The 60,948-nt window shown below is 41.7% G+C and overlaps 1 protein-coding gene across 2 annotated transcripts; it reads right to left on the bottom strand.

Moving 5' to 3' along the window:
• Window positions 1–1,167: 1,167 nt before the first annotated feature.
• Window positions 1,168–13,098, bottom strand: PSMA1 (proteasome 20S subunit alpha 1). Of its 2 annotated transcripts, none has more exons than XM_058663334.1 (10): window positions 13,003–13,098; window positions 11,845–11,889; window positions 11,500–11,601; window positions 11,285–11,388; window positions 9,047–9,135; window positions 8,687–8,757; window positions 8,440–8,569; window positions 5,323–5,402; window positions 2,662–2,772; window positions 1,168–1,526 (listed from the first exon to the last, which is right to left on the bottom strand). In XM_058663334.1, the coding sequence occupies exons 1-10, from the start codon at window positions 13,003–13,005 to the stop codon at window positions 1,470–1,472; spliced, it is 792 nt and encodes a 263-aa protein (XP_058519317.1). In that variant the 5' UTR covers window positions 13,006–13,098; the 3' UTR covers window positions 1,168–1,469. The 2 variants fall into 2 exon arrangements, with proteins under 2 accessions (XP_058519317.1, XP_058519318.1); XM_058663335.1 differs by lacking the exon at window positions 13,003–13,098 and adding an exon at window positions 12,476–12,602.
• Window positions 13,099–60,948: the final 47,850 nt, after the last annotated feature.

Genomic DNA, 60,948 nt, shown 5'->3' with positions numbered 1-60,948 from the left:
GTAGGTCTAAAATTTGGTTACTTTCTACCAGCTCCCTGTCCATGTGTACCCTGGGAGGTGGCAGCCGGCAGCTCAAGCACCTGGGTCCCCACTGCCCATGTGGGAGACCTGGACTGAGTTTCTAGTGGCAGTCTTTGGCCTGGTCAAGCTACAGTTGCTATGGGACACTTGAAGAGTGAACTACGAGATGAAAGATTTCTTTTTCCTTTAAAATAAAAATAGATAGAAAAAGTTTCTTTTTTAAAGATTTATTATTTTTTTATTAGAAAGGCAGATATAGAGAAAGGAGGAGAGACAGAGAGGAAGATCTTCCGTCTGATGATTTACTCCCCAAGTGACCACAATGGCCGGAGCTGCCCAGATCCGAAGCCAGGAGCCAGGAACGTCCTCCAGGTCTCCCACATGGGTGCAGGGTCCCAAGGTTTTGATTTGTCCTTGACTGCTTTCCCAGCCCGCAAGCAAGAAGCTGGATAGGAAACAGGGCAGCCGGGATTAGAATTGCAGCCCATATGGGATCCTGGTACGTTCAAGGTGACTACTTAAGCTGCTAGGCTATTGTGCTGGCCCTACAAGAAAAAGGCTTTTAAGTCTGTGGAATTAACATAGAATTTTATTTTGGTGCCAAAAAACAAAAAAGCAAAACCCCTTGAAAACTGCATATAATTGTTGCACCAAAATTTTGTAATACTGTGATTTTTTAAAAAAAAGATCAGATTTTCTCTAATTTCACTTTGTACAGGCTAGTATAAAGGAAGATAGCCTAAAGATTATGCTAGGGTGGGACTAGGACGAATAAATCGCTTGGAATTATTATCCCTCCCCCACTTTTTTTTTGCACATTTCCAGGGAGAATAGAGCTAGGAGTTACTGCCACCTGCTGGTTTGACAGAATAAAGCCTTTCTCATGCTAATTTTGCCAGTGGGGAAGTGGTGGTTTTTAAGGGCTTAATCAGTCATTTCTAAGGTTACACCGTGAGATTTGCATTGTGAACCAAATCTTCACAGATTCTCATATAACCAGTCCACACACTACAGGCTATAACAGGTAGGTATAGATCACTTTCACTAAAAACAAGGCAATTTAATTTCAAAAATATAAATGACTTGTTGCATTCCTAGATGACAACTATGGTTGAAGCTACTTAAAAATACAAACTCAATACAAAACAGTGGGTGAAATAATTTTATTTCACAGTTGTCTTTAGAACTGTAAATACGTTATTTTTTCATATAAAAACATTAGTATAGGAACTTACACTGTCTACAAAATGATTATATAGAACCTCTTAAACAAAAATGCACCCATTATGGTTTCCATGAGGTTGCTAAGAAAAAATTCACATGTGGATTGATCCTAAAACATACCATCCTACCATTTTCATCTTTCGGTTCAAAGTATAGATTACTGTCGTCAGCATGTGTTCACGTTTCCTTAGAGATCTGACAACACAGTCAGACTGCCTTTTCATTCAGTGTTCCATTGGCTCATCAGCCTTTTCTGCAGGTTCATCAGTAGGCTGAGCAGGCTTAAAAGGGGAAGGAAAAAAGAAAATATACAAAATGAAAGCTTGTCCAATAATATACATACTTCAAATCACAAACCCTGCATTATAAAAAGTACTAAGAAAAAGGGAATTACCAGAGAATATATTTTGAATAGTTCACTGTCCTATTAAAACTTCTGAATGCTTTAAAGTATACTTAACATTTCACAGTTCTGAAAACTTAAAAATCATTGAGTGATTGCATCCATGTTATACATAATCAGAGAAACCAGCTGTGTAGCAGCAGTTTCCTTCCCAATACTGCTAGTTCTTATCAGCAACAACTTCAATAATACAAATCTTGCTCACCCAAGTAATACAAATAATTTCCTTTTCAAAGGCTGCAAAAAACTGATGCTGTAGAAGAAATTCCTGAACTAGATATTTTTATTTTCAATTTACATTTTGGGCTACCAAATAACCATCCATTAAGAGCAAGTGTGTATTACAGAAATCCAACAAAAAGACCCAGAATCAACCGGAGACTCATCCACACCTTGTGTTGCTTTCTACGTTTCTGAAGTTGGACCCTGGTCCCCATTCACACAGACTGACTTGTTTTCATCCACAGAAAGTGCACATGTGATCATGTGCCACTGTTGGGCCTCAGTCCTGAGGATTCCTGGCGTTTCCATTGGTGAGCTTTTGAGAGCTCTGTTTCACCCTGCTGATGGAGGCCGTGACGCTCTAGGAATTCTGTCAGAGATCACAGGCCTCTAGCTATCACACCCCGACACTGAGAGGGTGCTGACTGAAGCAGACACGTGAGTAAGGCCATCTGGGATAAGTTCAGCCTGATCCTACATCTGAACTCAACATTTGAAAGATCACAAGAGAGATCAGTAAATCATCAACGACTTAGGTTAGAATTAACATTTGCTGTTTGAAGTAGCTCAATACATAGCATGAAGGAGTCAAATCATCAACTCTTTCCCCCTTTTCTATAAAGATCACTATTCCTTCAGTATTTAATTTGGCCATTAAATTTGCAATTTGCATCTGAATTATGGGTCTATCTCAACAAATAAGCACTAAGAAATGGACAGATTTACAGTTGTGGCACCACAAACCGTAGCTTACAACAGAATTAAGAAGCTTCTTGTGTTGGGACACATACCTGTGCCTTTCTCTGTGGTCTTTCTTCAAGACCTTCCAGGAATGGAGACACATCATCATCATCATAAATTGTGAACTCCAAGTCTTTGCCAACAATTCCAATGGAAACATTCTTAGGGGAAAATTAAAATTAAAAAAATCAGGTTAAAACTACAAGTGTAGAGAGAAAGAGGAAAAGCAAACTAGTAGGCTCATGTCATTAGGTTTAATCCTCATTTTGATTATGAGTAACCTTCAAGATTCATCAACCAAAACGCATTATTTACAAGATTGTCTTCAATAATTGTATGCCTTCACACAAGTATTAAATAACAATTATCCAATCACTATTACCAAAATGATTTTGTAATTCTTGACAAATTTCATTTCAATTATGATCATCAACTTTCAGTAGGCCTTGGGGTTCCTGGCTCATACGGCATCAATTCCTACATCATTCCAATCACCCCTTCTCTGGGACAGCTCCCCTGAGCACGCTCCTTTCAGCTGAACGCCTTGTTCCTCACAAGCCTCCACTGTACCCATTCTTTTCCGTATCCTTGTCCTTAGATGACCCACCCTTCCAGGTGTTATGAATAAATAGTCCAATTTCCTACGTCTGAACTTTTCACCTATGTACTACTAAAAGCAATAATAAAAAAGGTCTTCTTAGCAGTTTTTTCTCATGTTTCTTCTATGTACATGTTTCCTTTTACACGGACATTCTCATGACTCTGTAACAATTAAGATGCAATTTCTCCAACAAAGTAACATACTTTTGTCACCAACACTTTCAAAAAAAAAAAAAAAGTTATTTCCAATTTCTTTTCTCTTACTCTATTTTGAATTTATTATGGGCTTTTGAGCTACTATTCAAGACTGTCATCAAGTCCTCTGTGACTAATTATTGCTAACAAAAATCGTTAATTATTATCTTTTTAATTTTTGTTAACAAAGTCAGATATACAGAGAGTAGGATCTTCTGTCCGATGATTCACTCCTCAAGTGAGCCTCAACGGCCGGTGCTGCGTGGATCCAAAGCCAGGAACCAGGAACCTCTTCCAGGTCTCCCACGCGGGTGCAGGGTCCCAAAGCTTTGGGCCATCCTCGACTGCTTTCCCAGGCCACAAGCAGGGAGCTGGATGGGAAGTGGAGCTGCCGGGATTAGAACCAGCGCCCATATGGGATCCTGGGGCGTTCAAGGCGAGGACTTTAGCCGCTAGGCCACACCACCGGGCCCAAAAATCATTAATTCTTACTTCACAACATCCTTGATCTATTAGTGAAGTTTTTTATTTACCCCACCTTAAGTTTCTTCAGTTTTTTTTCCAAGGATTCTTCATTTTCCATGTTTTCCTCTTACCTCTCTGTCCTTGTTTTCAATATCTTCTGCAAAACCTACTCATCTCCCAACCTCTAAAAATTACAAGTCTTCTTGATCCAGTTTCCAAACTATTTGTTTTATCTATCTTGGGGATCTCATTCAGACTTTAAATGGCATTTTTTACACAGACTTCAACATTTTAAACTCTAGATTAGACTACTCTGTGGGACTCCAGGAGATGTTAATACTGTCTATTGTATAAACAATTGGCCATTTAGGCATTTCAAATTTGACATGTTCAAAACTGTCTGATCTGCACCCCTAAACTCTTCTTTAAAATTTGCTCCTCTCATTGTGTTTTCCATCCCCACAAAATCATAAATCATTCTTTCCAGTTAATTAATTTAAAAGCCTTGGAGGCATTCTTTTGTTCCCCCTACCAAATGACAACACATCTACCAGCAAACCTTTCTGGCCCTAATTTCAAAACATTCAAATCTGAACCCTTATTATCACTAACTTTATCACTGTGCTCAATCACCATCATCTCTCAACTGAATTACTGCAGCTGTTGTAAAAGTAATCTCACCCACACCCCCACAATAATCTGTTGTCAACAGTCCACAGTGAGTGTCTTAACACCTAAACCAAACCATGGCGTTCCTCTGCTTAAACAATCAAATGCCAAGTGCTTATGATGGTCTATAGGACGTACACACTGGGGCCTTTGCTACCTCTGCTGTTTTCCCTTGTCCTATTCCTCTTGGATCACTGAGCCCAACACCACTGGTCTCCTTACCTTGAATACTAGGAGCATCCTGGCCTCAGAAACTATAGACTTGTATGCATTCTTTGGAATAATTTTGTGCTAAACAGCTGCATGGCTCACTAACTGACTTCCTTCAGATTTTGTCCTCAAATTTTACTTTCTAGGTGAGGCCATTCTTAACCACACTATTTTAAAATTATACTTACCTACATTCAACTGGTCATTTTACTTCTCCTGTTTAATTTTTTCTATAGTATTTATAATCTTCTATTATATAATTTATGTATGTGTACACTATTTTTAACAGAATGCTTTGTGGATGCCAAGATGTCTACTGTATTCACAAATATGTACATACTAAACATTTATCATATACCTACACAGTACTTACACATGGTAAGTACTCAACATATGCATACTAGATAACCATTAATAGTTTTAGTGATTAGATCACTTAATGAATCCAATTTTTTAGGGAAAGTCAGACATGGCCATTACCTCTCAAATTAAAAGATATAGGCAGATACTGCTCCATCATACACATTTATGTAAAAAGACTGAATTCTAATGTTAATTAGAAACATACTTACCTTTGTAGTTAGGTCCTGCTCTGCAGGCAGCGTCTCTCTCAATGCGCGCAGGCCATGTTTAACCAGTTCATTTAAGTTGCCTACATGTAATAAATTAAGTTATTTCTTTCATTGTCATGCTGTTTCTTTTATTCATCAAGTACAGTCTGAAATTGTGGCTTTAGTTGCATACTAAACTTACCACAATAAATATGTCCAAAAGTTTAATGCTAGTCTTATAATCTATTATCCAATGAAAGAACACGTGATTTCTGCCACTAAATTTGACCTTTCCTTTTGCTATGTCACATCAAAATCCTGATTCACAAATGCTACAATTCAAAGCTTTTTGGACGGTGTTCTGTGGAATGCTCTAACAATTTGCTCTTTATAAAGGAGAATCCAGGGGCCCGCAGGATTAGCCTAGTGACGGAGACAGCAGATAGGACGCCTGTGTGCCTGGGTCTGACTCCTGGCTCTAACTCCTGATTTCAGCTACCTGCTGATGCAGCCTTCCGGAAGCAACAGGGACAACTGAAGTAGCTGCGTTCCTGCTTAGTCATGTGGGAGCCCCAGATGGAGTTCCAGCTCCCAGCTTTGTCCCTCCAACACCGTCAGCATTTGCAGATGACAAGAGAATGGAAGCTCTGTCTCTATATGCATTCCAAATAAATACATTATTTTTCTAAGAAAATGATTTTCTAGCTCATTTTCCATGGTATTACTGTGATACCAAACTCATAGAAATATACGAGAAAACTACCAACCAACATCTTTTATAATAGATGTAAAAAAACTTCAACATTTAAAATGATTATAAACCACAATCAAATGGGATTTATTCCATGAATACAAAAGTTGGCTTAATGTCTGAAGGTCAGCCACAGCACAGTGATGGAATGATGCGAGCAATCTGCATGGTTATCTCAGGAGGTGCATTAAAAACATGTAAGAAACCCCAAATTCCTGCATGCTTAAAAACACTGAATTATCAACTGAAGGGAACTTCTTCAACTTGATAAAATTCCATCTACAAAAAAAAATCATACTTATTAACTTAATAAAGAACTGGGAATGTTCTATATACTATCAAGAACAAAATAAGGATGCCTGCTCTTACCATTTCTACTCATCTCTGTAGCTGAGGTTCTAGCCAGGATAATTAGATAAGAGAAAGAAATAAAATTCAGATTGGAAAGGAAGAACTATCTTTTTCGCAGGTGACACAATCTTGGATTTACAGAATATATAACTGAGCTAACAAATGAATGCAGTAAGGTTCAGGATCTAAATCAACATAGAAAAAAATCAACTATTTCCATCCACTTGTAATGAATAACACACAAATAAAACTTAAAAATAAGTAAATGTGTAAGGAATAAATTCAAGACTTGTAAACTTAAAACTATAAAACATTACTGAAATAAGTTAAAGATGGAATAAATAAATGGAAAATCTATCATGGATCAGAACACTTGCATTATTTTTTAATCTTTAACATTTGAGGGAGAAGGGAAGATAAAAGAGTGCTGTATGCCAGCACATGCACACACTTCCCACCATCTGCTATTTCACTCTGTTAAAGCCAACCATGGCCGGGTCTGAAACCAGCAGTTGGAAACACAATCTAGGTCTCTCATAAATGTGGCAGAAATCTAACTACTTGCACTATCATCACTGACTCCCACTGGAGGTAGGATATAGGGCCAGAAATTGAACACAGCATCCTGATGACAGAAGTACGCACCTTTTGTAAAAAAAAAAGATTTACTTATTTTTATTGGAAAGGCAGAGAGAGAGAGACAGAAAGAGAGAGAGAGAAATGTCTTCCATTCATTGGTTCATTCCCCAAATGGGTGCAAAGGCTGGAGTTAGCCTGGCCTGAAACCAAGAGCCAGGAGTTTCTTTTGGGTTTCCCTTATGGGTGCAGGGGCCCAAGCACCTGCTCCGACATCTGCTGCTTTCCTAGACCATCCAAGCAGGGAACTGGATCCCAAGTGGAAGAGGCTAGTTTGGTGCCCATATGGGATGCTGGTGCAGCACATGGAGGCTCAGTGCACTACATCACAGCACTGGCTCCAGATGTGCGCAAGTTAATACATAGGTAGGCCCAATGTCTACTCCTCTTACTTCCATTATTAAAGCAGCACCTCCAATAGTCATTAAATACAATGCAACCATTATTAATTTCCTATGTAGACTAGAATGTGCTAGGAAGTGGGTGCTTTTGTCACCAATCCTCAGTCAGAACTTTGCACACTGAGTTTCTGATAAGCTTCCCTAGAGACACTAACACACATTGCCAGTGTGCTCTGTGACCTGTCATGGGAAGGAGTGCACATAAGCAAGAAGCCTGCACTTTGTACTCCCTGTGATCTCTGTTAAGGATCTAGTCATGAATCCTTACTGTGATGCAAAAAGTCTTAGTTGTGAGCAGTGAGTACAGACACTAGCACTTTACAAGTATATTCACTATGCAATCCTCCTTTCCCAAAGGTAAACTTATTATCATACTACAATAGTTTGCTCTAACAGGGCAATTATTTTTTGTCAGCACTCACTCAAGTCCCCAATATTTTCCCCACAGACTGCTGTGACATCACAAGAAAACACAAAATGACAGAGACACAATAATTGATACTGGCCCTCTTCCCAACGCGAAGCATGTCACTTGGAAACCTGCCCTATGCATCACATTGTGCATTTTTTACCTTTTCTCACAGCTACGCTGTCTTTTGGATTTGTTTCAAACGAATTGCTTAATGCAAAAATATCTATGTGGTCTAAATAAAGAACAGAATCATAGAAAACTGAAAGCTGTTAACAGGAACTATCACTGGCACCTATTACAATGGTTCACAACTACTGCTGGGACATCCTACAGAGCAAGGAAATCAACAACAGCCAAGGCTGGAGACACATCTGTATTTTGAAAAAGTTCTATGGGTGATTGAAACAACTATGGTATTTAAGAGTAAAAACTACTATATGTGGCAATAAATACTTCATGACCTTAACTGAAAAAAACGAAAAAACAAAAAACACCCAGATCTGTTCTGATGAGATTTCCTCATTTGGGAACTATGTTTATTTACTATATAGACCAGAGGAGTAAATGCAGACAATGTGATCACTTACACTCCATAAACTCAGACATATGTCTTTCCAAGTAAGTGCGAGCTGACTGAGAACGGGCTCCGATGGACATAGCTCTACAGTCAAAGTAGTTAGCAGATGGACAGGTCTGGAAAATGTGAGGACCCATATCCTGCAAACAGAAAAAAACACCATACAGTTCTTGACTCTGGCAAAGCTAAAAAAAGTAAAGCACACACACTTATACACACACAAAATCATGAATATTAACAATTCTCCATGAACTTACATCATAGCCAGCAATGAGCAGCCCAACGCCATAGGGTCTCCGGCCATACCTTTGTGTTGGTATCTGCGTCTCTTAAACAAGTTAAGGAAGTTATCATAACAAGAAATAGAGAACCATGTTTATCTTAAAATCCCCTCTAAAAATGATGCCTGGATAATTTCCCTGAAGCTGGGCTTATTTTACATCTGGAAACTATTAATTGCTTTTAAGGGCTAATGAAAGAGCTACTGAGGTTCCTGAGATTTTTTTTCTTACAACCTTATGTATGATCACATGCCTAGTAACTGACACATACATTAAGTATCAAAACCCAAAGCCCTTTAAAATGCACATCTGTACATGCCAACATGAAAAGGATACTGCTTCCAATTAGAGACACTAGGCGAGACACAGGAAGTGGTCTGTCAAATACAAATCTGGAATCCAGACATTCCTGGCGCATAAAATTACTAAAAAAAGAGACAAAAAAATTAATAATTTTAAATCGCAGAGAACCGTTAGAACCAAATAAAGTAGTCTGAGTTCACTTTGCTTTTCCAACAGTGACATAGGTTACACACACATGAGGAAAGCAGAAGGGTAAGAAACGGCAACAAGGATATACTCTGGTGCCAAACTCTGGGTCATGTGAAGTTTTCACAGAACACTAAAATATATCTTAGCTTTAGAAAATCTTTGTCTCAGGGCATGGATAGATTAGAAGAATGCACAAGGGGAAAAGAGAATTCTTTTTTATCCTTCCCATTGTCAGCAATACATTGCCTTAATTCTAGGTCTTAGACCACCAATGGCAGTACTTATTTTGCTCTCTTCCTCAAAACTGGACTAAAATTTCCCCAGTAACTATGACACAAAACAGAAGCCTAGTGGGGAATATCTTTACCAATGTTACTTCTGTTCATTAGCAGCGCATTAGATCCTTCTGTCTCTCCTTCTCTCTGTATACCTGGCTTTCCAATAAAAGTAAATAAATCTTCAATAAATTGGGCTGCTAGGCCCTGTAAAAAGTAGCTAGGTAGAACTCAGAGGTACTGTTAAGTACAAACAAAACAAAACAAAACAAAACAAAACAAAACAAAAAACACCAATACTCCCTCTCCCCCAAACATCTCTTCAATAAATATTTTATATTATCTAAATGTTCACCTTGTGACATGTCAGTAAACTGGGCTCCACAATGTTTTATACAAGTAAGTGCCCAGCTAGATCGTGAAACTATTAATATTCTATCATGAAAGAGCAGACAGAGGCTTACAATGCTGTCATTATACTGCTGACTTAAGAGAAAAGGGACCTGAGGACAGGAAGCATAACTTGAAACAAATTTTTTCAGTGATTTATTTATTTTTACTGGAAAATCAGATATATAGAGATCAGCAGAGACAAAAAGATTTCCCGTCCGTTGGTTCACTCCCCAAGTAGCTGCAATGTCGGGAGCTAAACTGATTTGAAGCCAGGAGCCTGGAGCTTCTTCCTGGTCTCCTATGCAGGTGCAGGGTTTCAAGGCTTTGGGCCATCCTCTATTGCCTTCCTAGGCCACAAGCAGGGAGCTGGATGGGAAGTGAAACAGCTGGGACATGAACTGGCACCCATATGGGATCCCAGATAATGCAAGGTGAGGATTTAGCCATTAGGGTATTGGGCTGGGCCCAACTTGAAAATCTTAAGCAATAGTACGACCTGGCCTAGTGTCCTAGCGCCTTATGTTCTCTCCTTGAATGTGCCGGGATCCCATGCTGGTGCTGGTTCTAATCCCAGAAGCCCTACTTCCCATCCAGCTCCCTGCTTGTGGCCTAGGAAAGCAGTCGAGGATGGCCCAAAGCTTTGGGACCCTGCACCTGTGTGGGAGACCTGGAGGAAGCTCCAGGCTTCTGGCTTCGGATCAGCTAAGCTCCGGCCGTCGTGCTGACTTAGGGACTGAATCACCAGTCCCTAAATCTTAAAAAAAAAAATCTTAAGCAATGGTATAACTCTTAACCCTTTCTGATTTTATGCTTTCTTTCCTATTTAAATCGTAAATTTCAGAGATTAGCTTTGGCTAACTACTTCCCACCCAAACAAACATACATCCCGATATACTACTCAAAGGCACTCACTTATCTGTTCTACCTGTCAGACTATTTAAAAATAACCTTGGAAAAAAATCGAGTGTCTTCACCCCGAAAAAACTGAGTGTTTAAGTAGACAGCCCAACCTCACACACTAAGCTGTAAAGGTGAGAGCTTGATTTGAGTGCTTCCAAAGCCTCACTGGTTCACTTACGTACTGCTCCTCAACCAGACCAAAAATCTATCTCCCCTAGAGTCCACAGAAATTTACCATGAAACACCCCACTTTCTAAACTAGATATTAAGTTGCTTGAAGACAAAATTCATGTTTAAGTAACCTTATATTCTGCAGCACTGAGCTTGTGAGAAGTAAATATCTAATTAGTGTATGTACAAGCAAAGGTGTTTGAGTGCACTCCTAGAATCCAGATAAAAATGTCAAGTGCTTCTTAGACATAATAGTCTCCAACTTGGTACCACAGCTTCACTAAATAAGTAAAGCACTTGATTGGGAACCGGAAGGATGCTGGCTTTGCACGATCATACTCACCACAAGAGTCGCGCGTCAGCAGTAAGCCCCGCGATCGAGATACCAATGTGGTTGTCAACATGCAGGATTTTTTTCTGATGAGCTGCGAGCTCTGACTGTGCCCTCTAGACATTATAAAACATAAAATATATGTTTACAGTGTCACTGTTTACAAAGTGAAGTTTGCATTTGACAGCTAGCTCTGTCTTCTGAAAAAGGGAGATACATGTTCTTACCTTCAGTGCAACCAACACTGCATGGGTTTTTGATTTCAGACCAACTGTGGCTGAACCTTGTTTAACAGCTTCCATTGCATATTCAATCTGATGAATCCTGCCCTAAAGAGAAAAAATAAGACATCTTAGACTCAGCCTAGAACTTTCATAAACTAAAAATTAGGCATCATAAAACCCTAAGACAGCGCAATTATTTCAAGTGACTTTTTTTTTTAAACCAGGAAGTGTAATTGTAAATTCAATTTCCAGGAACATTTAAAGGAATTACATTCCAATTCCTCACAGTCTAAAATCACTCTATATACTGCAGCCTCTGGAATGAAAAAGCATGAAACACAATTTTACCTGAGGGCTCCAAACAGTGACATCATTGTCATACTGGTTGCGAAACTGAAAGTGAAACAAAAGATTAATGTAAGAAACCACGTCTTAATATTCATCAAGAAGTGTGTGTTTCCACTCAACATGAAGGTAACTGGTGAGGCAAACTGCCCTGGCAGCTGACCACTCCACGCGGGGGCCAGCCAAGAGTACCCCATGCGCTGGTGGGCAGGCACAGCTCCAGCGGGCTCTTCCCAACTTCATCCCTGGCCACTCCCCAAGGCTTCCTCTTTAGGGTTCAACCACTGAAGCTCACTGTTTCCACTTCCCAGTTTTTGCTTCCACTGTTCCCTTAAGCCCGACCTCAACAGACAGAACCCTTCCTTTCCTTTCAGTGTGCTCCAATACTTCTCTACTGAAGTCCTCTCTCCAATCCTCATATCGCAACCCCCCCATGCCCTTGTATACATTATCTTCTACCTCAACATAATTTTTAGGATTAAGGCCTGATTCGCCCCCGAACCTTCACGGTACTTTTCACGCACAAACGCCCTTAGGACAACATGGATAAGCAGATATGCTGCCTTCAGGAAGTAAGGGGTGGGCAGGAACAGTTACACTTTATTGTTAACGACCACTTAAAGAGGTCTCTCACCGCTTGGGAGACCCCGACACAGGGGTGGGCAGGTGGAATGCTGGACTAGCAGGCACTGAAGCCCACAGCCCGATTCCGGCACGTCCCCCATCCAGGCTACTCACTGGCAATCAGGCGACTGGACAGAGGGACGGGAGGGGGCCTTCTCTGACCGAGCTCTAAGCACCCAATCCCGGGGACCAAGTCCACGCCGGGGACGCGGGGCGACCTGCCAGTGCAGCTCCCATCGCACGGAGCACGAGGGCGGCAGGGGCCCTCGGGGCCTCCAGTGAGGGACCCGAGAGGCGAGCTCGGCAGGTCCATCGAGGCCTTGCCGGCAGAGACGCCAGGCTGCCCCGACCGGCGCCCGCCGGCGGCCTGGCCAGGCCGGAGATGCTGAATCACGGCCGCAGCCGCCCCGCAGGCTGCCGCTCCTACCACGCCGCACGGCCTAGGGCCGCTGGAAGAACGGCAGGAGGACGGACTCGCCACTGCCCCGGCCCCGGGACCTCTGCCCCGACCCTCCCCAGGACCGGCGTAGCACGCACCATAGCTCCGACGCCGGCCTGGCCGCGGGACTCCTGGCGAACAAGGTGCGAACAAGGGAACGAACGCCGAAACTGCCGTTCGGCGATCTACAGTGAGGGCTGCGGGCTTCGGACGGCGGCGGCGCAGGGGAGGCCAGTCTATCCCGGAGTTGTCGATGGGTTTCCAGCGCCTCTCCGCCGGCCTGGGGAGGCGGGGGGGCGTGGCCTTGGGAGGCGGAGGGGCGGGACCTGGCGGGAAAGCCGGGCGGAGAGCTGCCTAGGGCCTGGGCGGGGCCTTGGCGGCGATGGGCGTGGTCTGTGACCGTGGAGGGGCGGGGCCGGAGAGCGGCCGGAGGCGGCCGGGGTGCGAGTGCGGCGGCCGCTTGCTCCCGGCTACGCGCCTGGCGGTGGCTGCGGTGTCTCAGTCCGCCGTCCTGGGCGTCCCTGCCGCACCGCTTCGACTCGGGGATGATCCAAGTGTGCCCCTCAGACGAGGCGACGACCTCGCGGTCCGCCGTGTGTGTCCAGCCCTCCTCCTTGCTAGCGCACGCTCTCGGCTTCGTGCTTGAGGAATCTTTTTCGTCCTTAGTCCCTGAAGCCTGTCCCACCAGGCACAGCTTTTGATTGCCACCGTTTCGCCCGCTAAAATTTGAACTACACCAGGGCGTCGTCTGTGGCCTCAAACCGAAGCACCACAGAATAGGCCACTGAGAGAAAACAGAAAGGACCTATTTTTCTGTATTACCTATTTTCTTGTGGAAAAAATCTTCTGGTAAGTCCCGAAATTGTTTGAGACAGCCCTACCCACAGCTGCACGTCACGTCTACCGAGTGGTAATTGTGGACAGTGAAGGTGAGTACCCAGGTTAAGGTGCAGTCAGGCTGAGGGTCTGCCTGCGCAGGAAGCCGCTTCTCAGCAGCTGAGAATGACAGTTTAAGAACCTTGGCATCTATGTCTTTACTTTTTCTTGCTAAGCGTTTTCCAGGTCAAACCAAGACCCCCTAGCATTGCATGATGAACATATTTAGCCAAATCCCTATTATTGATATTTAGGTCCTGACAAATGACTCAGGAGCTGTTTCTCATAAATGTGTAATATCCATATTATTTTCTTTTGAATTGGTTCCCTAAAATGGAATCTTAGGTTCAAATGCAATGGAGATTTTTAAAGATTTTGATAAAAATAGCTAAATTCACTCTGCCCTCCGAAACGCTTTACTGTTATGCCCTCAACAATGTAGGACTGCCCTCCTCAAATTTGACAATAAAGGCTATTGTCATTTTTAAATTAACAGATTAATTAATAGTTGATTCTTTTTAATGTACACATGTCTAGTACATATTAAGTGCTTAATAAATATTGCTGAAGGAATTACATGAAAAGTTGAAATGCCATTTAAAACTTTTCATGTAGCATTCATATTTCCAGTTATGTTTTATACAAGCTGTCAGGTTTTTTCCTTACGTCTTAGATTGTAGTAACTGTTTTTAATATCATAAAGATTATAGCCATGTTATTTTCATAAATAATGTTCCGTAATATTTTCAGTAGTTGCATGGTGCTTTATTATGTGAAAATGAAATAACTTACCTCATTGATGGTGAGCAGTTAGATTATTTCCAAATTTTTGCAATTATGAGAATACCAGAATGACTGTTCTTGCGCATGCACGCCTTTTGGGTGCTTGCCTAGTGACCTCCGTATGATGAATTCATAAAAGTAGAATTGTGGGGTCGAGGGGATGCACATTTGTAGTTAAGATATTTATAGATAAATTGCAAAAAAATTGTATGTCTAGTTATATTCTACAGTGCCTGAGCTTCCACTGTTATTGTACGCTCTTCCACACTGGATATTGTGAATGCTTTGTACATTTATCAGGTTGATAAGCAGGAAACCTCCCAGATTCTTGCTTCAGTTTTATTTGTGGTTTTCTTTTTGCCTGTTTCTTGTTGTTTATGTTATGCTACTGAACTATACTTATTCCTTTTTAAAATTATTTATTTATTTTAAAAAATGTTGATGATATTTACATGGTTGATCAAAGTGGAAAGGTTCCAGGGTTAGGGGAAAGCGGATAAGACCATTTTTTCCAAATTTTCTTTTTCTCTCCTATATCTCGGGGAAGTGGGGAGACAAGTGGAGAAGCCACACTCAGCTTCTCAACCACCCCAGTACTAGGGATGGGGAACAGCACCCGGTATCATTCCAGGGTCCCTGATGTGGAGCGTGCTCCGAGGACTCTGCTGAAGTGGTTTCGGGAGCTCTGACATGCTGTCGATCTCATCAATCCAAGGATGAGGAAATCCTTCCAAGGTCCATTGGCTGACATGGTCCACCTTAGAGTCTCCATTTGTCCAGATATTTGTTTTTGCCTGGTTGGGGTAGTTTTCCAATTTGCTCTGTTCTCCTTCCTCTGCTGTGGCACCAGATGACCTCTGTAGGCAACAGTGGCTGCCATATCCTCCATGTGCATGTGGGCATGCCACCCACTGCTCTGTCTTCCATGAGGAGGCCCAGTTCTGGCACAGCATTCTACGGTCAGCCCACTGACCTGGATGTGAGCCCCGCGGGACTACTTGCCCCTGGGGCTCATGGACCTGATTCCCACTGAGCAGGTGCCCTGCTGGATCCCCCTTCTTTCTTTCTTCAATTCATTATTATGTAAAATCATTTTCTCATTTATTTTTGGGTACTCCCTGTCAAAAGGATGATAACCTCTTACTATTTTACTTTTTTTTTTAAAGATTTATTTATTTTTATTGCAAAGCCAGATATACAGAGACAAGGAGAGACAGAGAGGAAGATCTTCCATCCGATGGTTCACTCCCCAAGCAGCCGCAACGGCCGGAGGTAAGCCAATCCGAAGCCAGGAGCCAGGAACTTCTTCTGGGTCTTCCACTCAGGTGCAGGGTCCCAAGGCTTTGGGCTGTCCTCGACTGCTTTCCCAGGCCACAGGCAGGGAGCTGGATGGGAAGCGGGGCAGCTGGGATTAGAACTGGTGACCATATGGGATTTTAGCTGCTAGGCCATGGCGCCAGGCCCCTACAGTTGTCTTTTCTTTTTTTCTTTTTTTTAAACATTTATTTATTTTTATTACAAAGTTAGATATACAGAGAGGAGGAGAGACAGAGAGGAAGATCCTCTGTCCGATGATTCACTCCCCAAGTGACCGCAATGGCTGGAGCTGTGCCAATCTGAAGCCAGGGACCTCTTCTGGGTCTCCCATGCTGGTGCAGGGTCCCAAAGCCCTGAGCCGTCCTTGACTGCCCTCCCAGGACACAAGCAGGGAGCTGGATGGGAAGCAGGGCTGCTGGGATTAGAACCGGCGACCATATGGGATCCTGGGGTGCGTCCAAGGCGAGGACCCCAGCCGCTAGGCCAGGCACCAGGCCCTACGGTTGTCTTTTCTAATGGCTAACACTTGGAATGGAGTAACTTGGACTTAAGAAACACAATTGGTAAAAGAAGAAGAAGAAAAAGAGAAACATAATTGGGAAGAGAAACAATTTAGAATTTAAGCTATATAATTTCCTTCTGACAGTATGTATGAGCAAAAGAGGGCTGTATGAAAACATTACCATACTTGAGTTCTTTAGAAATATTTTTTTCCCAGAACTTAGGCAATTATTACAGAATAGCATGTAGGTAGTTGAGTAACAATAAATATTACACGTCCATGGGAAATTGTCAGCTTGACCTTTAATTGATTTTTTTTAATTCTAAAAAAAAAAATCTCAAAATAGCTAACTTTAAAATGGAGAAACAGTATTGCTTTTCTGACTTAGTCTTCCTATAAAATACCCTTATTGGTCGTTTTTCAACTATTGGCTAAGAACCACTGTGTATCCTAGACCAAATCTCCAGAACATGCTGAGAGGAGCTAAAAGTCATTAGCACTTAGAGACCAGATATTCATTTTGCTGGTTTGCCAATGAAACTTTCTGAACTTACTTTATTTCTTCTTCTTCTTCTTCTTTTTTTTTGATTGGAAAGGTAGATCAGATTTATGGATCTGGTTCACTCCCCAATGGCCGCAATGGCTACAGCTTATCCACTCTGAAGCTAAGACCCAGAAGCTTCTTCTGGGCCTCCCATGCTGGTGCAGGATCCCAAGGCTTTGGGCCATCCTCCACTGCTTTCCCAGGCCATAATCAGGGAGCTGGAAGGGAAGAGGAGCACCAGGGTTATGATCTGGCACCCAAATGGGATCCCAACACTTGCAGGGTGAAGATTTAGTCATAGAGCCATAGTTCTGGGCCCACCAGTGGAACTTTCACACAGGAGCCACTCTGAGGATTTTGGCCATTCACCTTCTACTCATAGAGCCTCCAATGTATGCAGGAAAGGGGATGATGAAAGAGCAATTTTTGACAAATGACAGTTGTCATTCATTCAACTAATATTTATTGATCACCGCTGTATGTCAAGTGTTACTATTAACTCTGAGAAAATTTCATAAACAGAATATTTGGAAATACTTAGTATTCTGAGAGTCTAATGTGTTGCTAAATTCCTTAAATAAAAAAACACAAAAAAGAATATAAAATACCTGAGGGACCAACCTTGTAGTATAGTGGGTTAAGCCATCCCTGCATCATAAGCATTCCATATTAAAGCTTGTGTTTGAGTTTGGAATGCTCCACTTGTGATTCAGTTCCCTGCTAGTGTGCCTGGGAAATAATGAAAGATGGCCTAATTACTTGGGCCCTTGGCACCCGTGTGGGAGACCCAGATGAACGTGAAGGCTCTTAACTTGAGCCTGGCCCAACCTTGACCATTGTATGTAGCTGACGAGTTAATGAACTCACCTGACTTCTCTCAATGTTTCCTTTGCTTCTTCCCTCGTTTCCCCCCTCCTGTCCGTATTTCTCTGTCACTCTGCCTTTCAAATACATTAGAAAAATGAAAGGAAGAATATCATTGGAGGATAAAATCATAGAGGAAATGGGTTTTAGGCTACAGATAGTATGGGACTGTTAGGCCATAATGAAGAATTTGAGTGAGGATTTTGAATAGAAAAATGCTATGCTTGATGTTTTAAGAAGTTCTGACCTTTGTGTCGAGAACAGGCTAGAGGGGAACCAACAGAAGGACAAGCTGGAGGCTCAGAACAGTAATCTGGGTGAAGATGATAATGACTTGGACCGGGGTTTTGGCCATGATGTTGTAGGAAGCATTTGTATTTTTAGATATGGTTTAATGGCAGAACCAACAGATTGGATTGGATGTAGTGCATTAAGAGGGAGTTTTTTGATGACTCCAATAATATTTTTGGCCTGAGCAAGAGGAAAAATGCAGTTGCAATGAAGAGGTGAAGAGTTAGAAAGAGCAGTTTTTAGAGAAAAGATGATAAGTTGGTTTAGAGTACTGCAATTAGGTGATGTCTGTTGGACATCCGAGTTGAGATAAGGAGTAAAGGGTTAGTTTCTGAATTGGAATTCAGAGGGAAGATCTGTATAGACTGGAATTCCAAAATCTGGAATTATGGTTATTGAAAAATTATTTAGAGCCCTGAGGTATCAGAAGTTCCCAAGGTTAAATGCTAGGAGACTGCAGTGTGACAGAACCGGATCTGTGTTTGAACTGAAATCTTTGACCACTTATTTCACCTGTCTGAATGTTTTTTGTTGTTGAAGTCTGTAAAATGGACATAATATTGGCTATTATCTTTTATGTCTATTGTGGGGATTAAGTAAACTTCTCAATTAAAGTGCTTAGTATACAGCCTATAAATATTAACTATTACTATTGCTATTTTTAGAATGAGAATTTGCTTTCTAAAATGTTAATTGCCTTATAGATATTCCATATTCATGTGATCACTATGGTAACTGCCTATTATTCATGTAGAGAGAAAGTGGCAAACTGAAGACATTCAATGAGGCATGGTTCTCAAATCTAACCTGTTACATTAAGTTACATTTTTATATAAAAACCTTATTTTACACCTTGCCAGCTTTTGGAGTTTTCTTAAGCATTTAATTTTGTTTCATATTCTTTTGACAATTGTAGTTTGTAGTTAGATGTCAAGATCTGTGAGGTACAATAATAAGAGAATCTGCTTTAAAGCTTTGATATTTGGACAAATGACTGCTGCAAAAAATAAACATATTAGTGGAATATGAAAAAATGGCACCTTCCTTAATCTGTTTGAATACTGATTTTTCTGGAAATTGTTGCTTCCTTTATAAAACGTCTTGTCATGTTCAGAATAAACCCCTTTGTATTGTCCTATCAAAATAAAATATATATACATATATTTTAAGATTTATTCATCTTATTACAGCCAGATATACACAGAGGAGGAGAGACAGAGAGGAAGATCTTCCGTCCGATGATTCACTCCCCAAGTGAGCCGCAACGGGCCGATGCGCGCCGATCCGAAGCCGGGAACCTGGAACCTCTTCCGGGTCTCCCATGTGGGTGCAGTGTCCCAATGCATTGGGCCGTCCTCAACTGCTTTCCCAGGCCACAAGCAGGGAGCTGGATGGGAAGTAGAGCTGCCGGGACCAGAACCGGCGCCCATATGGGATCCCGGGGCTTTCAAGGCGAGGACTTTAGCCGCTAGGCCACGCCGCCGGGCCCTAAAATATATTTTGATCTCAATTTTATAGAAATATATTGTGAGATTACTTGGGAAACTCCTTTCTGTATTGAAAAACAAGTATTTCTACTTTTGATGAGACAGCCTGCTAAAGTGGCAAAAGTAAAATACAACATAGAAATTTATGATACAATATTTTTATAAAGAATCGCAACATTTTAATTTGTTTTATGACTTATTGTTTCCGCAAGATGAGAGGAAAGGGCCCTGTGCAAGGGTCTAGTGTCTGGACCCTTGCCTTGCATGCGCAGGGATCTTGCGTGTGTGCTGGGATCCCATGTGGGTGCTCATTCATGTCCTGGCTGCTCCACTTCCCCTCTAGTTCCCTGCTTGTGGCCCAAGAGGGCAGTTGAGGACGGCCCAAAGCCTTGGGACGATGCACCCACATAGAGACCGGGAGGAAGCTCCAGGCTCCTGGCTTTGGGTCAGCTGGGCTCGGGCTGTTGTGGCTACTTGGGGAGAGGACCAGTGGATAGAGAGTCTTTCTGTGTCTTTGTAAATTTGCCTTTCATAAAATGAATAAATCTTGAAAAAAAAAAGATGACAGGGAAAATATCAGATCCCTACTTTATTAGTAGGCTAATAATTCCTACAATATTGTTCAAAATGTAAGTAAATATGAGCTTTGAAAATAATATTTTTTTAATATTACAGTTCCAAGCTAAGTCTGCAATTCCCTTTTCTGCTGCTAGGTGGCAGTTGGCGCCTTGGTGAGAAAAAAGAAAAAAGAACAAAAGCAAATTCCCTCTTTCCCAGGAAAGATCCTTGCGTTTTCTTAAGTAGGAATTTTCTCTAAGATAGTATTCTTTTTTTTTTTTCAAATGAATTTACATTCGCCTTTTCCTTTAATTGTTAAGAATTACAAATTAAACACAGACTGCTATGGCTAGGGAAGAACAGATCATATCTTTGGAAGTGGGTGGTTTCCAAACAGTGTATGTTCATGAGTGATACAGAGTAGGAAGTTGCTACAATTTCCCTACAGGTTTTTGTTGTTATTTTGTTTTTCAGTTTTACTTAAAAAGGTTTCCTGTGAAAGGGATGGTGACTGGCCCACACTAACATTTCCCCTAATTAATTATAAGTGTAACATGACTAAATATAAAGGAAATATGCCGAGGAAAAGACCTAAAGGCATTTTTTTGAAGACCTAAAAGCAATTTCCATTTTGTAAAATTACTTTTTCAAGTGAAGTATAAGAAAAACAATAAAATAATCATTACTAAGAGTGACAGAGAAGTACAGTATAAAAAGCAAAACTTGTAGGGGCAGTTAGTTTTGTAGTTAAAACTGGCAGGATGCATATATTCAGGGGCTGGTGTTGTGGTGCAGTGTGTAGAACCACCTGCAAAATTGGTATCCCTTATGGGAACCAGTTTGTATTTCTGTTGCTCCACTTTTGATCTACCTCCCTGCTAATGGTCTCGGAAAATGACATAAGTGTTTGGACTCCTGGCTTTGGCCTAGTCCTGACTGGTGGAGCCATCTGGGGAGTGAACTAGCATGTGAAGGATTTTGCTGTCTCTGATTTTGAAAATTAATAAATATTACCAAATTAAAAAAAAATTCACATCCAGTTTCAGAATATATAGGTTCAATACCAAACTCAAGGTCCTGATTCCTGCTGTTAATTCCTTCCTGTGAATGAAGAACCTGGGAAGTAGCAGGTGATGGCTCAATTAATTGGGCTCTTGTCACTCATGTGGAACACTCAAGAGAGAGTTCCAGGCTCCTGACTTCAGGCCTAACTGGGCACTGTGGCTGGTGTTTTGGGGGATTGGGTTATGAAGCAGAAGATGGGAGATCTACTCTCTCTCTCTCTCTCTCTGTTTCTGTCTCTCTCCCTCTCTTTCCCCCCCCCCCTCTCTTTCTTTCAAGATTTATTTATTTTTATTGCAAAGTCAGATATAAAGAGATGAGGAGAAACAAAGGGGAAGATTTTCCCTCCAATGACTCACTCCCCAGGTGACCGCAGGGGCCACTGCTGCACGGATCCGAAGCCAGTAGTCTCTTCCAGGTCTCCCACGCAGGTGCAGGGTCCCAAGGCTTTAGACTGTCCTCAACTGCTTTCCCAGGTCACAAGCAGGGAAGCAGGGCTGCCAGGATTAAAAAAGGTGCCCATATGGGATGCTGGCAGGTACAAGGTGAGGACTTTAGCTTCTCGGCTACTGTGCCTGCCCCCCACGCTTTTTTCCCAAATGTTTATTCATTTAACTTGAAAGTAAGCAACTGAGAGAAACAAAGAGAAATCTGCCATCTGCTGGCTTGCTCCCCAAATTGCCACCATGGCTAGAGCTGAGCTGGTTCAAAGCTAGGAGTCAGGAGCTGCTTCTGGGTCTCATATAGGTGCAGGAACCCAAAACTTTGGGCCATTTTTACTGCTCTCCTATGCCATTAGCAGGGTGCTGGTTTGGGAAGGGAAGCAACCAGGATGTGAACTGTGCCTATGTGGGATGCTGGTGCCACAGGTGGAGTGTCTGCTATGCCACTGCCAGCCCTTTTTTCTCTATTTTAAAAAAACAAATAGCAGCCAAACTTATTTTTCCCCAAACAGTCCATCCAATATTTTATCCTAGGAAAATTATTTAAAGATTGCAGTAATTCTTGTGTGTCTCTAAGTCTAGTAAATCTGGTGCACAGCGTTTTCTAAATGTTTACTTGTGTACATTGTTTTCTGTGACCTTTCCAAAAAGAATACATATATATATATATGGATATTATGCATACATAATGGATATTTCTTTTATACAGAATTTGAAATATCAACTCTTTAAAAAAGAGTCTCAGTTTGAGTTTTAAACACTCTTCCCAGGAGGGACTCAATGAAGCCTAAAACCAAAAAGAAAACCAGCTTCTGGCCTTCTAGGCCTTCGCTACTTCCAGATGGCCTGACTGTAGCCACGCCAGAACCAAACCCTTCCTGCTGCCTGTTCAGCTGGCCTTGGATGACAGCCCCAGGCTGCACCAGCTTCCATACCCCTTTAACTCTTGAAGGTCCTAGAATTTAAGAAGGGAAGGGACTTGGAGTGTGAATTTCTTTAAAAGGACAGATCAAGTTTTCAGTTAAGTTTATAAAATATTTATCCACAGCACCTCCCCCGCTCTGCCATAAGCTTTCCCTTCACAGTGGTTGCTCAGTCAGCCAATTGGCATCAGAGGAGCAGAGTTTGGAAGAGAGTGTGTGTGTGGGCAGCTTGCAGGTGAGAACAGGACTGCCAAGGCAGACCATGCGGTTTGTCCTGTGCCTACACCCAGTACCTGACTTGTACCTTTCCAGAGTGTTTGGATACACACAGCAGTTCTGCTGTTTGGGGTGTGGGTAATTTCGAAACATCTTTTTTTTTTTTTTAAATACCTCATTGACAAAACTTATGATCAACAAAACAGAATGCGTAACAGCAGATATAAAATGAGCATACATGGATTTAAGTGGACACTTCTCTACAGTAGATATGCCAGGAAAAACAAATCTGCTTTTTGTTTTCAAAGTACCCAAGGAAATCATACTGATGACAACCATTGTTTTCATCTTGGGTTCTCAAAGATTTGTTTGTATGTGAGAATTTCACCAGAAGGTAATGCATTAGAGCAAACTATACACTTGAAGGAAAAGTTTTCCCATTGCTTTACTTGTCTGTACTCACCAAGATGTTAGTAACTGATTTGTGAGTGTGCTTCTCATTTTGCCAGAAGAGATATTTCCAGTGAAAACCTGCTACTATTGTCAATTTCCTCTTATTTTTGAATTTTGTTTCTTACTTCTATGCTCATTATTATTTTTAATTATTATGATTAGGCCTGTTGCCAAGCCATTTCACTTTCCACGTTATTCATTAGAATTCTGAGAAACCCAAGCCAACATAAAGTCCTGGTTTCCAGACCAGACTCCATGAACAAAGGAAAAGAAATACCTGTGAAAGTGCCAGCTTTCAAAGAGCTCCTGAAGTAGGTGGAAGAAAGAAAAAAATGAGAACAGAGCTTAAAAACAGGACCCATGCAAGCAACAAGTAAGGCATAAGAACAACAGGGCCCAGAGTGGTAGCTAAAGTCCTCACCTTGCATTTGCTGGGATCCCATTTGGGTGCTTGTTCATTTCCTGGCTGCTCCACTTCCCATCCAGCTCCCTGCTTGTGGCCTGGGAAAGCAGTTGAGGACGGCCCAAAGCTTTGGGACCCTGTGCCTGCGTGGATGACCAGGCTCCTGGCTCCTGGCTTCAGACTGGAGCTCAGCTGTGGCCATTACGGCCCCTTGGGGAGTGGGTCAGTGGATGGAGGATCTTTCTGTCCTTCTCTCTGTAGATCTGCCTTTCCAATAAAAATAAAATGAGTTAAAAAAATACAAGAGAATAAAAGTAGATCTGATGTATCTACTGTTTTTGCAGTGTTTGGTTTTGGGTGATTGGTAGCTAATCCTAGCAGTTTGAAACTCTTTAACAGCCAACTTGAAAGGGCAGCTTTGGCCCAGACTTCCATTTGTGGCTTTAAAACTGAGATGTTTCTCTTGACCCTCTCCACTGCCCAGTTCTGTCCAGATCTTCACTTCCTTGTTTTCAGTCTCCCTGTTTGCTTCTCTGCTTTTCCCTGGCTCACAAGTGCACCAAGTTGCCTTTTGTGCCATGACCTTGTCCCCTTGGAACTAAGATGATGAAAATTGCTACTCTATCCAGTTGTGTTATCTCAGGCCACCCTGGGTGACATTCTTCCCAGTTGGACCAAGTCCTCAGGACCCTTTCCTTTGTAAAATATAGTGAACCAGGCAGGCATTTAGGTAAGATTATATCCTCAGGAGAGCATATGGTTCAATATACATTTCCAGAACGCAAAGAGACCACCTAAATGTAACATGGGCAAACAAAACAAAACGAAACAAAAAACTCTGTTCTTTCTAGATGTTAAGCATCTGTTTTTTTTCAGTTTTGCATACACTCACTAATAACTGTTACCTTAAATATTTGCAATTGGATTTTCACAGGACAATAAAATACTGCTGTCACCAGAAAGGAAATGTGACTTAAACATCTATGAAAGCAGAAAAAGAAACAAGCACATGGAGTTAGATGTCAACTCTTCCTCTTAGAAAATCTAAAAAACAAAACAAAAAAAACCCCAATTAATTAGATTGGTTTAGGATAAGTCTGTAACGTTGGTCTGATACTCTTTCTCAAAAAAACATGCAGTATATTTTTGTGAAAATAATTTTACTTTGATTTTCATTGGCAGGGTAACGTTTGGGATTACTTTTACATGCTCTAGTATAAAAAATTGCTGACATGAGAAATATTATGACTATGCATAGCAATGGTTTCTCTTCTAATTAAAATACCATGTTCTCTTCCTCATAACCATCAGAGTACATATATTAGAGAAGTCATCCGTACATAAAGGCTGTTGACCAGATTTCACAACAGTAGTCCTATGCTAATAAGAAATCTTCATCATTTAGTTTTCGTCTTTCCAAATAAGCCTGTAAGTCTTTGACGCAGTACATATGAGCTTAATCCTCTCTGTCCTCTGTCCTTTGACCCTTTGCTGAAACCTGATTCAATCTGTTCACCTAAAATGGTGAAACCAGACCCTGTTTCTCCAGAGCTTTTTTTGTCTCGTTGCAGGGGCACGTACTCTGGCGTAGCTCTGTCCTGGCCCAGGCAGGAGATAGAGCTTGGCTGCTCTTCCGTTCAGCTGGCTCAAGAGAAGGTCAGCTGCCTTGTCGTCTCGCAGACAGTCCCTTCCGGGCTGACCTTTAACTAGTTGGCAGGACACTTGAGCTCTGACCAGCCTTCCTCGCTGCTCACGTCCCTGGTCTAGCCCACACTGTTTGGTGGGTACTTAGAAATAGGGGAAAGCTTAGACAGAGGTGCTAGGGAGAGAAAAAGTAGGAGTCGTGAATTGGGAGCCTCTGAGGAATTTTTCCTCTGCCTTGATAAGAGAGGGAGGCCTGTTAATTTAAAACTTTATCAGCTTGTGGTATGGAAGATCTGCAGACAAATGGAGAATCTTATACTGTGTGTTTATCACAGAAGATAACTCATGAACCTCAGGAGAATGCATGACCCCTCCTGCAAACTCCTGTAGTGTGAAAAATTCCACATTTAATAGAACTTTTGCAAACATACATGTTTTATCTTCTTTTTATAATTGTTAGGTTGAGTATTCCCACTGTATAAAAAATAGATTGCTGGAATAATTACAATGCACATGGACATGTGGCTTATAGCATGTGTTGATAAAATTTTGAAAAATATTCATTTCTTGATCCTCTAACTTTTGACTAATATATATGTTAAAATTCTTTATGCTATTGTTAAACTTTTCTCTTTAAGCCTCACAGAGCAACAGTCTTACAATAAAGTAAAACATTTGATTCTGTGTTTCTGAGTTTTGTTCTTCTTTGATGACTTTGGTGATGTTTGGCTTGGTACATGCTTGGCATTTCTCCCCTGCTAACTTTGTACAAACAATCTCTTGCCTCATTTAGGGGGTGTCTGTAACCCATTCGTCTACTCCAGTCTGTTTACCTTCCCAACGATGGCATTCAGCTGTAACCAGAAAAAAAATAAACCAGCAAGTTCCCAGTTTGTTGGCAGTTTGTTGAAGGCAGTTGACTGCTTTTCAATAGAAAACATTTCCTTCTCTCATTGTGTCACCTCTTCTTTCAAAAGCACTTCACACAGCTTTGCATGAGTCCTTCTGAGACTGCCAGACAATGACTTCCTTCGTCATCATCATCATCATCATGACAAAAATTTGGAAGCAGCTGGAGTCCCTGGCCTGTGGACTTTTTTTAAATTGTTTTTTGATACGGTTTAGTTGGCACCGGGGTCTCCCCTCCACCTCCCCAAGTTCCTTCCCATCCGCTCTGTTCTCCTCTCCAGTCTTACAATGGGTGTTTTTTGTGAATTTTGCACAAGTCCACCATGCCTCCATTGAAGTGTCTTCCGTCAGTGTAGGAGATTGTCAGTCATTTCGTTGTGAGGCCATCCTTGTGCATGCGTGAGGACTTACTTCTCTGTGTTTCCACCTTTGAACATGTTAATTTCTGCTATACTTCTGCTTAACAAAACAGCCCTTGCTGTACACCCACAGTGTCTGCACAGTAAATGGCACCTCAAGGCAGTGAGGGGCTTCCCACTTCAGTCCTGCCCATGAATTTTACAGGGAAGAAACGAAGTACCAGAGAAATAAGAATTTAGTCCAAATGCCAGAAAAAGTGGTTTTTCATTTTGTGTGTGTGTGTGTGTGTGTGTGTGCGCTGGAGGGTTTTGGCAGACTTGAGAGACCCAAGTATTCTCTCTCTTTGAAAATTTATTTTATTTGTTTCAAAGGTAGAGTTACAGAAGCAGAGAGAAGTCTTCTGTCTACCAGTTCAGTCCTCAAGTCTAGCCCAGCAATGGCCAGGGCTGAGCTAGTCCCAAGCCAGTAGCCAAGGGTTCAAGCGTTTGGGTTATCTTCCACTGCTTTCCCAGGCACATTAACAGGGAGCTGGTTTGGAAGTGGAGAAGCTGGTAGTCAAAAGAATGACCATATATGACGTTGGCATCAAACCTTGGCTTTACCTGCTATACCTTAACCCAGCCCCTGGATCCCCTCTTAGATAATGTTTTTAAAAGCATTAAAAAATATGTGAAGTTGGACTGCTGTTTTATACCATATACAAAAATTAAGGGGTCTGCACCATGCGTAGTAGACTAACCCTCTTGAGGTGCTGGTATCGCATAGGGGTGCTGGTTTGTGTCCTGGGTGCTCCACTTCCAATCCAGGGAAAGCAGCAGAGAAAACAGAGGCTCCTGGCTTTGGATCGGCTCAGCTGCAGCTGTTGCAGCCAAAAGGGGAATGAGCCAGTGAATGAAAGACCTGTTTCTATCTTTCCTTCTCTCTCTCTGACATTGCATTTCAAATAAAAATAAGATAAATACTTAAAAAATTAAAAGAGCCAAAACTATGCTATTTTTAGAAGAAAACCTGAGAAAAATTTTAGGGTTGTAAAATAGACAATCATTTTTAAAAGATTGCTGTATTGAAATACAATTATATACCATAAAAACCCATCCATTTAGAATACAAGCAAGTCAGTGGTTTTTAGTATTGACAGCAGTAAAAACCACCACCGTGACTTTGGAACCTGATTTTTGTTTGCAAACAATACGAATAGTTTATTTATTCATGTACAGGGAATATCAAACAGTAATACCAAGCTCTGGATTTGTCCGTGTCTATTTTTCTGCCAGTCTTTTTTTTCTTTCAAACAACTCTCTTAAAATTCATATACTATGTAGTCCATTCATATAAAGTGTGTTGTGCAGTAGGTTTTAGTATATTCAGAATTACACAGCTACCACCTACACAATAATTTCTTAGCTATGACGTCAAAAACTCAAACAACCAAGTAAAAAATAGATTGTACTATGTAAAAAAATTTTGGGGGGGGGCTGCTTCGTGGCCTAGCGGCTAAAGTCCTCGCCTTGAACGCCCTGGGATCCCATATGGGCGCCGGTTCTAATCCCAGCAGCTCCACTTCCCATCCAGCTCTCTGCTTGTGGCCTGGGAAAGCAGTCGAGGACGGCCCAAGGATTTGGGATCCTGCACCCGCGTGGGAGACCCAGAAGAGGTTCCTGGTTCCTGGCTTCGGATCTGCGCAGCACCGGCCATTGCGGCTCACTTGGGGAGTGAATCATCGGATGGAAGATCTCCCTCTCTGTCTCTCCTCCTCTCTGTTTATCCGGCTTTCCAATAATAATAAATAAATCTTCAAAAAAAATTTTTTATAAAGATTTATTTATTTTTATTACAAAGTCAGATATACAGAGAGGAGGAGAGACAGAGAGGAAGATCTTCCGAGCGCAATGGCCGGTGCTGCGCCGATCCGAAGCCAGGAACCAGGAACCTCTTCTGGGTCTCCCACGCAGGTTCAGGGTCCAAAGGCATTGGGCCGTGCTCCACTGCCTTCCCAGGCCACAAGCAGGGAGGAAGATGGGAAGTGGAGCTGCTGGGACCAAAACCGGCACCCATATGGGATCCCGGCGGGTTCAAGGCAAAGACTTTAGCCGCTAGACCACACCGCCAGGGCCTACTATGTAAAAATTGAAAACTTCTGTTGGTACAAGTAATGTTGTCAGGAAAGTAGAAAGGCAGCTCACAGAATGGGAAAATATCTACAAGTCATACATCTAATAAGATATTTGTATTGCATATGTATTAAGAACAATTCTAGTTCAATAATGGACAAACAACCCAGTTAAAGAATGGTGAAAGGCAGCCCTGCCTATTGTGGGCATTTGGAGAGTGGACTGGTCGATGGGCACTCTGTTGTTGTTTTCTCTTTGTATCTTTCTACCAATCAAAAATTGTTGTGGGGGGTGGTATGGGCGAATAATCTGATAGATGTTTCTGTGAAGAAAATACACAGATGGCAGGTAAACACAGAGAAAGTTGCTTTCCATCATTAGCCATCAGGGAAGTTCAAAACCAAAGAGGTGTCATTTTGTACCCATTAAGTTGAATATTATTTTAAAAATACACAGTAATAAAGGGCTGGGAGACTATTGAGAAATCAGAGCCCACAAACACTGCTGATGGTAATGTAAAAAATGGGGCAACCTCTTTGGAAAACAGTCTGGCAGTTCCTTAAAAGTTTAACATTGAATTACCATATGATCTAGAAACTCCACTCCAAAGTATTAACACAAGAAAGATCAAGCATACATTGACACAAAAGAATATTTTCTGTAATAGCAATATTCCTAATAGTTTAAGAGTGATGAGGTAGGCATTTGGGATACCTTTGTGCTACTGGCTTTGATCAGCATTGTAGTTTCCTGCTGGTGCATATCATTGAAGGCAAAAGATGAAGGCTCAAGGGGAGAGCTGGATTGAATTCTAGGCTCTTTAGCCTGGCCTAGTCTGAGCCATTGTGAATATTTGTGAGAGTGGACCAGTAGATGGGAATGTACTTTCTCTCTCAAATAAATAAATAAATAAAAATTTAAAAAGGCAGGCTCTTTTTTTTTTTTTAAAGATTTATTTTATTTTCATTACAAAGTCAGATATACTGAGAGGAGGAGAGATAGAGAGGAAATGGAGCTGCCGGGATTAGAACCAGTGGCCATATGGGATCAAGGCAAGGACCTTAGCCACTAGGCCACGCCGCTGAGCCCCCAAGGCAGGCTCTTAAAACATTTTTTAAAAAATGAAAACAATCTACATGTCCATCAGGAAGAATAAACAAAATGTGTTATAACAATGTAGTACAATTTTGTTTTTAGCATTAAAAAGAACTGAAGGGCTGGAGAGTAGAGGGAAGGAGAGTGGGGGTTTCTTGTAATAAAAAAGTTTTCAATTTAGACTATCGTGAAGGTGGAGTAATTCTGTGAATATATTAAAGTGTTTGAATTGTACATTTTAAATGTATGAATTTTCTGCGAATTATGTATTAATAAAAATTTAGTAAATATTTGACTGTAGTGACATAAGCCTGAATAATTTTTTCAAATTTTATTTATTTTTATTTTCTTAAAATCAGAGAGCGGTATTCCATCTACTTTTTTTACTTATTTACCAAATACCCAAAACTGCCAAGAAAGGGCCAGGCCAAAAGCAGGAACCAAAAATTCAACCTTTATCTCCCCTAAGGGGGATAGGATTCAAGTATTTGAGCTGTCATTTGCGAAATAGACACGCATTGGCAGGAAGCTGGTTCAGAAGTGGAGTCAGGGCTTGAATCAGGCCTTCCAGTATGGGCTGCAGGCATCCCAAATGACAGCTACTTTGCCAGACTTTCACTCCAGCTTTAAAAAAAATAACATGCTTAAAGCAAGCTGATTATGTTAAAAGAGCTATCAAAATATAAAATACAGTTTAGTGGTGTATGTCTCTCTGCATGCAGACCAAAAATGGACTCCAAGTACAAAAATTGAATACATCCTAGCAGTAAGATGATGGACTGTCTGACAATGTCCATGCATACATTGTTGGGAAACACTTCAACAACAGCATGATGGACTTGTGACTGTTCATGTAGGACATCCATTGTAAAACGAGAGGGGAAATCAATGGGGGGAGGGGAGTGACCTTAGGGAAGGGCACAGGCAACACCAGAACTTAGGGAACTATATCATTTGTTTTATGAAACAAAATAAAATATTTTAAATGTAAAAAAACAATTTATTGTAAGATAATAATGTGCTTATTAGTATATTAAATTATAAGATACAGCAGTGGTTATATTAACTACCAGAAGGTTTTTTTTTTTTTTTTAAATTTGCTTATTTTAATTTGAAAGGCAGATTTACAGAAAGAAGGAGAGACAAAGAAAGATCTTCTAACCTCTGATTCGTTCCCCAAATAGCTGCACAGCTGAAGCTGAGCTGATCCAAAGCCAGGAGAAAGATAAGGGAGAGGTCAGGGGAGATCTTGGAGGGAATTCTGAATTGTCATTAGAAGTCAAAGCAATGACATAACTCAATCCCAGATTAAAAACTAGAAAGTTTATAAGGAAGCTTATTTGAAATTCAGGGCTCCTTACTCAGTTTCATGCTCTTTCTATTGAATTCTAATGTTTTTCCTTTTTGTTACAGAAGATCTAGTGTAAAAAGTGAGTTTTTTTTAAAGATTTATTTATTTTTATTGAAAAGTCAGAGGAGGAGAGCCAAAGAGGAAGAATTTCAGTCTGTTGATTTACTCCCAAGTGGCCAAGTGGCCAAGTGGCCACAACGACTGGAGGTGAACAAATACAAATCCAGGAGCCAGGAGCCTCCTCTGGGACTCCCAAACTGCTGCAGGGTCTTTGATTGTTTTTCCAAGCAGGGAGCTGGATGGGAAACAGGGCAGCCAGGATTAGAACCGGTGCCTATAAGGAACCCAAGAAGTGAGTTTTTTTTTTTTTTTTAAGATTTATTTATTTCTATTGGAAAGGCATATTTACAGAGAGGAGAGACAGAAAGATCTTCCATCCATTGGTTCACTCCTGTAATGGCTGCATTGGTTAGAACTGGGCCCATCTGAAACCAGGAGCCAGGAGCTTCTTTTGGGTCTCCCATGTGGGTGCAGAGTCCTAAGGCTTTGAGCCATCCCCATTGCTTTCCCAGGCCACAGGCAGGAAACTGGATGGGAAGTGAAGCAGCCAGAATTCAGACCAGAACCCGTATGGGATCCAGGTATGTAAAGCAAGGACTTTAGCCACTAATCTACCATGCTGGGCCCAGGAAAGAGTTTTTTTTAAAAATATATTTATTAATTATATTTGGTAGAGCACAACAGACGAACACACATACATCTGTAATTTACTGGTGCACTCCCCAAATAACTACAGCAGCTAGGACTGGGATAAGCCAAAGTTTGTCCTGTGGATGTGGCAAGGAGACAATCTCTTCTGCTTCCCAGGGTCCCCTTGAATTGGAAACGGGACTGAGACTCAAACTAAGAACTCCAATATTGGATGCAGGCATCCCAAGTGGCATCTTTTTCTTTTGTTTTTTTAAAGATTTATTTTTATTGGAAAGACAGATCCATAGAGAGAAGGAAAGACCGAGACAGAGATCTTCTGTCTGCTGCTTTACTCACCAAGTGGCCACAATGGCCAGAGCTGAGCTGATCCTGGAGTCAGTAGTCTCCCCTGGGTCTCCCACTGTGGGTGCAGGGTCCCAAGGTTTTGGGCAGTTGAAGATGACTGCTTTCCCAGGCCACAAGCAGGTAGCTGGATGGGGAGTGAAGCAGCTGGGACAGGAACCAACACCCACATGGGATCCTGGCACATGCAAGGCGAGGACTTGAGCCACTAGGCAACCTCACTGGGCCTCCCAAAGTAGCATCTTAACCACTGTGCCAAACCATGCCTTAGAAGAAAGGATTTTGACTGCGCCCCTTCTTCGATCTCCATTCTCCACTCTCCTCGCCAACCCCCATGCTCCATACCACCAAATGATACTTTTCTTTGTTTTCAACAGAAGACATTAGAGAAATAACTTGTTTAGCGCTTTAGTGGAAATGTGGATTTTGAAATTTTCTCAGAGGAGAGATTTCCTAGAATTTGCTTTTGAATGCCTGGCAAAGCAGAAAGCTGCCAGCAGAGACTCATTCACTTGGAGAAAAGGTGGGATAACCACAAACTCAAACCACTGATCTTGGATTGTGCAAAACGTTAATCACTCTTCTACTTAGAGATGAGCTTACTGGAGCATTCCCTCAGACAAAGTTTTTTTTTTTTTTAATTTTTGAATTATGTGGCACAATTTTGTATAGACTAGGATTTCCCCCCAAACTCCCACCACTTGACAGATTTTCCCCATTTTACTACAGTGGTATAATCCTTCATAAGAAATCATAATTCCATCAGTCTCTTATTTAAGTGTACCCCAAAATTGCTGGTACAATGTCAGACAGTCCAACATCCCATTGTCTACAGATGTCCAACAGTTTCATTGGGAGTCCATCTTTTGTCGGGAAGCAGGGATGCATGTTGCATTATAACCCATATCTGGATATGGTAGACCCCAGTACTCCATCACTATACATTTCCAATTGAGAAGCCATGAAACACAGTCAACCACTGGTATGAGTTAGAACAACAGCCTCAACAACAACAACAAATTACAGCTCCATGAACAATCACGCTGCTGAATAACCATAACGTGGCTGACAAAAAGGAAATACAAAAGTCTCTTGGGAAAAATGATGCCACCTATAATCCATGAGCCAGTGATGAATTCGACAAGAGAAAAGAAAGTATTTGGAATAAAACTGAAATAAAAAACATCAAAACACATGGGATGCAGCCAAAGCAAAACAAAACAAACAAGCAAACAAAAATTAGTATGGATCGATTATTGAAGTTACACTGGCCATGCTGGTTTCCTTATGTAAGAGAGAACATATGGTATTTGTTCTTTTGTGATTGACTCATTTCACTGAGCATAATGGTCTCCAGTTGGGACCACCTAGTTGTAAATAGCATAATGTCATTCTTAATAGTTGAATAATATTCCGTGGAGAAGATGTACCACAGTTTCTTTTTTTATTTTATTTTATTTTATTTATTTATTTTTTAAAGATTTATTCCATTTTCATTACAAAGTCAGATATACTGAGAGGAGGAGAGATAGAGAGGAAGTGGAGCTGCCGGGATTAGAACCAGCGGACATATGGGATCAAGGCGAGGACCTTAGCCACTAGGCCACGCCGCCAAGCCCCCCCCCTTTTTTTTTAAAGATTTATTTTTATTACAAAGTCAGATATACAGAGAGGAGGAGAAACAGAGAGGAAGATCTTCCGTCCGATGATTCACTCCCCAAGTGAGCCGCAACAGGCCGATGCGCGCCGATCCGAAGCCAGGAACCAGGAACCTCTTCCAGGTCTCCCACGTGGGTGCAGTGTCCCAATGCATTGGGCTGTCCTCAACTGCTTTCCCAGGCCACAAGCAGGGAGCTGGATGGGAAGTGGAGCTGCCGGGATTAGAACCGGCGCCCATATGGGATCCCGGGGCTTTCAAGGCGAGGACTTTAGCTGCTAGGCCATGCCGCTGGGCCCTACCACAGTTTCTTTAACCACTCTTTGGACGCACATCTGGATTGTTTCCATGTCTTTGCTGTTGTAGATTGTGCTACTGCAAATATAGGATTACAGATTCCCTTCTCATATGCAGATTTCACTTCTATTTTGTATATTCCTAGGAGCGGGATAGCTGGGTCATATGGCAGGTTTATTTGCAATTCTCCAAGCACTCCATACTGATTTCCACAGTGATTGTACTAACCTACACTTCCACCAGCAGTGAAGGAGGGTGCCTTTCTCACCACATCCATGCCAGCAGGTGTTAGTTAAGTTCTGAATGTAGGCCAGTCTCACTGGAGTTAGGTGGTACCTCAACGTGGTTTTCATTTATATCTCTCTGATGGCCAGGAAACCTGAGCATCTTTTCATATGTCTGTTAGCCATCTGGATCTGTTCTTCTGAAAAATGTCTGTTCGGGCCCGGCACAATAGCATAGCAATTAAAGTCCTTGCCTTGAATGTGCTAGGATCCCATATGGGCACTGGTTCTAATCCTGGCGGCCCCACTTCTCATCCAGTTCCCTGCTTGTGGCCTGGGAATGCATTCGAGGACGGCTCAAAGCTTTGGGATCCTGTACCTGTGTGAGAGACCTGGAAGAAGCTCCTGGCTCCTGGCTTTGGATTGTTCAGCTCCAGCCATTGTGGCTGCTTGGGGAGTGAACCATCGGATGGAAGATCTTCCTCTCCTTCTCTATGTATATCTGACTTTGTAATAAAAATAAATCTTTAAAAAAATATGTCTTCATTTCCTTTGCCTATTTTGTTACAGGTTTTTTTTTTTTTTTTCCCCTCTCCCTGGGTTTCTGAAGCTCTTTGTAAATCCTGGATATTAGTCCCCTATCACTTGTGTAGTGTGCAAAATTTTTTTCCCATTCTGTTGGTTGCTTCTTCACTTTGTTAATTGTTTCCTTTGCTGTACAGAAGCTTTTTACTTTGATGTAGTCCCATTTGTTCTTTTTGGCTTTGCCTGCCTGTGCTTTTGGCGTCTTTTCTAAGAAGTCTTTCCCTGTTCCTATTTCCTGGAAAGTGTTCCCTGTGTTTCCCTTTAATAGTTTGATAGTTTCTGGGTGCAGACTTAGATCCTTGATCTATTTAGAGCTAATTTTCGCGTGATGTGACAGGTGTGGGTGTTGCTTCTTAATTCTGCATGCTGCTATCCAGTTGTCCTAACAGCATTTGTTGAATAGACCAGGATTTTTGCCTGGATTGTTTTCAGTTTTCTTGTCAAAGATTAGTTGACTATACATGTGTTTCTATTCTGTTCCACTGATCTTCTTCTCTGTTTCTGTACCAATACCAGACTGTTTTGATAATCACTGCTCTGTAGTATGTCTTGAGGTCTGGAATTGTGATTCTTCCAGTTTGATTTCTATTTTTCTGGACAGCTTTAGCTATTCGTGATCTTTTGTGATTCCAGATGAACTTCTGTATCATCTTTTCTATTTCTGAGAAGAATGTTGCTGGGATTTTGATTGGGATTGTGTTGAATCTATATATTGCTTTTGGTAATATGGTCATTTTGATAATGTTGATCCTGCCAATCCAAGAACATGGTAAGGTTCTCCATTTTTCAAGGTCTTCTTCTATTTCTTTTTTAAATGATTTATAGTTTTCATCATAGAGGTCTTTCACATATTTAGTTAGCTTAATTTGTAGACATGTAAGATTGCACTCCTCTATTTTAAAGGGAGGATGGACCATGGCAAGTTACCAATCAGAAGCCGAAAGACAAGAGGCAGTCAGATGAGCTTAAATAGACTCTGGGGGAACAAAGGTAGGTCACCAAACATACCAGGCAACATTCCAGTTATTAGATGATTAATAAAGGAGGACAAAACAGGCAAGACAGCGGACTTGAGGACTGGGAAGGATACATCTCTTGTTTCAGGTATAAAGATTTGCTACGATGCTGATATGGACAGAGATTGATCCCTACATGGCTAACCTGAAAATGCCTGTGGAAGGGAATATGAGACAGAGACAGGAGCCTCTCCTGCTTCGGATGGGCAAGAGCCTGACATCATTCTTCTTTTATTTCTTTAAAGATTTATTGACTTATTTGAAAGAGTAACACACACACACACACACACACACACAGAGAGAGAGAGAGAGAGAGAGAGAGAGAGAGAGAGAGAGAGAGAGAAAGTGAGCTTCCATTTGCTGATTCACCTCTCAGATGGCCATAATTCCCAAGCCATAGCCAGGAGCTAGGAGCTTCTTGCATGTCTCCTATACGGGTGGCAGAGGCTCAAACACTTGGACATTTCCTGCTGGTTTTCCTAAGCCATTAGCAGGAAGCTGGATCAAAAAAGGAACAGCTGGAACTTGAATTGATGCCCATAGGAGATTGTGGCATCACAGGCTGGAGTTTAATTGCTGTGCCAAAATATTGACCCCTTAACATCATTCTGCAGAGTTTCACAGAAAATAATGCTTTTTGATGTTTATTATGTGTTACTGTTGTTAGCACTTTAGCAGTACCACTTTAAAATCTTTATAAAATACCTATCAAATAGTAATGTTATTATGTTCATTATAGAAACGTGAAAACTCAGAGAAAAGTGATTTTATTTGAAGATCACTTGGGTGTTAAAGGCGATTATGAGTGGTAGGGGTGGGATTGTCAGAGTAGACAGTGGCTTTGATTTTTGTCACTACTCAGTAGATTCTGTGTGTATGTGTATGATGACTACCTTTTTTTTTTTTTTTGAAAAAAGGTTTATCTGATTTTTATTGGGAAGGCAGAAGTACAGAGAGAGAAGGAGAGACAGAGGGAAATACCTTCCATCTGCTGATTCACTCCACAGATAGCCACAGTGACTGCAGTTGGGCCAATCCAAAATCGAGAGACTTTCTCTGCTTTCAAATAAATAAAGCTTCTTCTGGGTTTCCCGTGTGGGTCTCCCGTGTGGATACATGGATCATCCTCTGCTGCTTTCCCAGGCCATTAGCAGGGAGCTAGATTGAAAGTGGAGCAGGTAGATCTTGAATCAACATCCATATGGGATGCCAGTACTGCAGTCAGAAGCTTAGCTTACATGCCACCATGCAGGCCCACTTATTTGTACCCTTAAACTCAAATATTGTGTTGTGTATGTGCATGTGTTCATGTATCTTCATTTAATTTCTTCGAAGGGCTTACTTACCAGCATATCACATACGCAAACACAAAATCACTAGACATGGACTAGCACATGGACAGACATATGTAACACAAAGGATAAGTAAGCCAGGAATAAACTTAAAAATATTCCAAATAACAGGGAAAGGCATTTGGGCTAGTAGTTAAGATACTAGATAAGGGCCCGGCGGCGTGGCCTAGCGGCTAAAGTCCTCCCCTTGAACGTGCCGGGATCCCACATGGGTGCTGGTTCTAATCCCGGCAGCTCCACTTCCCATCCAGCTCCCTGCTTGTGGCCTGGGAATGCAGTCGAGGATGGCCCAAGGATTTGGGACACTGCACTCGCGTGGGAGACCTGGAAGAAGTTCCTGGTTCCTGGCTTCGGATCGGCGCGCATCGGCCTGTTGCGGCTCACTTGGGGAGTGAATCATCGGATGGAAGATCTTCCTCTCTGTCTCTCCTCCTCTCTGTATATCTGACTTTGTAATAAAAAAATAAATCTTTAAAAAAAAAAGATACTAGATAAGGTGACAACTACATTCAAATGCCTCTGTTTGGTTTTTAATCAAGCTGTCTATCCCAGCTTCCCACCTATGCAAACTTTGGAAAGGCTCAAGTAGTTAGATCTTGGCTACCTGGGTAGCATTGAGTCCCCAGCTCTCTGCTGTTGCAGGTGTTTGGAGATGAAGAGTTCTGTCTGTTTCTTTCAGTTTTTAAAGTAAAGAAAATGTCTTCCAAATATAAATTAAAATTTTAAATGGTGAGTATAAGAATAATACTGTCTTTGCTGTATAGTGACTTATTTGGCTCGATTTTCCTCAGACCCAAGCCATGCTGATTGAAAGGTAAAATAAAGAGATTTAAAGAGATTTCCTAGAAAGATGCTTATTATAAGATGTTAAACTAAACTTCAGAATAGAAAAACATACCTTGATACTTCTCTTTGGACAACATTTCATGATAGATTTCTGTCAGTCCTAAATCTGCTATGTTGTTGGATTAAAAACACTGATTAAAACAAATCCCCTGATGTTTATTATTACTGTTTGTTTTTCAGTTGGCCTCATGATAGTGAACATTTTATATTTTAATTTTATTTGTAGTTTTTGATGAAATGTGCCTATGGGTTGCTATTAATTTTAATGTGAAACTCATTGCATGGGATCTATATAACTTTTTTTGCTTAACCAAATCCTCTGGATGTGAATTAACTTCTTTTGCTCAATATTTGTTGTTATTTCATCTGCAGTGAAATGTAAGCATTTTGATAAGTGAGGTTGAAAGGCTTCTAGATTTTACTCTTGTGTCTCAGAATGAGCTCAAGCATGTATAGTAATCTGATTTTGTAATTTCCTGTGATGAAAAATCAAGTATAAATCTAATTCTTACCACCTTTTAATATAACATGGCTGCAGTAGGCAGCTCTCTCACTGCCTACTGAATCTTCTGGCAAGTAAATGTCACAGAGCACCTCAAGGCCAGAGCTCTGGCAAAGAACCACAAGGATGTGCATAGATTCTGTCAAAATGAACCAGCTGCAAGACGATAGAGCCAATAGCTAGTAATATGTCAGCTAGTATCTTATTTACTTAGCAAAACAATACACGTTCACTCTTCTTGGCCTCATCCTGTGCTAATGCCTGCTCTGCCTAATGTATCTTGGGTGAAATGGTCATCCATGCAGCCTCTGAGTGTGATCATTATTTGCAATCGTGCTGGAAGGCAATGGAGACCACGTGACTGCTCTCTGGGAATCTGACTGCATCTCTTCATCTCCAAGGACTGAGCTGAACACAACTGGCTTATTATTATTATTATTATTTCTGGCTTACATAAATAAGAAAGAGTCATTATGTATGAGAGGCAAGCAAATCTCAAAGTAAATATATTCATGCATTTATAAACATGAATGTGTCTCATAAATAGTCAATGAATCAAATAAAAATAAAACAGTGCAATTTGATAGGAATGCTATGCTAAGTTTTGGCCCCACACCAGTTGAAATAGGCTTGAAAAACTTCATTTTCTCATTTTCTCATACCTAGCATTTTCTCATAAACTGCCTTTGGAATCCTAAAACTGTAGTGGAATTACTTCAGAAGCCGTAACGAGTGACAACAAAACTCGTTTATCTTAATAGATAAACCTATTACGAAATTACTCATAAGGGCAGTTGGCTGGTGTTTTTTCTGGCTTTAATGGATAAAATCAACATATTAAAATTAAGAAGATCTTATGGGGCAATTCTGGGTACTCAGCGCTACTAAAAGAGAATTGGATGAGGCTGGTACTGTGAGATAGTGGCTAATCCTTGTGCATGCTGTGCTGACATTCCGTATGGGTGCTGGTTTATGTTCTGTCTGCTCTGCTTCTGATCCAGCTCTCTTTTTCTTCCTTTTTTTGTTAATATTTATTTTTTATTGGAAACGTAGATATTCAGAGAGAAGGAGAGACAAAGATCTTCCATCTGCTTTTCACTCCCCAAGTGGCTGCAACAGCCAGAGCTGGGCTGATCTGAAGCCAGCAATCAGAGGCTTTTTCCAGGTCTATCACATGGGAGCAGGATCCCAAGAGCTCGGGCCAATCTCTACTGCTTTCCCAAGTCACAGACAGCTGGATGGAAAGTGGAGCAGCTAGGACATGAACTGGCACCCACATGTGATCCTGGCAGCCGCAAGGTGAGTACCTAGCAATCAGGCTGCTGTCTTGGTTCCCCAGCTCTTGTTTTATGGCTTGGGAAAGCAGCGGGGGATGACCCAAGTTCTTGGAACCCTGTAACCATGTGGGATATTCAGAAGAAGCTCCTAGCTTTGGACCAGCTCAAGTTCAAACATTGCTGCCATTTGGGGAATGAACCAGTTGATGAAAGACTTCTCTTTCATTGTCTCTTCTTCTCTCTGTCTTTCAAATAAAAATAAAACAAATATTAAAAAAATTGAAGAAAAACTTGAAAATAATGAAAAAAGATGTAAGGCAAACTGAAAGATATTAGAGAGAATTCAGGTTAACTAAATGGAGTTGGCAGGTTTGGACTCCCAGTTTGAGTTATTATTCTTTTAAGGAAAAGTGGAATTTGTTAAGAATTTTATGGAAAAGATAACCTTGTAATCTATTGTTAATTTTTTATACTCCAAGAAAATACAAAATGGGATAACTCTTGATGTAAGTGTCTGAGTGAGAAATGACCATTAAGATTATACTTCAGCAATTTGGGCCCTGCGGTGTGGCCTAGCGGCTAAAGTCCTCCTCGCCTTGAACGTGCTGGGATCCCACATGGGCGCCGGTTCTAATCCCGGCAGCTCCACTTCCCATCCAGCTCCCTGCTTGTGGCCTGGGAATGCAGTCGAGGATGGCCCAAGGATTTGGGACCCTGCACCCACGTGGGAGACCTGGAAGAGGTTCCTGGTTCCCAGCTTCGGATCGGCGCAGCACCGGCCATTGCTGTCACTTGGGGAGTGAATCATCGGACGGAAGATCTTCCTCTCTGTTTCTCCTCCTCTCTGTGTATCCGGCTTTCCAATTAAAAAAAAATGAATAAATCTTTAAAAAAAAAAGATTACATTTAAGCAATTTGAAAACTATGAGTATAATATTTTCATTAGATCATCCATTGTTTCTTGACAAAAAAAGAAAAATCTGTTATTGTCTGATCTACACTAGATTGTCAATATGTCTAAATTTTAGATATCTGAACACAATACACACAGAATAGTCCAAAGAACTTTCACAGTGAAATGACTTAACATGTAACAGTGTGATCTCCATACGTGAAAACATTTTTTTTAAGATTTATTTTATTTTTTTGGGAAGGCAGATGTACAGACAGGAGAGACAAAGATTTTCTGTCCACTTGTTCGCTCCCCGAGTGATTGCATGAGCTGGAGATGAGTGCATGTGAAGCTGGGAGCCAGGAGCTTCTTCCAGGTGTCCCCTGTGGGTGTAGGGTCCTAAGGCTTTGGGACATCCTCTGTTGCTTTCCCAGGCCACAAGCAGGGAGCTATATGGGAAGTGGAGCAGTCAGGACACAAACAGGTGCCCAAATGGGATCCTGGCAGATTCCAGGCAAGGATTTAGCCAGTAGGCTATTGCGCCGGGCCTGCACACTTAAAATTTCAATTTCCGGGATATTGTTGGATCATGTGCATCTAGCCGATTTCCCTGTAATTAAGTTTACTGCTATTAACTAGTCTTCAATGATCATAATCATGTGATTTAAAAATTTTTATTTTTAATATTGTTTACATAGTTGAGAGGGATGCACGCTCATTTGGGCCTCTCATTAGGGTGGGGAGGGTCAGGAATACAGAAAGGTGGATCAAAGAAATGTTGCAGTTTTAGTTATTTATGTTTTTGGTCCTGTGTCTGCATGGGAGGAAGAGAAGTGAGCAGTACCTTGATGTTTACACCGAAAACTGGGGGTGGGAGATGTTCATTTTTCGGTGCCTTAGACCTCCCAATGGAGGGAAGAATGTTCTGAGGATATTACTTGAATGTTTTTAATAGTTTTTGATTTATATTTTTTTATTATTATTAAACTATTGTCATTTTAAGATGCAGTTCATAGATCCTGGGATTTCAACTACCGCTCCCCCTAATCCTGCCACCCTCACCCTCCCACTGAGTTTTTCCATATCATTAAAAACAGCATAGTTCCTCATAAACAGTCCAAAGTCCATGACTGTGGGCATGGACAATGGAAGAGAGTCCAGCATCCCACTGTCAAGACACATCCAACAGTTTCACTGGAGTCCATCAACAATCTGGAAGTAGAGCTGCACACTGCATTTTATCCTCACACCCGGACATGTCAGTCTCCACTACACAGTCATTGTAACCCCCTTCCCCAAGTGAAAAGCCACAAAACAAAACCAACAACAGGAAGAAAAACAGAAATTTACAGTGCCGTGAAATCAAACAACATACTACTGGATATGATCATCTCCATTACACAGTTACTACGCGTCCCCTTTAATGGAAAGCCACAAAACAAAATCAACAGAGGAAGAAAAGAATAGAAACATGCAATGCCATGAAGTTAAATAACATACCACTAAGGTGTCGTTGAAGAAATGAAAAGGAAAATCAAAAACTTTTTTGAAGAAAATGATGGTACTGTATGATTTATGAGTCACTGAAGAGTTTAATGAGAAGAAAGTACTTTGAAGAGATGAAACTAAAAACAAAAACATCAAAATGCATGAGCTATAGTTTCCGCTGATATTTGTTGGTGAGATGTATCTCCTGTAGGCAACAAATAGATGGGTTTTGTGTTTTTTTAATCTATGATGTTTGATTGATGAGTTTAAGCCATTTTCATTCAGGGCTAATATAAATAGGTGGTAATTTGTTCCTTTGGCAATGGGTTGTTCATTGATTTAGTCTTCTGTTATTATTTTACTGGGATGTTCTTCACACTGCCTTTAGTTTTGGTGGGTGTTATTCCTCTTCTCTGTCAAGAGAACATCTTTAAGTATCCTTTGTAGGGCAGGTTTGGAAGAGGCATATTGTTTTAACTTTTCTTTACTGTGGAAGAATTTTATTTTATTTTCAAAGACAAAAGAAAGTTTTGCTGGGTACATTATCCTGGGTCGGCATTTTTTTTTTTTAGAAACTGGAATACGTTATTCCATTCTCTTGTGGCCTATAGATTTTCCTGTGAGAGGTCTCCTGTGAGTTTAATTAGCGTTCCTCTATATGTCAGTTGATTTTTTTTCACGTACACATTTAAGGATCTTTTCCTTGAAGAGAGCTTGATTATCATGTGTCGTGGTGAAGATCACTTTTGCTCAACCCTGTTGGGAGTTCTGTGTCCTTCCTGGATGTTGTTTTCCAGTTCTATCTCTGGATTAGGGAAATTTTCTGTTATTATTTCATTAAATACATTTGTAAACCCAGCTTCTCTTTTTGTGCCTTCTGGAACTCCCATAACTCTTAGATTTGGCCTTTTAATAGTGTTGTAATTCTTGAGTGCTTTTTTTAGCCTGATCCAGGTCTGCTTCCAGCTTTTTGATTGTTTTCTCCTGGAGACAGAAAATATCTTCCAATTCTGAGATTCTTCTGCCTTCTTCATTCTATTATTGAGACTTTCCATTGAATTTTTAATTTGCTGTATTGTGTCCTTCATTTCCAATAATTTGGCTTGAGTTCATTTCTGTGTTGCCATTTGCTGTGTGACATATTCCTTAAATTTGTTTGTGCTTCTCATTATTGATAAGAAGCTTTATAATAAGTATTTTAAATTCTGTATCCCCCATTTTCTTGATGTATTCCTCATTTAACTGTGAGGTTGGCAAAGGGTTTTGTTCTTTTGCAAGGGAATCTTCAGTAATATTTATTGTGTCTTTGTCTCTTCTTTTGCTCTTGGTCATTGTAGCAGATTCTTCTCCTTAGGGCAGGTTTCCAAACTCTGTCACCCACAGGTCTGCAATTCGATTTTACTTGTTGTGGTTGGTACATGGTTCTTTATTTGCAGTCACTTGTGCTACTCCCTTTAGCGAGTTTCAGATCTGGGCTCTTCGGCTTCCCTCTTGGTCTCTGTAGTTCAGTGCCTGGCTCAGCAATCTACCTCCTGTTGATGCCCCCAAGTTTTGATAGTTTTGAGAAGTTGTTGGTTTTGTTGCTCCTGGGTTGAGAAAATCTTGCCAAGTTTTTCTGGTTCACAAAGTGCACCTCAGTGCATCCACAGACCCAGACACTTGCTGCAAAGCTTGAGCAGGGGAATTATCCAATCTGCTCTGTTCTCCATCCTCGTGTGAGGTAGTTGACATCCCCTGCTGGCTTAGATGAGCTGGCTATCATACGCCTTGTGTGCTTCTGGACATACCGTTTATTTTACAGGCATCAGCCGCTGAGGAGGCCTAGTCCTGATACAAATACTCCAAGGTTGGATAACACGTCCTGTAATTTTCCCTGTTACCAGGGTCGGTGTCCAGCAGTTTCGCTGTGGATAACCCCAAGGAACCTCTCCTTGGGTGACCTCAGACTTGACTCTTATGTGTGGCATCCAGTCCAGTCAGATTTGGTATTTCACCTGCACCAGCCAATGCACATACTACTGGATTCACCTTCCTGTTCAGTTCTGCCCTAGCTGCATATCTCACGTGAAACTTATGGGTGCTGTTACCCAGCCCAGTCAGCCTGCAACAGACCTGATCCTCACGCATACCAGTGGTGCTGCAGTCTAGTTGGGGCAACCCCCAATAACCCTCACCAGACCCCCATCAATCCCGGGTTTTGTGCATGCCAGCCTCTGTTGTGGCCTAGCCCGACCCAGCCCTACATTCTACCCAGTTATTGTATACACCCATGGGTACTGCAGCTTAGCTCAGCCCAACTTGCCTTCAGATCTGCTCATCATGTATACTGACAATTGTGCCAAGCAGAGGAGTTCCCCAAGTTCCCCTACCAGGTCCACCCCAGCAATGGATCTTGAGTGTTCTGGCAAGTGCTGCTTCCCAGACTGACATGGCTGGCCCCAGTCTTGTCACTCACCAGTGGGCACTGCAGCATAGTACAACTAGTCCACACCTATTCAAGCTACAGCCTAACCCAGCCTGGCCCATGCCTAGACCTAGCTCTTGTATGACCTGTTGGCTGCTGCAGTCTAGCTTGGCCTGTATCACACCCATTCTGGATCATGAGTGCCAGTGAGTGCTGGAGCCCAGCCCAGTTTGGCCCATTCCCAGACCCAGCCAACATGTATGCTGATGGGTGCTGCAGCCTTGCCCAACTTGGTTTTCCCATAGCCTCAGTTCACCAGTGAGAGTTGTAGCCTAGCAGGAGGGCCCAGTCAGGCTCATTCCCAGCCCCAGGACTTGCACATACTGGCTGGTACTTCGACCCAGCCTGCATGGCCCACTCGCAGTCTAGGCTGTCACTAGTAGGTGTTGCAACCCAGCCCAACCAGGCCTGACCCACATCCTGTCCTGGCTCTTGTGTATGCCAACAAGTGGTAAGGCCTGGCCCAGCCCAGCTGTCCCAAGACCTAGCCCACACCAATGCTGAGGAGTGTGGTAGCCTTGCCTGGCCTGTCCCCAGCCCTGGCTTCCATACTCCCCAGAGGGAGCTGTGGACTAGTAGGGGAGTTCCCCAAGTCCCCCTAATAGATCTGCTCCAACCCCAGATTCCATGCATGCCTATAGGAGCATTGGCCTTCCCTTCCCTGGGCTGCCCTCAGTCCTGGACTTTGCATGTGCCAGCAGGTGCTGCAGCCTGGCCACACCCAGCCTTCTTGAGCCCCAGCCCATCCCTGTGACTTATCAGGTGGATTCTGATCACGTGAGTTTCATGGTCCGACTTGGTTTGGCCTAACACCGCCCCAGCTCTCCATGTAAACTGGTAGGTGCTGCAGTCCCACAGAGGTGAGCCCACAATTTCCCTACAGAATCTGCTCCCAGATTCAGTTCTCTCATGTTCTGGTGGGTGTTGTGGCTCAGCTTTATGTGGCCCACCCCCTGCTCTGACACTCATAAGCAGGTCCTGTGGCCTAGCCCATCCAGGCATGTTGCCCAGCCCTAGCTTTAGTGAGCTCCAGTGGGCGGTGGGTGATGCTGTTTAGCCCAGCCTAGATCTCCCTAGGGGATGGGTGCCTTGACCTTACTCAGACATGCCCTTCAGTTTTTTCCCTCTAAACCACTTTGTCTCAGCTCTGTTGCCTACCTGTGAATGAAGTGGCCTGGTCTGTGTAAGACCCCAGAACTTATTCCTTCCCAGTCAAACATCTCCTCAGCCATTTCTACTCTAATACATCCCCAGATCTCTTCCCTGGATATTCTGCAGTCCCTCCCCCCCACCACCTGGGGGCCAGTGTGACACTTGCTGGCCAATAGTTTCTCGTCTTCCCCACTTATTTTTAATAAAAAGGAAAAAAGAGTAAGCAACTATGCTGGCATACTGATATAGATAGCACAAGTTTGGCATTAACCAGGCCCAGAATGCCCACCAACTACTGGCTTGCTTTTCTCCCAGTAGTGTAACCCTTGCCTAGGTACAAGACAACTTAGGCTGTTGCCTACAACTGGGCCTGATGCGATTTTCAAATGTACAATTATTTTAAAATTACTTGATGCAGTTCTTTCGTTTGCAAATTTTTGACAGGGATTCCAGGCCTCTGGAAGATAGGAAACCATAGAGTAGATAAAACGCTCTGTAGTAGCACTGATGGAGAGGAGACTGGAGGAAGGGATGAATATATATACATTGTAGTTTGCAGATGTTGTTGAGTCGGCCAAATGAACCCGATTGAGAACTGTGCACACTTCTGTGCAAAACAGGCTACTCCACTGTCAGTTCCATGATTGGTTTACCTAACCTACCTCATTAGCATCTACTTTCAGGTCCTAATTGCTTAACATTCTTGCCTTATGATTGGTTGTTACCCCTAACTTCTGATTGGTTGTTATTCTGGCCTCCTGATTGTTGTTCTAGTTCTTCCCTGATTGTTTAAATCTGTTTAAATTTTTTGGTCATTTCACAAATGACCAGTCAGCTAGATCCACTTTGTGTCTGAAAGAACCAGACTTGCAAGCTGCTCTTGCAATTCCTTATTTGCAGTCTCCTCCTGTCTTCTGGTAGCAGATTTCTTGCTTTCAATAAACTTGATTTTACTGGGTCCGGCACAGTAGCCTAGTGGCTAAAGTCCTTGTCTTGAATGCACCGGGATCCCATATGGGTGCCAGTTCTAGTCCGGGAGGCCCTGCTTTCCATCCAGCTCCCTGCTTGTGGCCTGGGAAAGCAGTCAAGAATGACCCAAAGCCTTGGGACTCTGCACCCACATGGGAGACCAGGAAAGAAGTTCCTCGCTGCAGATCGGCGCAGCTTTGGCCGATGTGGCCACTTGGGGAGTGAATCAGCGGACTGAAGATCTTCCTTTCTCTCCTCTCTGTATATCTGGCTTTTCAATAAAAACAAACAAATAAACAAAAACCTTGATTTTGCTTACTGTCGCTATTTGTGGAAATGCTTCTTTAATGTGAGAGAAGAATAGAGATTGCCCTCATCGACCTACAACACTATTGGTGTTTACAAGCCTAAATTAAAGGTCTTCTGCTATAGTTTGTTATATATATATTGTTATCTGGATGCAGTGGATATAGGAAGGCTATACAACAAATAAGTTCTATAGCTTTTTGAGAGTTCATATTTAAAGTCTATAATTGATTGGAGTAGGTTTATGCAAAATCTTCTTGAGGTGAATACTAGGCTAGCATGATTGGTCTTTTATTTAGTGGAATAGGTAGTTTGTTGTGGGAGCCTGGAAAAAGGGCATTTTCTAGGACAAATGTTGATAGTGTTTGTCTAAGTGCCCTCCAGGGAGACAGAATCCCAGCCAAATGCCTTTGAATCTTGCAGCTCCACTGGCATGGACATTCTCAAAGTGATTGTGAATTCAGGGGATCATAGCTGGTGAAATTTCATTTCCCTCAGTACAACCTTAGTATTGTAGAGAGGCTGTATTAAACTTAATGCTTTAATGGTTGAATTAGTCTAATGCCCCTGATTCTGATTCCATGCTCATCAAGCAGCAGTCTAATTTAGGGTCATTAATATGCACTTTGAAGAGTAGAGAGTGGGCTAGCTACATGAATGTGATCTGTTGATGTGCCATAGTTTTGGAAGAATGATTTATTAAAGTACTGATTTAATTTTGTCCTCCCATATTTTTCTCATCTACACTTCTAAGCAGATTTTGGCTGGACAGAAAGCAGAAACAACTACTATTCCGTGGTTTCTTGCAGCTATGGAAAAGTCAAGCTGGTTCATTTGATAATGCCGGTGTTCTGGGAGAACAGGAGAGAAAGGGTCTTAGAGTGACCAGAGGCTTCCCTGGAAGTTTCCCTGAGGCTGGAGAGGTCGAAATGTCAGAGAAGCACCAAATGGCAAGTCCTCAGAGCAGAATGGCTGCATGAAATGCCCTTTGAGGCTGGGTCCCAGGCCTTCATGGCTCCTGAGTCTTCAAGTATTCCAAAAGCTGCAATCACCATTCCTGGGAATACTGCTTAGACCACAACAGTGTCTGGACAGTAACCAGACCAATGTTGCCTTTGCAAAAAATGACTTAGGTCAGATTTCCCTCCAGCGTATAGGGTAGGGATTTGAAATTCAAAATAAGTTGATTTAAAGGACAGAAGAAGAAAAGGAAAACTTGGCTTTTCTTGCAGGTATGAATTTGCAACTGAGATTGTAATATATAGTCTATCAATTTTTTTGACTTAGTTAATATGAATCCATGCTCAGTTTTCTAAGAAATCTGGTTTTTGAACCCACGAACAAAGAACCAAATAATTGGCTTATGGTACTAAGTGCCATTCTGTAGCTAATGGAAATATGTTACTTACCTTCTTGAAACAGCAAGCATCTGTGTAAGTACTCTCACCACTACCATGTATACTCCTTTCTACCTCCACCATGTATTGCAAGAAGCACATTCTGAGACAAATTTCAATAATTTGTACTATGACTTAAAATATCTAAATTAAATATTTCAGGGAGAAAGCACTTAGTGAACTTGTGAATATGCCACTTAAGACCACTGCATCCTATATCCATCAGAGTGCCTGGTTCAAATCCTGAATACGTTTCCAGTCCAGCTTCCTGTTAGTGTACACCCTGAGAGGGAGCAGCAGGTAATGTCTCCAGCACGTGAATGGCTGCCAGTCATGTGGGAGATCTGCATGGGGTTTCTGGCACTTGGCTTTGGCCTGGCTCAGCTTTAGCTGTTGTGGCCTTGTGGAGAGTGAACTAGCAAATGGAAGATTTTTCTTGTGTGCCTTTGTCTTTTCATGTTTCTCTGTCTTCCTAATGAAATGAAAGAAATTTCCAAATTGTTCCTTTAAAAAATATTCTAGGGCCCGGTGGCGTGGCCTAGCGGCTAAAGTCCTCCTCGCCTTGAAAGCCCCGGGATCCCATATGGGTGCCGGTTCTCATCCCAGCAGCTCCACTTCCCATCCAGCTCCCTGCTTGTGGCCTGGGAAAGCAGTTGAGGACGGCCCAATGCATTGGGACACTGCACCCACATGGGAGACCCGGAAGAGGTTCCTGGTTCCCAGCTTCGGATCGGCGCGCATCGGCCCGTTGCGGCTCACTTGGGGAGTGAATCATCGGACGGAAGATCTTTCTCTCTGTCTCTCCTCCTCTGTGTATATCTGGCTGTAATAAAATGAATAAATCTTTAAAAAATATTCTAAATGTTTAAACATTTTGTTTGCTAGTTTGTTAAATGTAGGTATAGAGTGATAGCTTCTTGTGATTTAGTTTACTTTCTTCTAGCAGCTAAGAAAATTGAAAAAAGGGGGTATTTCTACTTGTGTATTTGCCATTTATATATCTTCTTTGCAGAAATGTTTCATTATGGGGCCTGGCACGATGGTTCAGTGGCCAAAGTCCTCACCTTGTTTAGGCCAGGATCTCATGGGGGCACCAGTTCGTGTCCCAGCTGTCCCATTTCCATTCCATCTCCCTGCTTGTGGCCTGGGAAAGCAGTCGAGGACGGCCCAATGCCTTGGGACCCTGTACCTGTGTGGGAGACCTGGAAGAAGCTTCTGGCTCTTGGTTTCAGATCAGCACAGTTTGACTGTTGCAGCCATTTGGGGAGTGAATCAGCAGATGGAAGATCTTTCTGTATGTATGTGCTTCTCTCTATAAATCTGTCTTAAAATAAGACATCTTTGAGCTTTTGTTTGCTTTGGAAGTATTTTCTTTCATTTTCAAAGATAAAGGGAAGCTTTGCTGTGTATGTTGTTCTGGATTGACCATTTTTTTATATTAGGATCTGATATATGTCACTCCATTCTCTTTTGGCCTGTGGAGTTTCCTTTGATAGGTCAGCCATGAGTCTGATTGTAGTTGTTCTATAAGTTAACTGATTTTTTCATGTGCATATTTTAATATTTTTTCTTTATGTTTGAATGATGAGAGTTTGATTATAATGTGTTGTGTTGATCATTTTTGGTCAACTCTTCTGGGAGTTCTGTGGCCCTCCTATATTGTTTCACAATTAGCGAAGTTCTCATTTATTATTTTATTGACTACAACTTTGAACCCAGCTTCTCTCTCTTCACTTTCAGGTACTCCTATAACTCTTATATTTGGTCTTTTAACAGTGTTCCTTGACTCTTGGATGCTTTTCTTAGCTTGACTCAGTTCCTCTTCCAGCTTTTAATTTTTGTTAAGATTTATTTATTTTTATTGGAAAGGCAGATATACCGAACGGAGATAGAGATAGATCTATCTGCTGGTCCCTCCCCAAGTGGCTTCAATGACTGGAGCTGATTTGGAACCAGGAGCTAGAAGCCAGGAGCTTCTTATGGGCCTCCAACGCACTTGCAGGGTCCCAAGGCTTTTGGCCGTTCTCTAGTGCTTTCCTAGGCCACGAGCAGGGAGCCAGATGGGAAGTGGAGCAGCTGGGATATGAACTGAAGCCCATGTGGAATCCTGGCAGATGTAAGGTGAGGGTTTGGCCACTAGGCTGTCCTGCTGGGCCCCTCTTCCACCGTTTTCACTGTTTTATAGTGCAGAAGGCGTCTTCCAGTTCTGAGAGTGTCTTGCATCACCTGTTCTGTTAGGCTTTCCACTGAGTTTCAAATGTGCTGCACTGTGTACTTCATTTCTAATAATTCAGCTTGCTTGGTTTTGTTTCAGTGTTGCTATTTGCTGTGTAACATATTCCTTGAACTCCTGTAGGTGCTTCTTATTTTTTTAAGAAGCTTTATAACATTTAAAAAAATATTTACCCCCAGTTCCTCGATGTCTTCCTCAGTTAACTCAGAGCTTGGCATAGCCTTTGCTCCTTTACAGGGGATGTGTCAGTAACCTCATTCATTGTGCTGTGTCTTCTTTTGCTCTTGATCATTGCAACTCTGATTAGCACATTCTTCTTGGGGCCATTTTTAAAAAAGATTTATTTATTTTTATTGGAAAGGCATATATACAGAAAGCAGAGAAACAGAGAGGAAGATTTTCCTTCCGATGGTTCACTCCCCCAGCAGCCACAATGGCTGGAGCTGAGCCAATCCGAAGCCAGGAGCCTGGAGCCTTTTCCAGGTCTCCCACGTGGGTGCAGGGTCCCAAGGCTTTGGGCCGTCCTCCACTGCTTTCCCAGGCCACAAGCAGGGAGCTGGACGGGAAGTGGAGCTGCCGGGATGAGAACCGGCACCCATATGGGATCCTGGCGCGTTCAAGGTGAGGACTTTAACCACTATTGTGCTGGGCCCGGGGTCAGTTTTTAAGCTTTGTTTTCTGTAGGCTTATAAGTCAACTTTATTGATCCTGTTTAGTCTCTGATTCTTCATTTGCTGTTGCTCATGCCATTCCTTCCAATGAGATTCAGTCCTGGGCTCCCTTGCTATGATCCTGGCTTACCGCTCTCCACCAGCTGTGATCCTGTGCTGTGAACACAGTGTTGCCTGCTCAGCCTTTCTCCCGTTCCTGATTCCATCAGTACCTGGGATTATGGAGACACCAGCTGTCCTGGATCACAGAGTTGTCAGTGGTGTTGTTTGCACAGATGTTTTCCCTCTTGCCCAAACTGGCAGGCAATTAGGTCAGGTTGCAACCTGGACCTATTTTGGATAGAATCCATGAGATGCTGAGTTGGTATTGTTTTCCTGGTAGGACCAGTGCAATGCACTGAGCCAGAAGTGTGTTCTCCCCGAGTGTAGCACATGTGCAGCTCGCTGTTGATCCATCATCCAGAACCTTTGCCTCAGTTCACAGAATGGCTCCCAATGTAGCACTGGTGAGGATCTGGGCCGTGCAATCCACCCTGTTCCCACACCCAACTGCCTGCACTCTGCCACTCTTCTGCCCATAGCAGGATCAAACAAATCGGCACGAGCTGCAGTGTTGTGGCTGGATTCACCTCCGGAATTCCACTGAAGGGGAGTGAATTTCCCTTCCCTCCTGGTTGCTAGTGGAATTCCTTTTTTCTTTTTCATTTTTGAAGATTTATTTATTCTATTTGAAAGCCTATAGAGAGGAAAGGGGGAGGAATGAAGGGAGGAAAAGAGAGGGAGAGAGTTCTTCCATTTGCTAAAGTACTCCCCAAATGGATATACAGCTGGGACTGGTTCAGGTCAAAGCCAGGAGGAGCCTGTGGGCGGCAGGGGCCTAAGCACTTGTGCCATCTTCCTCCCCTTTCACATTTGCATTAGCAAGGTACTAAATCATAAGTGGAGCAGTCAGGACTCAAACCAGTGTCCACATGGAGTGCTGACAGGCATCACAGGTAGAGGTGTAACCCTCTGTGTCACCATACTGTTGGGTTGAATTTTTATTTCATAGAATAAAATCCATTGACTTTGCCATTAATGATATCTTTTTTTTAAATAATAATCTTATTTTCTACATTGCTTACATAGTTGACAAGGATGCACACTCATGAGGACCGCTGATTACGATGAAGAGAGTAAGGCATGGGAAAGGTGAGTGGGACAAATGCTTTCATTTTCCCTTTTGTTTCCTTTTCTCCTATATGTTGGTGATGGTGGTGGGCACTGATGATTTCTTTAAATGCCTCTACATTCTAAAATGAATATTTTATTTTCTGCTAGGAAAAGTAGATTAGTAAATGCTATACCTATGAGAAATAGTTAAACTGTTTCTTAAGAAAACTGGTTTTAGCTAAATTTAACTCCCCTGAGTTTAAATGTGGTTGTATACTTCCTCCTTATTTCTGCCTGAAGTGGAGTAGTCTTAGCTTTGAAATTTAAGCATTTAGGCATGGATGCTTGGCCTAGTGGTTAAGATGCTGGTTGGAATTCCTGCCTGGTTTGAATACCTGGTTCTTGCTCCTGACTCCAGCTCCTACTAATGCAGGCTCTGAATTGACATGGTGATGGCCCAAGTGATTGGGTTCCTGACACCCATGTGGGAACTCTGGATTGAATTTCCAGTTTTTGGCTTCAGCATCAGCCTCAACTTGGCCTGGGGGATGGGAGGGGCAGCTGATGGAATCTCCTCATCTTGTCTCTCTTTCTACCTCTCAAAGAAAAATGTGGAAGCATATACTCATATGATCACAGGTATACACATATGAATAGGCAAGTATAAAGCAGATAATGGATGAACAATTTCTTTTTTTTTAAAGATTTATTTATTTTTTATTACAAAGTCAGATATACAGAGAGCAGAGACAGAGAGGAAGATCTTCCGTCTGATGATTCACTCCCCAAGTGAGCTGCAACGGGCCAGTGCGCGCCGATCCGATGCTGGGAACCAGGAACCTCTTCCAGGTCTCCCACGTGGGTGCAGGGTCCCAAAGCCTTGGGCCGTCCTCGACTGCTTTCCCAGGCCACAAGCAGGGAGCTGGATGGGAAGTGGAGCTGCTGGGATTAGAACCGGCGCCCATATGGGATCCCGGGGCATTCAAGGCAAGGAGCTTAGCCGCTAGGCCACGCCGCCGGGCCCCTGGATGAACAATTTCAACAGTGGTCAACCCTAGATGGTTGGATCACAGATGTACTGCATATTTTTCACTTACTTGTGTATTCTAATGTATCTCAATATATATTATATCACAGTTAACATGTATCACTTTATTCTTTAGAAAAAGAAACTCTTTAAACAGAATAAATAAAACTATGATGTGTTAGAAGATAATCATTAAGAAAAGACAAAGAGGAAGAGTTATTCTGTAATAGATCACATTAAGGGCAAAGTCAGATAAATGGCATTTACTCCCTAGCCTCTTTATGTGACTCTCCTTGACATTGTCAGTCCTCTAGGTCAGCCCAGGTCTGCTTTGCTGCCCTCGGACATTTCTGAACTTCCCACTTGTCCTGTTCCAGTCTGTCTTAGTCCTATTCCTAGAGTTCATTTCTTATGATAACAATTGCATCTACCTTTGACTTTTGACTCAACTGGGTACTACCGATTCCGAGTCACTGCTTTCTTTCTAGGTTTCTGGTGTTGGACTTTCATCTTTGCACGTTTGAGTGATCCTTACTCAGTTATCAACCCTCCTACCTTCCCATTCTCACCTTGGATTGTTCTGTGTTCAACTTTTCTAGGTAGATTGACAGAGAGAAGGAGAGACAGAAAGATATTCCATCTGCTGTTTCACTCCCCAAATGGTCATAATGGTCAGAGCTAAGGCAATTCGATGCCAGGAGCCTGAAGCTTCTTCCAGGTCTCCCAAATGGGTATGGCGTCCCAAGGCTTTGGGCTATCCACTGCTACTTTCCTGGGACACAGCAGAGAGCTGGATCAGAAGTGGAGCAGCCTGGAGTTGAACCCTGGCCCACAAGGGTGTCAGCACTGCAAGGCAGAGGATTAGCCAGCTGAGCTATCACACTGACCCCAGACATTGAAGTATTTAATGGGGATTTGAAGTCTTAGTTGCAAATAAAATTGCTATTGATTTTTAACAACTGTTTAAGTGTGTTCTTGTGTTTCCTGAGCATTTGAGGGAGTGAGGGATTGTCAGAGTGAGAGGCAGTGCTTAGCAAAAATGGATTTACACTGCCTATTTACTTTTACATGTTGTGTGTCTTGTGGACAATGTTTGAGTAGTGCCTGGCCCCTGTGAACCATGCAGAGTGTACCTTTTTCCATTTTCCTCTGTGAATAAGCCAAATTAATTGACCTGTGTTGGTGCTAAACCTGTGTCCTTACCCCCTCTGAAGGCACATGCAGTACAGACCTTTGCTTTCTTTTTTTTTTTTTTTTTTTTGCACTGGGTTAGCATAAATTTTTTAAAATTAAATTTATTCATTAATTACATTGTGTTGTCATTTCATAGGAACTGGGATTCTCCCCCCACTTCCCCATACCCTTCCCCCATGGTGGGTTCCACCACCCTGTTGCGTAACCATAGTTCAACAGACCTTTGCTTTCAACAGCTCTCATCTCAAACAATTAGAGCTGCCTGGGTTGCTCTGGGAAATGTTGGCTTCCACGATACTAAACACTGAAATGATTATCTGAGGTTTGGTTCAGGTTTTCAAGCAACAGATCAAGAGTTGGTCTACCTAACTCCTTTCTCAGTCTAAGGATCCACCTCTAGTGGATCCAACATGTATTGTTGGGTACTGTTAGCCCCATGGACACAGCTACACAAAGAAGCAGAAGTCATCTGGTGGGGAGACCTGAAGCAACGCATGCTTTACTTCTCTTTTCCTATTATCAGCCTTTGGTAAAATCACTTCTGTGAGCTGGAAGTTCAGCATTCTGTATAAAGGGACAGATAGTGAATATTTCAGGCTTTCTGAGCCATTCTATCTCTATTATAACGTTGTAATATTTATTGGCTGTATCCCAGTAAAACTTTATATTCACTAAGTTAGCAAAAATCAAAACCAATAAAACAAAGAGTTGGTCTAAATATTATCTGTCTTGAAAATTGTATGAGGGGGCCTGGTGCAATAGCATAGCCATTAAAGTCCTTGCCTTGAATGCTCCGGGATCCCACATGGGTGCAGGTTCTAATCCCGGCAGCTTTGCTTCCCATCCAGCTCCTTGCTTGTGGCCTGGGAAAGCAGTCGAGGACGGCCCAAAGCCTTGGGACCCTGCACCCGCGTGGGAGACCTGAAAGAGGCTCCTGGCTTCGCATTGGCTCAGCTTTAGCCATTGTGGCCGCTTGGGGAGTGAACCATCAGAAGGAAGATCTTCCTCTCTGCTTTCTGTATATATGCCTTTCCAATAAAAATAAATAAATCTTTAAAAAAATTGTATGAGGAATATATGTTTTCTATAGAAACATAAGAAAATTCAGATAAGGTCAAATAATGTTTTATTTAGAGATGGACAGTTAAGATTTTATTGTCCTGTCTTCCAAGGATTTCCCCATATTTAGCACATAATTCTACAACTAAATATGCACACTTAATACATTTCATGGCTTCTTAGGTATACTTTTTTATTTGTTGCATTTCTGAAATTGAACTGCAGTTTCACAATGACTAAATTTAGAAAAAGGTTTTCCTCTCCTCAAATAGCTGTAATTAAATGTAGTACATGGTATTTTAAAATTTTAATTAAAATTACTTTCAGATATTTGTCCACTTACATGTAATAAATGATATAAAATCATATAGAAAGATTCCTTATACTCTTTACTGTTGTTTCTAATGTTAACATCCTGCAAAGTCGTAACGAGCATCAAAATCAGGTTGACATTGAGACGGAGACGGAGTGTTTCCATCCTCACATCGCTCTCCCATGGCTCCTGCATTGAGTCATGCCCATCTTCTTTCTGTCCCTTCCACCTCCCAATAGTCATCAATTTATTCTCCATTTCTATAATTTTGTCATTTAAGCAATGTTTTGCCAGTGGAATCATACATTGTGTAAATTTTGTTGTTCATTCAGTCTAATTCTCTAGAGATTTGTCTATGTTTTAATTGCATCATAAATGTGTTCAATTTCTTAATTACTGATTCCTATTACATGGTGTGGTTATAACTAGCTTATTTTGCCATTTGCTAATTGAAGTACATCTGAGTTTTTGGCATTACAAATAAAGATGCTATAGCATTCATGTGTGTATTTTTCTGTGAAAAGAAATCCATTTATTTTGGATAAATGCTCATGGGTGTAGTTGCTGGTTTTTATGGTAATTAATGTCTTGTCTTTTAAGAAACTGCTACACAATTTTCTAGTGTGGCTGTACTATTTTACTTCCTACCAGTAATGCGTGAAAGATCTAGTTTCAATGTAGCCTTACTAGCATTAGGCATTATTTTTTATTTGAACTTTCAGATAAGGAAGTGAATTTCCTTAATAGTTTTAGTGCTACTCAAAAATTCTATTTTGTATTGGATGAGTTTTGGTAGTTGTAGTTTCTTCAAGTCTGAACTGTCAAATCATATGAATGGAGTTGTTTGTAACATTCCTTTATTATTCTGTTAATATCTGTAAGCTTTGCAATGTTAGTCCATTTTATTCCTTATGGTGGTAATTTCTTCTTCTCTTCTTTTTTCTGTTTTGCTAGTTTTTCCCCAAAAAACTAGCTGTTTCATTGACTTTTCTCTTGTTTCTGCTTTTTAGTTTCATTGATTTTATCCCTTGTTACTCCTTTCTTTTACTTTATTTTGCCTTTTTTGTGTTCTTGAATGGAAGCCTAATTACTGATCTCAGAATTTTCTAGTTTTCTAATATATGCTTTTTGTACTGTAAATGTCTCTTAGACATATTTTATATTACATAGGGAAAGCCTCAGAGTAACTTCATGTTTATAGCTTCCTACTGAGGAATTCAATTCAATTCAATTCAATAAATATTTATAGAGTACTTGGGCTGGGCACTGTTCTAAATCTTTACAATGTATCAGGAAATGAAACAGACAAAGATCTCTATCTGTGAAGTTACATTCCAGCAGGGAAGACAATAAATCAGAAGCATAATTTATTCTCATATAGTATGTTAGACAGCGACAAGTGCAGAAACAAGAAGTACTTCAGGGTGGAAAGGAATGGGAGTATGTGGGAAACTTTAGTACTCATTACCACAGGATTTACTGTACTGCATTTATTGCTATAGTTGTAGAATGAAATAAGTTGGTCAGGCAGGCCTCATGGAGAAAATGAGATCTGAGTAAAGACTTGGGGAGTTGGAGGAGTTAGTCAAGTCACTATCTATAAGCGGTGTGTTTCAGACAGATGGGAAACTAGTGAAGAAGCCCTGTGATAGTAGTCTGCCTGGAATATTGGAGAGGAGAAGCAAGGTCAGTGGAGAGGCTAGAGTGAGGACAGTGGTGAAGCAGAAGTCTCAGATAACAGGGGCTAGGACATTGGCTTTCCCTCTGAGTGAAAAGGAAGACATTGCTCTGTATAGAGAAAAGAAGTGACAGAACATGACTGAGACTTTTCAAATAATCACTCCTGGTGCTGTATTGGAAATAGGTTATGGGTAGCAGCAGGTAACTTTGTAGAAGCCTTCTAGAATAATCAGGTGAAAGGCACTGTGGTTTCGAACTTTGAGAAGTGATTACATTCTAAATACACTTATGTTTTGAAAGTAGTGTAAACAGGATTTCTTCATAGGGTGGTATTAGAGAGGGCTCTGGATAACTGGCGTGAAGCCCTTGATCATAGACAGCCATGTGCTATACGGGATACATATTTCCAACTCTAATGTTTTGTGCTTTGCTTATTGGAGAATAACAGTTTTGTTTTGTTTTGTTTTTACCTAGGCGGCAGATGATCAGTAGGTCAGAAGTTAGCTTGTGGAGTGTCTTGGCATGAAAGTTCCACCCTAATATTTGGCAAAGAATGGAACTAAATAGAGTTTTCTTTCAGGAATCACAGCTGGTGAGGCAGGGAAGAACTCTTCAGTGACAGTAGAAGCTGAAAGGTTGGGAGAAAAGGCAGTATTCAACTTCATGAGTAAGCAGAAACCATGAATAAACAGGAGACTTGAGCAAATAGAAACCGTGAGGCAGCAATATACAGAGCAATGACAGAAGTGCTAGAGAATAACCAAGATAGACCAAATTCCCTAGAGAGAAAGTCAATAGCCAGGCCTGGCTCACAGGTCAATCCTGAAGACAGATGTGTGGCTTGTTCCTGTTACCACAGGTGGGACAATGGTGCTAGAAGGGCCAAAATGGCAGGTGTGCACCAGGGATATAGTTAGGCTGGAATAAGTGCCATGGAAGCCAGAACCACAGTAAAAACCAAAGTGATGATGGCACAAGGAAGCCAGAGAAAGCAGAGGAAATCTGTTTGCTGAGCAAGGCAGAAAAATGTAGTAGATCCTTAGAAAGAGGCACAGATGATGGAAGAGTGAGACTGTATCTGGTCTTCCTGTTTCAGTTTCATTCCAGAATGGCCTGGCTTTGCTGATTCTTGCATTTCATGGCTCCAAGAGATTGCTTTTTATATCCATTTTAAATGCCTCCTTTTCTACTTGAACTAGTGTGAGAGGCTTTTGGTTTAGGCTTGTGGATAAAGATGATGTATTTGGCTGGAAGTTCCCCGGTATCTGTTTCTAAGACTGAACAACATAGGCAGTGTGCAAAAGGTGAAAATGCAAATATTTACCATAAAGAAGGAATTGGAGTCATATGAAGCATTTTACCTGTCTTTTCTCATTTCAATTTATAATCTAAGGGAGATACACGCATTATGACTCACAGAAACTTAACACCGTCAGTCCATCCTAATTATTCATGGATTCTGTAATTGTGAATTTATGTATTTGCTAAATTCTATTTTTAAATTGAAATATGTGCTCTCATACCTTTTTAGTCATGGACAGATAATCTCCGTGCAGTGAAAACTTTTATAGTTCGTTGCATACAATCCTAGCTGAAGTGGAAGAAAACCGTATCTCACCTTTTGGTGTCAATTTTTGTATTGTCAACGAGGATCTTTTTGAAGTCTGTTTAGTGCTATGCTTTTCTCATTTTTGTGCTTATTTGTGAGTTTGCTATTTATTTGTCATTATTTTGAAAATTATATTTTTAATTGGAAAGGTAGATTTATAAAGAGAAGCAGAGACAGAGAGAAAGATCTTCCATCTGCTGATTCACTCTCCAAGTAGCCACAACATCCAGAACTGAGCCAATCTGAAGCCAGGAGCCAGGAGCTTCCTCCTGGTCTCCCACATGGGTGCAGGGTTCCAAGACCTTGGACTATCTACTACTACAAGCAGGGAGCTGGAAGGAAAGTGGAGTAACTGGGACTTGAACCAGCACCCGTATGGGATCCCTGCATATGCAAGGTGAGGACTTTAGCCACAAAGCTATCACATTGGGCCTGACTTTGCTGTTTAAAATGGCCCATACCTATAGTGCTGAAGTGCTGTCTGGTATTCCTAATAAGCCCCACAAGGCTGTGGTGTACCTTATACAGAGCAAATACATATGTTAGATAAGCTTGCTTCAGGCTGTTATAGCACCGTTGGCTATGATTTCAATGTTAATGAATCAACACTGTATGTCAAATAACATGTCTTTAAACAGGAACATAGTAAAATGAGATATGTTTTGATTGAGTGATGAAAATATGACCAGAGGATAATAGGAGCCTAGTTTGGCATTTCCCAGGAGTTCTTTAGTGAATGTTAACTCACCGTTCACAGAAATGTTATAGAAGACAAATACTGTGAAAAGTGAGAATCAGCTGTAACATGTCCAGCATCAAACATCCTGTGGAAGAATGGCGTGCCCAACTCCAAAGCCATGCCTTTCATAGCTTGGACACCTGGTTATCCTTCATCCTACCATGATACCTTTTATAAGGGAAAGAAAACTTCTGCTCAGCTTTCAGTATTCCTAAGAAATAATGCCGCCTTTCCTAGAACTTACTTGCCTATTTGGGAAATGAGCAGGCATGAAGCAACTGAAAAGTGTCAGGTGGTCTACATTAGGGATGGTATAGCTAGGTGTGGCGCATTTGTCCTCACCCTTCTCTCAGGCCTTGCTAACCTTGCCATTCTTTTCCTGCTAAACCTACATGGGTTTTCACCATATTTTTTTTAACACAGGATTCAAAGTAAATGTTTAGAGTCAATCAGAATAGCATCTGAGATGAAACCCTATCTATCTTCCTTGCATGGTGACGTGTGTCCTTATAAGATAAAGTATATACATAGAGAAACTGAATGTTCAGGCTTAAGCAACCTGAGAGTTTAGGAATATTAATCAGTTTGTTCCAAAGCCCAAACACTGGCGCAGTGTGTCCCATCTGGCTCTATTTTGGAAAGGTTTTTTTGTTTGTTTGTTTGTTTTAAAGATGTATTTGTTTATTTATTTGAAAGAG

This window comes from Ochotona princeps, chromosome 4 (genome assembly GCF_030435755.1).
Source record: "Ochotona princeps isolate mOchPri1 chromosome 4, mOchPri1.hap1, whole genome shotgun sequence".
In the NCBI taxonomy this organism is placed as follows: Eukaryota; Metazoa; Chordata; class Mammalia; order Lagomorpha; family Ochotonidae; genus Ochotona; species Ochotona princeps.
The sequence above is the reverse complement of the archived record's forward strand: the minus strand, read 5'-3'. Positions and strand labels throughout refer to the sequence as shown.

Bases quoted from the DNA above. Each gene is read 5' to 3' on its own strand.
- PSMA1 (XM_058663334.1), bottom strand. The intron at 9,136-11,284 runs GTGAGTATGATC...CTCTTTTTTTAG, and splicing joins GCTGACGCGCGACTCTTGTG to TAATTTTATGCGCCAGGAAT. The intron at 5,403-8,439 runs GTAAGTGATCAC...TATTACATGTAG, and splicing joins TATGTCTGAGTTTATGGAGT to GCAACTTAAATGAACTGGTT.